Raw genomic sequence first — 72,089 nt, forward strand, 5'->3', positions numbered from 1 at the left:
AACAAGACGTAAGCTGCATGTCCATTAACAGGTACGGTGCCTTCAATCAGGTCACCATTTTCGACTTGTTCAGTCGTTACAGCATATACACGACCTGCAGCAGGCCTTTGTTCTACTCTAGGTGGAGGTCGTTGAAACTGAGAACGTTGTGGTGCTGGTCGAGAGGGTCCGGCAGATCCGGCACTACTCCTCTGTTCATCTGCAGCCTTCTTGGCGCAATCCCTTATAAAGTGGCCCATCTTGCCACAATACAAGCACCCACCAATGTCACGAGGACATGGCTTTCCGGGGTGGTTCATACGACACCTTGGGCAGCTGAAGTTGGACTGCTGACCATTCGGAGTTGTGTTCTGTCTTGGCCTCACGACTTGTTGAGTGTTGTTCTCTCCTTGGAACTTCTTCTTTTGAAAGGGTTGTCGTGAACCCTGGCCACTTGGGAATGTCCTTTTACGATTCCCACCATTCACTATGGGCTTCTTTGCTATGATCACTTTAGATCGCGCCCAATCCTCTTGGATTTTTGAAGCTGCTGCTACCGCAGCCTGAAAAGTCGAAGGCATGCTTGTTATCACTCGAGATCGCAGCCCTTCGCGCAGACCATTCACATATTTGTCGGCCCTTTCTTGGTCTGTTTCGAACAATCGAGAGCAGTAGCGCTCTAGATTCTGAAATTTGGTGGTATAGTCCATTAGACTCATACCGCCCTGTTTCAACTCCAGAAACTCCATCTTTTTCTTGTTTCTGGAATGCAACGGGAAGTAGTTATCCATAAAAGTCCTCCGAAAGTCAGTCCAAGGAATGACTTCGACTTGTGAGAACTGGATAAGTTTAGTGGTATCCCACCACTTTCGTGCATTATCTTTTAATCGATACGTGCCAAAGTTGGTCTTCTTCTCTTCTGGTACTCCCAGTACTGAGAAGGCACGTTCTGTCTCTTCGATCCAACTCTCCGCGAGCTCAGGATCGGCTCTGCCAATGAAAACTGGCGGGTCAAGCTTGAGGAACTTCTCATAAGTCACTCCTCCCAGGTGCTCGTTTCGTGGTGCGACTGGTTCTGGCCTCGTTTCACGGATGGCGGTAACCAGGTTGTTGAGTGTCTCCAACAAGAATCCTTGCGTATGGGACTCCTCGCTTGGTATGGTTCTCCTCGTCGTAGGAGCCATTTATCTATGCACACACAAGCACTTGTTTTTAGTTTCTCGATGTATATGAGGAAGTAAAAAGCTTTATTTACTTAATATACATCATATTTACACAAGCATCGCCTTAAACAAAACGTCATGCCGCACTGGCAGACTTTAGGCGTTGAGAAACTATATACATGAGTCTACTGACTCCAAAACATCACCAGTCTCTTTAAGACTTGGATTTCTTTGATGAAGACAAACTCCAAAAGGTCCATCTATTGCCACATGGCCTTGGTGCAGGTACTACTAGCTTTGGCTTGGGCGGCACTTCCGCACTAGCAAGCGAATACTGGGGATATATGAGAGACTCCAGTCCACTTTCCCAGTCAGCAAGATCAAGACTCTGGGAGTCTGGAATAATGATTGACGAACAGAAAGAATCCCCTCTTTTGTTCCTGCCATTTACGCTCGGCATATGTGATGCCGGATGGTAGCTTGACGAGTGATAGACTTCTGCAGGGAAGTTCAAATCAAAATCCCTCAGCCTTGGTAATTCATCAAAAGATGTTGGGGTATGGTTGCTCCCAACACTAGAGTGATGCGGTCCACTGACACGCGAAGTCTCATCCCTGAGACCCTTTGAAGCCCGCCGACCCATATCGGCGGTATATTTCCTTTGGCATTCGTTGGCAGAATGCCCATCTTCGCCACAATATTGGCACTCTTGGACTTCATACGGGCATATCCACTCATCGTGCATGACCTTGCAACGATAGCAATATCCACGCGAGTCATGAGTTGCCATCTATACAAAGATGCACCCAGATCAGAACAAAAGTATAAAAACATATACTTACAGTGCGATATCGGGACCATGACGGATCTTGAACCAGGTTTCTCAGACTCATGCTCTGATACCAATTCTGTAACGCCCCGGATTTCCAAAACAAAGCTAAGTTAAAATTTTCATGAATTTCTTTTTTTTTTCTTCTTTGCAGCGGAACTTAGAAAAGCTTTTAGCAGCGGAATCAGACGATAATGAGTCGTCAGTTTTAGAAAACTCCGAGCACGTTGCAGGTATGTGGCCAAGCAACTCATTGACCACCAAAGTGTTCCATTTTATCGAAAACATATGTTTATTACAACACTACTGCTTAGGAGAGTAGTGTAGGTTCAATAAAAAGGAAGCAGTACAACTCTGTCTAGAGAAACCCTGGAACTCGATGCCGCCTTGCTCCGCATATCGCCACGCAGGTCCAACACCTGAAATCCCCATAAAACGGGGTCAGAACCACTGATGGTCTGGTAAGCATGCAATCATGTAACCATTCAACTCAAGCACGATAATGACCACTCAGGGTCGCAATGCGCAATAACGACGCTCAAGCCTCCAAGACTTAGCGTATATCGCAGGAGCCTCCTCAGGGCTATGAGTTGAACATCCGCTCGAGTCTTCATGACTTAGAGCAAGCCTTTTCAGGGTTGTGATTTGAATAGCCGCATAAGTCTCCACGACTTAGCCATGACCTCTTCCGGGTCTCAAAGTGATGTCTAGCTCAAGTCTTCATACTTGGCACATCCGTATCCCACGCATCTAAGGACAACTCCTCGAGCTTCGCTTAGTCGTGCGGATACAACACGGGTCTTTGCCCAGTCGGTCCAGTAGTATACCGAACATGACACCTTCACAAAGGTTATGCAGGACTGACTCAACACGTCATCCACTCATACATTCAAAGCATCGCTGTAACTAGAACTAATGCATTGTTTGATAATTAACCGCTCCCGCCTTTGGTACGCAGGTAGAGCTATTGTCCGGGCATCAATGCGACGTTCTGGGGGTTGATTATTCTATGTATTTTAGATACCCCAGAGGCCTGTTGACCCTATCCATAGTAGGGCAGTGTGTTTCAACTGGGAGAATCCTACTAGGCCCATATTCGGATGCATCCTCTACTTGCAGTAGTTGGGTTCAATCCTTAGATCTTAAGGATAACCACGACCCCAAAACCCATGAGTGACTGAGGCCATCGTGGACTCTATCAGGTCCAAAGTAAAATACATGTCACTCAAGGCTGTACCATCACTGTCATTCCACAGTGAGCATAATTCCTGAAGGGGTCTGCCAGTCTTACAATTACTTGGACAGAATCTGCATGCCATTTAGGCAGCCCGTGCTTTCAGCACTACGGGAGTATGTACCCGACCCCATTCAGTCTTCCCCAACACAGTCATTACTGAGGGGGTACCCCTAACACGATCTTCAACCGCGGGGTATGTGCGACCTTAAGTCTTATTCATATGCATGCAGAACACCGCTCTTTGGCACTTCGGCCACCACGAGCATCACACCTCTTTGGGTGGAAACAACACACTCTGGCTCTTCGGCCCTTACGAGTCTGGTTGTGTAACCGTTCTCAATGAGCATGCATATGACTCGATCTAAATAGATCGGCTACTCGGCGTATTTTTACGCAACGAGTCCAAACCTAGCCAAGGCGCAACCTCTACTCCGGCTCAGCGGCCCTTACGAGCAAGGTGCCCTTGCAGGCACAAGGATACGAGCCGATCTGGCATCGTTCCATCAACGGACATCATTATGCCGTTCCATTGGTTCCGGCAGCTCTTCTGCCAACCATTTCGTCAGCACCTCCCCTGCTCTACCGGCAGTGGTGCGACGAACCCTTCTACGTTGTAGAGGGCAAACCATGAACTGGGTAGCACTCTGCTATATGTCAGAGTATCCTGCTACGTTCTTTCTGAGCTATTCTTAGCTTCTTCAGAAATTTCAGCAGCACTTCCTCTCTTTTACGGAGAAAGCGTGCGTTTCTTTTATCCATTTCAGCGGCATCTCCCCTCTTTGGTAGGAAATCGCCATGCTTAATTCGGGAAATGGATGCGCACCGTTGTGCGTACTTTGCATCCATCAAGGTTGCAGGAACCCTTGGCCATAGCCAGGCCATACGAAATTGACTTAGTCATTACGTAAAGAGCATTTTGCCAAAAACCGAAGCCTTTCCAATAGGGGCTTCATTCGTCAAGCAGAATCTTGAACGAGGAGCGGTCAAGGAATCGCATGGGCGATTTGGAGTTTGATCTCCATTTGAACGCTCATTTATGCGCTATATATGTAGTATAAGCAGAAGCCTGTGCTTTATACAGCGGCGGCGTAAAGAAATGCATATACTATTGTTCAGGGTGTGTAACTGAACGAAATATTCTACATATATAACAAAGCAGAAGCCTTGGCATCGTTCGACGCGACGGCGTAAGTAAATACATTGCAGAAAGCAGGAGCCTTGGCATCGTTCGACGCGACGGCGTAAGTAAATGCATAATCAGAAGTGCAGTAATCGGAAGTGCAGAAAACAGGGAGCCTTGGCATCATACGACGCGACGGCAAAGGTAAATTACATAGCTTGTGCGATATAAGACGCGTCGGCAGAATCAGCAGATATACACCTAGATCCGCATCCAACGATAGTTACGAGGCGAGCGGGTGAACACCGAAGTGTCCTAAAGGGCTCAACCAAGAACTAAAGCGAGATACCATTTTGAAGAACGCAAATACTGCGTGTTTGAACATAGATATATCCGACGATAGTTACGAGACGAGCGGGTGAACACCGAAGTGTCCAAAAAGGGCTCAATCAAGAACTAAAGCAAGATACTACTTCAGAAAGTATATTCTATATACAAACAGTCAAATACTTGAGAGAGATGGATCAACGAAGCGAACTTACTTCAAATCGTGGAAGAAACGGCTCCGGGTTGCTTCTTTGGCTTCGAGCCTTCCTTCGAGAGGTCAGACTAAGTCAGATGAAACTGACTTAGTTGAGAAAGAGGTAGAGTAGGTCAAGCTACTCAACCTAAGTGGTTTGAACCAAACAGGGTTCGATCCAAGTCAACTGGGTTCAGCAGGTTCGAACTTAGCTCAAGTAGGCTAAGTCTGGGTTCAGAAATCCAAACCGGAATCTGGACCAAAAAGGACTTTGACTTTGACTTTAAACCCAACTAGGTTCAAGTCAAGTCGACTGGGTTTGGACCAGGTCAAGTGGGTTCAGACCCAGGTCAGGTGGGTTAGGACCAGGTCAGGCAGGCTCAGGCTAAGTCAGGCAGGCTCAGACCAGGTCAGGTGGGCTCAGGTGGGCTAGGCTAGGTAGGGGAGGTTTAGGAGAGAGAGAGAAGGCAAGAGAGAGAGGGGGGGTCGATTTTTATGAGAAGAGAGAGAGTGGGGAGGGCTATTTATACCCCAAGCCCACCTCCTCTTGGATTTTCTCATGCCCCTTCTACCCCCTTGGCTTCTTTTTAATTCCAAGAGGTTCCTTGGTGTGGGGCCCACTTGGATATTCCATGGGATATTTTTGTGGGTCCCACCAGATATTTTCTGAGGAATATTTCTGTGGGTCCCACCAATATTTCCGTGGGTCCCGCAAGAATTTCGGGTTTCCGGCGATTTTTTTCGAAAAATTCTGAGTACGCCATTTTCTTCGTATTGACGTAACTAAGAAAGTTGGCTCGTAGGAATCCTTTGATTTTATTCAGGTAGGAAGTTATGGCTTCCAGAGTGTTTGAGCATATATTCGCGATTCGACGAATATCCTAAGTATAACTGGCTCGCAGGAATTGATTCGTTTTGCATTCTGAGAAGAAATGCTATTTTTACCGGTAAATGCCTCATGAATTTTATTCAGATATTTTCTGAAAAATTGCGGGTCTTACATCATTACCCCCTTAAAGGAATTTCGTCCGCGAAATTCAGCTAAGAGTACAAGGTGAAGAGTTCAGGATATTTATCTCGCATATCCGATTCAGGCTCCCAAGTGCAATCATCGATTCCATGATGCTGCCACCTCACTTTAACAAGTGGCATGACCTTCGTTCTTAGCACTTGCTCCCGTTGGTCCATGATCTCCACTGACCTTTCTTCTACCGTCATATCTTCTCGGATGTCAATGTCTTCATGTTGAATGACGTGAGAAGGATCATGAACGTACTTTCTAAGCATTGATACGTGAAATACATCATGTATTTGCGCGTATTGTGGTGGCAATGCTACTCGGTAGGCAGTCTCTCCGATCCGGCTCAAAACTTCGAAGGGACCAACGAATCTTGGGCTGAGCTTCCCCTTCTTTCCAAAACGAAACACACTCTTGGTTGGAGAGACCTTGATAAAAACCTTATCTCCAACCGCAAAAGTGAGTTCCCTACGCCGCTGATCGGCGTAGCTCTTCTGTCGACTCTGAGCAGTCAGTAGCTTCTTTCTGATCATGTGGACTTGCTCAGTATAATGCTGCAACACAATGGGCGAGTCCAAGGTTCGCTCACCCACTTCACCCCAATGGATTGGTGATCTACAGGGTCGTCCATACAAGGCTTCATACGGTGCCATCCCGATGCTAGCGTGGTGGCTATTATTATAAGCAAATTCAGCCAACGCTAGGTGGGAATCCCAATCACCTTTCCATTCCAGCATACAGGCTCTTAGCATATCTTCAAGAGTCTGTATGGTTCGTTCTGATTGCCCATCTGTTTGGGGATGGAATGTTGTACTGAACTTGAGTTTCGTCCCCAGGGCTCTCTGAAGCTGCTCCCAAAAGTGAGAGGTGAACTTCGGGTCACGATCGGATATGATCGAAATCGGCACTCCATGGAGTCTAACGATTTCTCGAATGTAGATCCCTGCCAATCGTTCAGTTGAGTATCGAGTGTTGATTGGCAGGAAGTGAGCAGACTTGGTGAGTCTGTCCACGATCACCCATATCGAATCGTGTTGTCTCTTGGATCGAGGCAATCCAACGATGAAATCCATCGTAATGCCTTCCCATTTCCATTCTGGAATCTCGATCCGTTGCATCTTTCCACCAGGGCGCTGATGTTCGATCTTAACTTGCTGGCAGATCAAACACTTCGAGACAAACGTAGCCACATCACGTTTCATACCCCTCCACCAGTACTTTCTCTGTAAATCTCTGAACATCTTCGTACCTCCAGGGTGAATGGTGTACTTGCTATTATGAGCCTCCTGGAGTACTTCCTGTCTTAGCTCAGGGTTATTTGGAACCCAAATTCTTTCTTCCATCCATATTCCTCCATCTTCTTTCAAATGGAAGAAAGTGTTATCTTTTTCAGCACGAGCTTTCAATTCCAAGTACTGGGGATCCTTGAACTGTTCGGCTACGATGCGATCGAGGAACTCAATGTGGATCGTCAAACATGACATTTGGATTCTACCTGAATCAGCCAAAAATGGCTTCCACTTGACGAAATCCTCCATCAACTTCCATTGTCCGGTTAGGCTGGCCAGAGTGCCAACAGTCTTACGACTAAGGGCATCTGCTACAACATTCGCCTTTCCAGGGTGATAGGAAAGCGTGAATTCATAGTCTTTGAGGAATTCCAGCCATCGCCGTTGCCGCATATTGAGTTCTTTTTGAGAAAAGAGGTATTTTAGGCTTTTATGGTCCGACATGACCTCAAATTTCTCTCCATACAGGTAGTGTCGCCAGATTTTAAGCGCGAACACTACCGCGGCAAGCTCCAAGTCGTGGGTTGGATAGTTTTTCTCATGGACCCTCAACTGTCGTGATGCATAGGCGATTACTTTGCCATGCTGCATCAACACACAACCCAGACCTGTTCCCGAGGCATCGGTATAAGCAACGAAGCCTCCCTGACCAGAAGGTAAGGTAAGGACAGGGGCAGTGGTAAGCCTCTGTTTGAGAACCTCAAAGCACTCCTTACACTGGTCAGTCCATTCAAACTTGACTCCCTTTTTAAGTAATTTCGTCATCGGTACGGCGATTCGGGAGAAGTCTTGTATGAACTTCCGATAATATCCGGCAAGTCCAAGGAAGCTACGGACCTCAGTGATATTTTCTGGCTGCTTCCAGTCCATCACAGCTTCCACCTTCGCAGGATCCACTGCGATTCCATCTTTTGAGATCACATGACCAAGGAACATCACTTTGTCTAGCCAGAATTCACATTTTGAAAACTTAGCATAGAGTTGGTTATCTTGAAGGGTTTTCAAGACGATTTTCAAGTGCTCCACGTGTTGTTCCTTGTTCTCAGAATATACGAGAATGTCATCAATAAAGACGATGACAAAGCTATCCAAATATGGTCTGAATATCCGGTTCATTAGATCCATAAAGGCAGCAGGCGCATTAGTGAGTCCGAAGGGCATTACTACGAACTCATAATGGCCGTATCTCGTTCTGAAGGTTGTCTTGGGTATATCCTCTTCCTTTACTCTGAGCTGATGGTACCCAGACCTGAGGTCGATCTTGGAGAACACCCTCGTTGTTTTGAGTTGATCGAATAAGTCCTCAATCCGAAGCAATGGGTACTTATTTTTAACAGTTGCCTGGTTAAGCATCCGATAATCGATGCATAACCGAAGGGATCCATCCTTCTTCTTTACAAATAGTACCGGGGCTCCCCACGGTGACACACTCGGTCGGATGAACCCTTGTTCCATCAATTCTTCCAACTGACACTTCAACTCACTGAGTTCAGCTGGCGCCATTCGATACGGGGCTTTGGATATCGGCGCTGTTCCAGGTAAGGATTGAATTCCAAATTCAACCTCACGAAGTGGCGGAAGTCCTGGCAATTCCTCAGGAAACACATCGGGAAACTCCCGCACCACTTCCAAACTCTCAAGGGGTTGGTCATTGGATTTTTCCACCGAGAGACTCAATAGGAAGGCCACACAACCCTTCCTAAGGTATTTTTGTACCTTAAGTGCTGATATGAGCCTTTTCTGTGGAACTGGTTTGGATAACCGGTACTCCATCTTAGGCAATCCGGGTCGAGATAGAATCACTCTGCCCTCGCGGCACAGAATCTTGGCATTATTCTGAGCCAACCAATTCATTCCCAGAATGACATCGTACTGTACCATATCGATCAGGATGGCGTCAGTAGGCAAGTGTTGCCCTGCTATCTCAATATCCAAATTTTTCACACACCGGATACATTTGGTGCGTGAACCCAACGGGTTATATACTTCGATCATTTTATCAATCGGTTGCACCGAAGCGTGGAGTTGTTCGGTGAAATCGTCAGAGATAAACGTATGAGTAGCACCATAATCAAACAAGACGTAAGCTGCATGTCCATTAACAGGTACGGTGCCTTCAATCAGGTCACCATTTTCGACTTGTTCAGTCGTTACAGCATATACACGACCTGCAGCAGGCCTTTGTTCTACTCTAGGTGGAGGTCGTTGAAACTGAGAACGTTGTGGTGCTGGTCGAGAGGGTCCGGCAGATCCGGCACTACTCCTCTGTTCATCTGCAGCCTTCTTGGCGCAATCCCTTATAAAGTGGCCCATCTTGCCACAATACAAGCACCCACCAATGTCACGAGGACATGGCTTTCCGGGGTGGTTCATACGACACCTTGGGCAGCTGAAGTTGGACTGCTGACCATTCGGAGTTGTGTTCTGTCTTGGCCTCACGACTTGTTGAGTGTTGTTCTCTCCTTGGAACTTCTTCTTTTGAAAGGGTTGTCGTGAACCCTGGCCACTTGGGAATGTCCTTTTACGATTCCCACCATTCACTATGGGCTTCTTTGCTATGATCACTTTAGATCGCGCCCAATCCTCTTGGATTTTTGAAGCTGCTGCTACCGCAGCCTGAAAAGTCGAAGGCATGCTTGTTATCACTCGAGATCGCAGCCCTTCGCGCAGACCATTCACATATTTGTCGGCCCTTTCTTGGTCTGTTTCGAACAATCGAGAGCAGTAGCGCTCTAGATTCTGAAATTTGGTGGTATAGTCCATTAGACTCATACCGCCCTGTTTCAACTCCAGAAACTCCATCTTTTTCTTGTTTCTGGAATGCAACGGGAAGTAGTTATCCATAAAAGTCCTCCGAAAGTCAGTCCAAGGAATGACTTCGACTTGTGAGAACTGGATAAGTTTAGTGGTATCCCACCACTTTCGTGCATTATCTTTTAATCGATACGTGCCAAAGTTGGTCTTCTTCTCTTCTGGTACTCCCAGTACTGAGAAGGCACGTTCTGTCTCTTCGATCCAACTCTCCGCGAGCTCAGGATCGGCTCTGCCAATGAAAACTGGCGGGTCAAGCTTGAGGAACTTCTCATAAGTCACTCCTCCCAGGTGCTCGTTTCGTGGTGCGACTGGTTCTGGCCTCGTTTCACGGATGGCGGTAACCAGGTTGTTGAGTGTCTCCAACAAGAATCCTTGCGTATGGGACTCCTCGCTTGGTATGGTTCTCCTCGTCGTAGGAGCCATTTATCTATGCACACACAAGCACTTGTTTTTAGTTTCTCGATGTATATGAGGAAGTAAAAAGCTTTATTTACTTAATATACATCATATTTACACAAGCATCGCCTTAAACAAAACGTCATGCCGCACTGGCAGACTTTAGGCGTTGAGAAACTATATACATGAGTCTACTGACTCCAAAACATCACCAGTCTCTTTAAGACTTGGATTTCTTTGATGAAGACGAACTCCAAAAGGTCCATCTATTGCCACATGGCCTTGGTGCAGGTACTACTAGCTTTGGCTTGGGCGGCACTTCCGCACTAGCAAGCGAATACTGGGGATATATGAGAGACTCCAGTCCACTTTCCCAGTCAGCAAGATCAAGACTCTGGGAGTCTGGAATAATGATTGACGAACAGAAAGAATCCCCTCTTTTGTTCCTGCCATTTACGCTCGGCATATGTGATGCCGGATGGTAGCTTGACGAGTGATAGACTTCTGCAGGGAAGTTCAAATCAAAATCCCTCAGCCTTGGTAATTCATCAAAAGATGTTGGGGTATGGTTGCTCCCAACACTAGAGTGATGCGGTCCACTGACACGCGAAGTCTCATCCCTGAGACCCTTTGAAGCCCGCCGACCCATATCGGCGGTATATTTCCTTTGGCATTCGTTGGCAGAATGCCCATCTTCGCCACAATATTGGCACTCTTGGACTTCATACGGGCATATCCACTCATCGTGCATGACCTTGCAACGATAGCAATATCCACGCGAGTCATGAGTTGCCATCTATACAAAGATGCACCCAGATCAGAACAAAAGTATAAAAACATATACTTACAGTGCGATATCGGGACCATGACGGATCTTGAACCAGGTTTCTCAGACTCATGCTCTGATACCAATTCTGTAACGCCCCGGATTTCCAAAACAAAGCTAAGTTAAAATTTTCATGAATTTCTTTTTTTTTCTTCTTTGCAGCGGAACTTAGAAAAGCTTTTAGCAGCGGAATCAGACGATAATGAGTCGTCAGTTTTAGAAAACTCTGAGCACGTTGCAGGTATGTGGCCAAGCAACTCATTGACCACCAAAGTGTTCCATTTTATCGAAAACATATGTTTATTACAACACTACTGCTTAGGAGAGTAGTGTAGGTTCAATAAAAAGGAAGCAGTACAACTCTGTCTAGAGAAACCCTGGAACTCGATGCCGCCTTGCTCCGCATATCGCCACGCAGGTCCAACACCTGAAATCCCCATAAAACGGGGTCAGAACCACTGATGGTCTGGTAAGCATGCAATCATGTAACCATTCAACTCAAGCACGATAATGACCACTCAGGGTCGCAATGCGCAATAACGACGCTCAAGCCTCCAAGACTTAGCGTATATCGCAGGAGCCTCCTCAGGGCTATGAGTTGAACATCCGCTCGAGTCTTCATGACTTAGAGCAAGCCTTTTCAGGGTTGTGATTTGAATAGCCGCATAAGTCTCCACGACTTAGCCATGACCTCTTCCGGGTCTCAAAGTGATGTCTAGCTCAAGTCTTCATACTTGGCACATCCGTATCCCACGCATCTAAGGACAACTCCTCGAGCTTCGCTTAGTCGTGCGGATACAACACGGGTCTTTGCCCAGTCGGTCCAGTAGTATACCGAACATGACACCTTCACAAAGGTTATGCAGGACTGACTCAACACGTCATCCACTCATACATTCAAAGCATCGCTGTAACTAGAACTAATGCATTGTTTGATAATTAACCGCTCCCGCCTTTGGTACGCAGGTAGAGCTATTGTCCGGGCATCAATGCGACGTTCTGGGGGTTGATTATTCTATGTATTTTAGATACCCCAGAGGCCTGTTGACCCTATCCATAGTAGGGCAGTGTGTTTCAACTGGGAGAATCCTACTAGGCCCATATTCGGATGCATCCTCTACTTGCAGTAGTTGGGTTCAATCCTTAGATCTTAAGGATAACCACGACCCCAAAACCCATGAGTGACTGAGGCCATCGTGGACTCTATCAGGTCCAAAGTAAAATACATGTCACTCAAGGCTGTACCATCACTGTCATTCCACAGTGAGCATAATTCCTGAAGGGGTCTGCCAGTCTTACAATTACTTGGACAGAATCTGCATGCCATTTAGGCAGCCCGTGCTTTCAGCACTACGGGAGTATGTACCCGACCCCATTCAGTCTTCCCCAACACAGTCATTACTGAGGGGGTACCCCTAACACGATCTTCAACCGCGGGGTATGTGCGACCTTAAGTCTTATTCATATGCATGCAGAACACCGCTCTTTGGCACTTCGGCCACCACGAACATCACACCTCTTTGGGTGGAAACAACACACTCTGGCTCTTCGGCCCTTACGAGTCTGGTTGTGTAACCGTTCTCAATGAGCATGCATATGAATCGATCTAAATAGATCGGCTACTCGGCGTATTTTTACGCAACGAGTCCAAACCTAGCCAAGGCGCAACCTCTACTCCGGCTCAGCGGCCCTTATGAGCAAGGTGCCCTTGCAGGCACAAGGATACGAGCCGATCTGGCATCGTTCCATCAACGGACATCATTATGCCGTTCCATTGGTTCCGGCAGCTCTTCTGCCAACCATTTCGTCAGCACCTCCCCTGCTCTACCGGCAGTGGTGCGACGAACCCTTCTACGTTGTAGAGGGCAAACCATGAACTGGGTAGCACTCTGCTATATGTCAGAGTATCCTGCTACGTTCTTTCTGAGCTATTCTTAGCTTCTTCAGAAATTTCAGCAGCACTTCCTCTCTTTTACGGAGAAAGCGTGCGTTTCTTTTATCCATTTCAGCGGCATCTCCCCTCTTTGGTAGGAAATCGCCACGCTTAATTCGGGAAATGGATGCGCACCGTTGTGCGTACTTTGCATCCATCAAGGTTGCAGGAACCCTTGGCCATAGCCAGGCCATACGAAATTGACTTAGTCATTACGTAAAGAGCATTTTGCCAAAAACCGAAGCCTTTCCAATAGGGGCTTCATTCGTCAAGCAGAATCTTGAACGAGGAGCGGTCAAGGAATCGCATGGGCGATTTGGAGTTTGATCTCCATTTGAACGCTCATTTATGCGCTATATATGTAGTATAAGCAGAAGCCTGTGCTTTATACAGCGGCGGCGTAAAGAAATGCATATACTATTGTTCAGGGTGTGTAACTGAACGAAATATTCTACATATATAACAAAGCAGAAGCCTTGGCATCGTTCGACGCGACGGCGTAAGTAAATACATTGCAGAAAGCAGGAGCCTTGGCATCGTTCGACGCGACGGCGTAAGTAAATGCATAATCGGAAGTGCAGTAATCGGAAGTGCAGAAAACAGGGAGCCTTGGCATCATACGACGCGACGGCAAAGGTAAATTACATAGCCTGTGCGATATAAGACGCGTCGGCAGAATCAGCAGATATACACCTAGATCCGCATCCAACGATAGTTACGAGGCGAGCGGGTGAACACCGAAGTGTCCTAAAGGGCTCAACCAAGAACTAAAGCGAGATACCATTTTGAAGAACGCAAATACTGCGTGTTTGAACATAGATATATCCGACGATAGTTACGAGACGAGCGGGTGAACACCGAAGTGTCCAAAAAGGGCTCAATCAAGAACTAAAGCAAGATACTACTTCAGAAAGTATATTCTATATACAAACAGTCAAATACTTGAGAGAGATGGATCAACGAAGCGAACTTACTTCAAATCGTGGAAGAAACGGCTCCGGGTTGCTTCTTTGGCTTCGAGCCTTCCTTCGAGAGGTCAGACTAAGTCAGATGAAACTGACTTAGTTGAGAAAGAGGTAGAGTAGGTCAAGCTACTCAACCTAAGTGGTTTGAACCAAACAGGGTTCGATCCAAGTCAACTGGGTTCAGCAGGTTCGAACTCAGCTCAAGTAGGCTAAGTCTGGGTTCAGAAATCCAAACCGGAATCTGGACCAAAAAGGACTTTGACTTTGACTTTAAACCCAACTAGGTTCAAGTCAAGTCGACTGGGTTTGGACCAGGTCAAGTGGGTTCAGACCCAGGTCAGGTGGGTTAGGACCAGGTCAGGCAGGCTCAGGCTAAGTCAGGCAGGCTCAGACCAGGTCAGGTGGGCTCAGGTGGGCTAGGCTAGGTAGGGGAGGTTTAGGAGAGAGAGAGAAGGCAAGAGAGAGATGGGGGGTCGATTTTTATGAGAAGAGAGAGAGTGGGGAGGGCTATTTATAGCCCAAGCCCACCTCCTCTTGGATTTTCTCATGCCCCTTCTACCCCCTTGGCTTCTTTTTAATTCCAAGAGGTTCCTTGGTGTGGGGCCCACTTGGATATTCCATGGGATATTTTTGTGGGTCCCACCAGATATTTTCTGAGGAATATTTCTGTGGGTCCCACCAATATTTCCGTGGGTCCCGCAAGAATTTCGGGTTTCCGGCGATTTTTTCCGAAAAATTCTGAGTACGCCATTTTCTTCGTATTGACGTAACTAAGAAAGTTGGCTCGTAGGAATCCTTTGATTTTATTCAGGTAGGAAGTTATGGCTTCCAGAGTGTTTGAGCATATATTCGTGATTCGACGAATATCCTAAGTATAACTGGCTCGCAGGAATTGATTCGTTTTGCATTCTGAGAAGAAATGCTATTTTTACCGGTAAATGCCTCATGAATTTTATTCAGATATTTTCTGAAAAATTGCGGGTCTTACACCGTTCGATCCCGAAACGCGGCCAGATCAAAGCCGCGATCACATCCATCTTGATTCACTCCCTTGCTTCTCTCTTCACTGGCCGGCACTCGGACCCGTCGACCCACCTCTGCTGAAGCTCTATTTCAGAATCACAGGCCAATTTATTCGGCTTGTGGTATTATGGATCTGATCTCACAGAGATCCGACCCAAAGCACATCCATCTCTCTCTCTCTCTCTCTGACAAGTTAGTGGGATTTCTTTTTTCCAAATTTGCCACTACATATTGGCCGAAATGGCCAGGGAACTGTATTTTATTGTCCATCAACCACTAGTATTTTTTGCGTTGGTTGATAGGAAGACTAACGAGGTCACTTTTGTAATTTTTGCATGATGAGTGGAAAACTATGTTGCAATTCATTGGAGTTACCTTAAGAGTAAACGCAAAAATCAAGCCTAACACACAAGAGTACAAATTCAGGGACATTTTAGAAATTAAACATAAAAGAGAAAAAATATTTTGGTGAACAGAAAGAATGCTTTTGCAGCGGGAAGCAACAACTCTGAACTTGACAAATAATAGACACTCTTTCATGAATAATATAAAGATAAAGCTAGCTTCCACGTGCTGCCACATCTACAAAGTCTTGGTGTTCTGTATCAAATATTGTACAAAAAGGCAGAAGCGGTTTAACACAACTGTTTTTGGAAAAGATTTTGTTTCGGACAGTGACGCCACATATGCAAAAGCTTTGGTCGTGAGGTCACTTTTTATGTGGCGGAGCTGCATCCTTAGCATGTTCCACTACGGCTGACCATCCATCTCATCATTTTTTTTAGATGGAAACCACGCTCATCTTGAGAAATACTTAGATGGATGGCTGTAAGGCAGGGACATCATCACACACACACACACACACACACACACACATATATATATATATATATATATATGTATATGGGTGGCAAAATCAGACACGACCCGCCAACCTGCTTCTTAGCCGGGTTCGGGTTTGGCTTACATGGGTTCGTGTCGTAAACAGGTCGACCCGCCTAACCCATTTATTAAACGGGCCGGGTTCGTGTTAGGGGTATGCCAACCCGGCTGACCCGTTTAATAAACGGGTTAGGCGGGTGGGTCAACCCATTTACCCGAACCCGACCCACCAACCCGTTTACCCAACTCGACTCGCCTGCCAACCCGTTTACCTAAACCCGCCCTGCCAACCCATTTACCTAAACCCGCCCCGCCAACCCGTTTACCCGACCCCGACCCCCCCGCTAACCCGCCAACCTGTTTACCCAACCAGACCCGTTTATCAAACGGGTTAACCGTGTTGTGTCGGGTTACCCGTTTAATAAATGGGTTGGGTTCGTGTTTGCCACAACCGCCCCGTTTAATAAATGGGTCGGGTTCGTGTTGAGGTATGCTAACCCGCCAACCCGACCCGATTGCCTCCCCTATCTATATATACACACGAGTAAATATTGTCTACCAACAAGTAGAAATCACATCTTAATTCAAAAGATTTTTTACTTTTTGTAGATCAAATATTAGGGATATGATTTACATGGTTTGTTCAGTAAGAAACTTGTTTTGAATCATGTGATTATGACAAGTAATTAGGTTTTTAAAGGAGTCCAAAAATCAGTCAAGTATACTACAATGTGCTAAAACTTCATAACTCAAAAGATCACATTTTTACATGAGAAAAGCATGATCCAAGGCTTGATCCCTAGCAAACAAACCATGCTAAACACATCTACGTGGTTAGATTGAGTGGATACAACTTGCACCTATGATTTCTAGCTCATTAGTTTTGTACCTCAGTTAGTAGCCAATACCTTATATATAATATATTATGTTCAGGTCATAAAATTCTCATTCAAACTACGTAAAATAGACCTGGCAAGCTGAATATAAACAATTGGTACTTGGCTCCACACTACTTGTATAAGCTCGTTAGGTATTAAAAATATATATTTTAAATATATTTTACACATTTTTTATAAGTATTTTTTGTAATTTTATTTCTTCTAGCTCTAAACATATGTATTTTTTCTATAAACAAGCCAACATAAACTTGGTTGGTTTAACTCATGTTAATTATGAGCTTGAACTCAGCTTGAATCATCACAAGAATGAGCCAAGCTTGAACACTTCAAGCTCGGCTCGTTCAACTCATTTATCAGCCTTAACCAGTATTTTAGCCCCTAGGGGTTTGGCGTACATAGTAGAAGTTAAGAGAGGGGCCTTGGCTACTAGATGGGCGGTTAGGGTTCCATTATCAAGGGTGTCCAACCTTCGCACATAAGAAAGGGCAAAGGCATTATGACCCTAGCTTTTACCAAAGCAAGTGGCTCCTACATTATGACCTTTTTGGTGAAGCAAGTGGCATAGCTAGCACCTATGATTAGGTCTTTGTTCCCAGTTGTGGTTTTCTTGATCCTCATGAAAAAAAATAGAACCCTTATTTTTAACATAACATTTTTGCTAATATTGTTTTGGAATAACATGGGCTACCCTCGTGGGTAAGGAACCCTCTAGTTGGAACTCACAGGAAAAAGTTTTTTTTTACCAGATTTCACCTCATGAATGTGACTAGATTCGACCTGATTGATGGCATGGTTAAAATAGTAGGAATTCACCTTTGGATCATAATTTTTTGACATAAAAATATGTTTTCTTGAGGTTTAAAATTTTGGTAATTTATAGGCCATTAATGTTTCAACCCTCGTAAAATCTGACATATATGTCAGAAAAACATGTTCGATCCAAAGCCCAGCTTTTACTAAACTTAATATGCAGACCACATCTAAAGGCCAGATGTGCAAAAGAAATTAAAGAAAATATTACATTTTTTCACTAAGGGTTCCTTACCCAAAGGTAGCAAACATTACCCCAATTATTTTTATCCCTTAGACAATGGACATATACACTTGTTCCTTAACACGACCCTCAATGGGTAATAAGCTACTATAAATTTATTTTCCAACAGAATTTTCACCCAAAGCCACTCCATAATTTTTACCTTCATCTTAAAGGTTTAAATCGTCTGCTTGGTATTTTTTTTTTTTTGGATAGGCAAGCTGGGGTTAGGCAAACCCCCCTACCAGTTTATTAAAAATCAAATAACCACAAATACATTTTATTTTTGTTGTATCAGAGGGTGGCCTGCTTGTTATTTCCTTCACTTGAACTGCATTTTTCTCACATGGCGCCCTCAGTGCAATCTATTTGATTGAATCCAAAGGCTCAATAAATTGAACATTTTCATTTCAGTTGAAATGCAGATGAGGTAATCCGTAGTGATTCACTGAATATCAATTTTCAAACAGAAATTAAAGTCGAAAAGTTTCTAGCTCATGACAAGCTGGAGATAGATGATCTCAGGCTTCAGCTCATGACAAACAGAAATAAACCTTAACAGAGTTCACCAGACAGGAACTTAATAGCCGACCATCCATGTCACAAGGACCCTCCAATTTACTACCGTGCCGTGTCCCCTTACGCACTACTCTTAACAAGAAATTACATAAAAACAGAGTGTCCTGTGTCCTTTTAGGCGTGTCTAAGTGACATACCTTGCCATCTTCGAGGTGATCACTTGACAAGCTGGCGATTAGATCCTTGAGTTGTCTCTACCAAAAACGAAAGTGGTAGCCCAGTTGACAGCTACATAAAACCTATTCCTCCAGCTCAGAACACGTGTCAAGTAGGCAGACCGCCAAATCAGCCAACTCACAAAGCCTGCAAGAGATATGCCCTTCGCGTCCTGCAGAATGGACGCCAAAAAATCAAGACAGGAGTTTCATTGAGGTTAAGGCAAGGAAACAAGAGTGCACATTAATCTTGTGTGCATTTTAATTTATTTCAGGTCAGCACAGAGTTTGTAATAAATCACACTGGACAGTACAAGGTGGAACCACACCACGCCCATATCGATCATGGCGATGCATCCGGATCAGAGGTGGTCTAGATATTCACATTTGCTTGAGCAGGATCTTGGTCCTGAAGCCTTCTGCCAATCAATAGATCTGATAATAACACTGGCACTTCCACTTAAAACTAATTATGTTGCAACCAAAAAACTGCAACTCAGTGGAACTAATATGGTCACCGAGAATCAAGTAAAAAAAATATCTCCTTTACCAGAAAATTCACCATATTTAGATGGTCCCTTTCATTCTTAATCTAGAGTAAAGGTCGCATAAACTCTCACATGGACTTCACCAACATTACTCATGCCATCTATTAGACATCATGACAATCAGTTCTGGCTTAACAAACCAGGTACAAGTTGACCATAGCAGACTAACTGACTGTCCCTTAAAAGTAAACGTCAACATACTGAACTACTGACCATAGAAAACCATCTAGCATGTGAAGCAACCGATGCTTGGATACTTGAAACCATACTACATATTGAGGGGAGAAAATTATTAATAGAAGCGGAATCAATACCTTGCTCTGGCGCAAATCAACCAATGCTTTGTATCGTCCAACAGAAGCCATGCTACCTATGTGCTTGTAAACAAAAGGATCACCAAGAGGAACATCTTTGGCAGAGAATGCTTTCCCCCCATGATGCTTCCCAATTCTATTCAACAACCCAACAAGATATTTTCCCTCCCTCTCTGCAACCTGACCGATACAAGTGTCAAAACATGTTCAAATAAACAAGAATTATAACCAACATTTTCATATTTTAGAACTTGCAGAGTGGATAAAGATGAAAATCTTGTGCAACCAAGTTTCTTTTCTTCTTTCCACGTTTGGGTTTCATAATTGGACATTGGACCCATTTTGGCTACGCAATATTGGCACTTTAGACGGACTAAAATCTCAGCTCTAGACATGAAAAAAGTCTCAAGTCTAAAGCAGACTCAATTGACACCCTCAATCAAGAAAATTGACCCAAAATCTTGATTGAATGCCAAGATAGCCTTAAGAAGCTTTAGGCTGAGTTATGAGTCCTTGGTATATGCATGTCAAGCAGGCTCTTGGCCTACTTCTTTATTCTCTAAACACCAGAAGACACTAACAAATGCCAACCTGTGCCAAAGCTGGAAGAGTTGGCTTTCCTGTTTGTTCAACAAAACCAGCACAATCACCAAGTGCAAACATGTCTTCAACTGAAGGAATTCTCAACCATTCATCAACACCAATCCTTCAAGCAAACAAAATTACATCAAACACATAACTGAAATGCAGATTGATCACATTGCAACATTCAGAAATATAGTACTGAGTAGAAACATTTGTGACCAACCTTCCTCCAGGAGCTTTGGGAAGATCAAGAGATTTTACAAATGGTGATGGACCCACTCCAGTGGACCACACGAGTAGTCCGTAAGGAACCTCAGTGCCATCACTAAGAACCATTTTCTTTGGCTGCACTTCTTTGACAACCCCATGAACAAAGTGAAGACCATACTGAATTATAACATTTACATGTCAGAATTTCACTTGACAGTACAAATAATGCACGTGGCCACATAATGACAAATGCTGCACGTTACCTTTGTCAAGTGCCTGATTGCATATTGCCTTAGTCCCACATCAAATGATGACAAGATTTCATTTGCCTACTCATTAGGAGAGCAAACCATCAGATGTGGTGAATAACAGAAATTCCAGATGATCACAACAGACATAAGGAATAAACTGTTCCACTATTAAGTTAATTACCTCTATGAGGGTGACATGAATGTAATCTTTCACATGAGCATATCGTTCATGCACATCCCTCATAATGAAGTCACTCAGTTCACCAATAAACTCTACCCCTGTAGGGCCACCACCAACAACAACACAATGCAGAAGGCGCCTCCTTTCCTCATCGGATAGCCCTGCCATCTTAAGATCAGTTTCAAACTTATACATTAAAAATGCTACATATATCCAAGCACAACTGTAATAGTACTAAAAGATCAGAATCTTACAACTCTGAACAAAAGAATAGGCAAAGCTTTAAAATGCTGTAGACAAGGAGCACCAAACACGAATAAAGAACAACTAAATCTTTAAAATGTTGTAGACAAGAAGCACCAAACATGAATAAGAAAATGACTAGCTGAATCCTACAAATTGGTACATTTTCTCTCCATCATCACTCTCCAATGATCCAAACATGTTATGATTGATCAATTTGCAGATATAATGCATCATGTATCAATCCCCAACATGTACTGGCCTAGGCACCATTGCAAGATCGCCAGACTAGGAAGCGGAAGCGGGAAACAATATGGGAAGCGGAAGCGAGAAGCGATGCATTTTAAAATGTATAGGAAGCAGTAAGCAATGAATAAAAAAAAATATAAGAATTGAATGAGAATCGAAATAGAACGCAAATAAAAACTAAAATAAAAGTAACTATTCTTAAATTTCATGACTTTTTAGTATAAGAATTAATTTTTTAAGAAAATCTAAAAAATGACGACTGCCAACTTAGAGAAAACACATGAAAGTGAGTGAGAAGCGTAAGAGGAAACACATAAAAAAACATGAAAAATAGAGTAAGAGAACATATAACAAGAATATATGAAGCGTGTGGAAAGCATAGAAGAAGTTCTCATCAAGTTTCGGAAGCGAAGAGTATCGCACTTCCAAAGCGAGTTTCGGGGAAGCAGGCTTTCCACCTATCTAAGAAGCTTCCGGTAACTCTGATCCATTATTGCACCCACACCCACAGACCTGACAGAGCCATTACCAGGACTCCATACGAGCTGAACTCTGGTTGTTTGAGTTCAGTTCATTAGCTCTTGAGCTTGGGCTCAAGTAGGCTTGAGTTATAAACTTGACTGAGTTTGGCTCAAGCTCAAATAGCTTAATTTTGGCTCCACCGAGCTTGTTAGCAGATTCCCCCTTTTCTTGAAACAATAGTAAAAACCAGTGATACGATGACATTGAAAAAGTGTGTAAGGTAAAAAACAACACATTGTAGCTCAACCCAGGAAGGTACTCAACAAAGGGTTAAAGTGATGCACAAACACATTCACAGGTGGCAATGTAGGATTGCAAAAGGTTTTTTTTCCATACTGACTATGCAGTCAGACATGTTTTTAGATTAAAGTCCAATAAATGGTAATGATTGGATTTAGACAGTATAAGAGGCATGACACACATAAGAATATAGTGTTTATAAGCTTATCACAAGAGTCTCACTAAGAGTTTCAGTTTGGATCTTTCACAAGAAGAGATCAGTTCTAAGCTTGAGTTCAGTTTATTAATCGACAAACAAACTTGAACCAAGCTTCTAACAAGTTAAACTTGAATGGTCAATGACCTACTTGGTTAGTCCACCACTCTTAGCTCACATTGTCAAAGCCCAAATAGTTGGAATACTCCTATAGATCTGGTACCCAAGCATTTAATGAAAATGAGACAGAGCAATACTCATGAAGTCCACCCATTTTTGGTTGTCATCTAAGTCACACGGACTCGGCTATAAGGTCGATGCACCCGCATCGACACGGGTGTGGCTTCGGACATGGGGCGGACATGGTGAACCAAGTGTCAGACTCGGTCAATGCACCGGGACCGAGTCTGTCCATATTTTGGACTCTGTCAACTTTGACCGAGTCTATTTTTGTCCATTTTTAGGGCAAAAGACGTATAAAAGCGAAAAAAAATTGATCTTTTTATATATTTTTTAAAATATATATAGCCAAGTCTTATTATTGTTATATATATATATATATAGCTGTGTCTCTTAATGGGCACAACTTTGACCGAGTCTTATTATTGTTATATATATATTTAAAAATATATATATATATATATATTTAAATATATATATATATATATATATATATTTAAAAATATATATACATATATATATAGCCATGTTTCCGTGTCCAAAATTTTTGAAATTGCTCCACACCCGTACCCGCACCCATGTGACATAGGTTGTCATGTTTATAGCCTGAAGCCATTAAGGCATATAGTCAAGTTTTCAAGGGGAATTTAATTGGTTATGCAACTGTAAACAGCAGCTGCAACTGTAGAGGTTGGTGAAAAAGCAAAAAGAAAAAAAGAACACCAAATGAGACAGAAATACTCATGGAGTCACCGAATTTTGGTTGTCATGTTTATGACCTGAAGGCATTAAGGCATATAGCCAAGTTTTCAAGGGGACTTTAATTGGTTATGCATCAGTAAACAGCAGAGGTTGGTGAAAAAGCAAAAAAAAAAAAAAGAGAGAAAAAGAACACTAAGGGTCAAGAGCATATATATATATATATGAGAGAGAGAGTCCTCATCTGCATATCAAGCAATTCAACAGTTTGAATTATATTGACACTTACCAAAGGAGTCTAATGGAATTAGAAGTTGGTTGAAAGCATAAAACTGTCTACACTCTTTTACAAAGAAGTAGGACAATGAAACTACTCAACCCAACATCAAGTAGATAAAAACAAGCACTTGGTATTGTATCCAGATATCTTATTTTTACTTTGCGCCCATATCCATCGAAATCATTGTCGTTACAGGTATGTCCTGTACGAATGCTTTGACTGATAGGGAAATTTGGTGCTTACATACAAGAAATCAGTCCCGCACATGAACAAACTTTGAGCATTTACCGCTGAAGAGGATTACTATCCAAAGACGACCTTTTTATCCAAGATATGGATATACCATGTTAAAAAAAAATGCAGAACCTTGGAAGAAGGCTGATGGACCAATCCATAAACAGGACAAACATGGTGATGTACCTAGATTTGGAATCCTCCGAAGGCTGGGTATGAATGTTATACAGTATATGCATGAATGTTCCAATCTCCAAGACTGAAATTAGAAGTTAATTCATTTACTGGCATCAGAAGTTTTATCATTATCTGTTACAAATGTCATCGATTGTAAGGTAAATATCAGCAAAAATTTTATCAATTACAAGGAAAAGCACGCAATCACAAAATAAGTATCTACATAACATCTGAATTTGATAACAAAAAAACAGATTTCAGTTCAAGTAATACCATCTCATTTATTAAAGCATATGATTAAAATAGGCACCACGCACCAGGGTTCTCAGAGAGCATCAGGTTCAAAAGAAGCTTCCTTCTTATCTCTTGTGCATGGTGTACTTCACGAAGAAAAATTGCATGTTCTTTTACCCCACTGATATTGAAAGTCAGAGGCTCAGACCCAGAAGCAATAACCAGCTTATCATATGCAACTTTGAATTTGTATGGCCCATGCGACAACTCATCACCATTTACAGTTTCACAATAGACCTAATTGAAAACGGATAAAAATTCACACAGATCGTCAGACACAAAAGGTAAATTATGAGCTCCAAGAATAGGAGAGGAAACAGACAATTTTGGCATACATGGAAGTGCTCCATGACTTACACCTTTTAGACCCTATTCTAAACTTACTTTAGTTTAATACAAGGAATTTAAAAATACTTCAAAAGCTTTTACCACATGTAAAACAAATCATCATTCAAGTATTCTGTGAAGCTCATTCCACAAAGCACTTGCATTCGTTATGAACATTGAATACACAAATCATTGCTTCCTGCACAATCTAATAGTACAGATTCTCTGTGATAATGGCCCAATAATTTTTTTAATGCTTGTTAGGTAATGTCCCCAAGTTCATAAGGTCAACTACTAGAAATTTATGACAAAAGGACAAATTCTAAAACAGAGACGAGATGGCATAACAAGACAAGAAAGACCACTTACTTCATGCTTGTCTGCATTTAAACCAGTGCATTTTGCCAGAAAGAAATGTGAATTTGGAGCTTTTGCCAGTGCAGATTGTATCCGGGTAACTGGTTCAACAACTGACCTAAATTCAAGTGTACCAACACAAGTGGAAGCAAGGAGAGGCGTAAAGACCATGTGATTCCTAGGTGATATACAGACCACATCGTATATCTTTGTATTTACTCCTTTAAGAAATCGGCAGCCAGCCCATCCAGAACCCAGAACTACAATCCGTGGTTTCTCATCAGGCTTTGTTTGTCTCAGACCAGGTAAGTTAAGATCATCATCATCTGCATCTGCGTGCCCAAAATCTTTGTGAACAGAATGGTCTACTACTTTCTCTACACAAGGAAATTTGTACTGGGGTGATTTACTAATTCCCCTCTTCTGAGTTTTAGTCTGATTAATTGGACTTTCTCCAGTGAGTTGGCTGCTTAGAAAAGACTTCAGTTTGCTGCCTTCATTCACATCTCCAACATATGAGTGGCTATGGCAAATACTCTGCTGGAGAATATGATTATCCAAAACCTTCCCTCGACCAAAATTATAACTAATTGACTGTCTCAAAATGTTTCTTGCAAACCTTGACCATGCCATTGTACATAACAGATCCCAAAAGTCCAATTATTTTTACCTTTTTACAATACACAAAATAGAAATCTACAAGTTCAGATATTGATTTCTAATGCAAAAAATGTTTTTCAGATAGTCCTCTTCTCAAGCTCTACAGGGCAGATGGACCGCCAGCATCTAAAAAATTTTGAGCTCTCTACTATTCATCCTGCATGGAAGCACAAGAATGCACTTAAGAAGAGTCCTATAAAAAACAGGAAATCCAGAAATGTACCACCAACAAAAGTTAAATTTGAATGAGTATTTTCTTGTAAACACCAATTTCCCTTTTACCAAAAACACCCTAAAAGGAATCAGAAAAATAGTGGCAAGGACCAGCAGACTTTGGAGGAACCCAAAATAGTTAAATCTAGTTACTCAGAGGGATCTCTTACAATAAGACGTGCTTAAAAGAACAAATATTGATTTGTTATTCATTCCAGTTCACTAAATTGAGCAACCTCATTGAAAGGAAAAGCCTCAGATGCGATGTCACACGGACTCTTCTAACAGGGACCGCACCAGCGTCTCACCCGCGGGTGCCACACTTGGACACACCTTCCTTTGTGTTAGGTGAAGTCAATCACATCGTGGTCCATTTTTATCCAAAAGTAAATTCAGTTAACCCTAATCAAGTTTATTTTTATCTACAATATATATATATATATATATATATATATATATATATATATATATATATATATATATATATATATATATATATATATATATATATATATATATATATATATATATATATATATATATATATATATATATATATATATACTCCCCACACCCCGCACCCAAGTTTTTTTAAAGTGCCGCATCCGCACCCATACCTGCACCCACACTTATGTGACATAGCTCAGATGCTACTTAGCAATTTGAAAGTAATTCATATAACTCGAAGAGATATTTATTCAATTACTTAAATTCCAATCAGCCAATGTATGACCAAAGTGTCAAAACTGTAACACACACATGATCAGGAAGAAGATGAAGATGATAATAATTATAGTAATAATGATAGAAAAAAAGATTGAATAGAGGAACTCCTGAGCATTTGGTGATCTCAGATATGTCTACTTGAGTGACTCACTATTTTGATGAATCATTAAGATTCTATAAATACTTACTTGAAATCTCAAGTATCAGATTCTTTTGTAAAAAGACCACACTAAATGAAATATGAATTGACCATGATATATCTGACACATGGGTAATATCCTAAAAAAAGGATGCAAATTTGTGCCTGCTACTTAGTATCGCAATCAGTATGAAAAAGCATCTGAAAGGATGAATTGCTCCATGCTGAACTAAGGTAAAAGGACATATATGTTTGGAACAAATTTCATTTTGAGAGATTTGAAAAAGTTATCTCATTGAAAGGCTCTATACACAAAGGCAGTTAATTTTTTTTTTAAAAGTCCAGTCCTAGCCCAGCCCAGTCCTAGCCCAGTCCTATGGATCCACGAATGGTTTTGGAGTTGCAGCGCCGCTTCCAGGGCACAGGTGTTGCTAATCAGTTGAAGGTATGCACATTTCACATAATATGTGGTTATATAAATTTTGGTGATTGCACTCTTGGTGTCTCTTTCTCAAGGCTTTGTGTCGGTGGCCTTTAACAAGGATGAATTTGATGTTCAGGATTTATTTTTTGTTCTACTTTAGTCATATCCATTCTTTGTCCCCTATTGTATGCTCTTGCTGGGCAGTGGGGCCTATATTTGTAACAAGAGAGATGATTTCTGCTTCCGCTCCTAACATACCTGAGGAAGCATCAATCTTGTGCACAAGTTGAAAAATGCAATGTTAGTTCTCATACATTTACGCTCACGTGTTATAAAACAAGCAGATTAAATATGCTATCTTAGCTTGTTTGGATGTGAGTGAAGGCAATGTTGTTGAAATGTAATTAGTTTCTCATCTATTTAGTGGTTCATCTTGCGTGAGCCTAGAATTTTCATAAGCGGTTCAATCATAGTCACAGATATTGACGATATTTTCAAAATATCACGATATTATTGCTGCAAATTCAGCAAACGATAATTAGGTAAAATATCGCCAATTTGATAATATCGCAATATTATCATGAGAATATTGTGATATTCTAGTGATATTATCAATTAGTTTTATTGTATTTATTTAGTTTTTGCATTTTAAATATGTTTTTCTTTTTTCTTTTACATTTTTGCTTGTTTCTTTTATTATTTATGTATTTTTTTGTCTAAACATGATGTTTTCTTACTTATTTTTGTTATTTTTTATATTTTCATGTCTCGAGATTTTCCTGAGATTTATCACCAAACATGTAATATCACAAGAAATAGCCTTGCCGATACCAATATTTGCCACTAAGGATTCAATTGAATATTTGGCACAAGCACAACCCTAACCGGCCATTTTTATTAATAATTGTAGCAATTTTTTATTTTATCTCAAATTTTTTTTTCCGGGGGCGCTGCCCCCGAACCCCCGACTATCACACAAAATTTCTTTTTTTGCTACACCCCTGTTTGCACCCCCCCCCCCCCACATGAATCCTAGCTACGCCCCTGTCTATACATCTGCCGCTTCTCAACTGGCCTCATGAGATGATTTGTGTGGAACGAGTAATAATAATAATAATAATAATAATAATAATAATAATAATAATAATAATTATTATTATTATTATTACAACTACCACTACTTTGTATTTTTGTATCAATTAATCACTGTACATACTTATTTCTCTTTTACAAATATCCCATAATTATCTAAGAGTCCATATGGACCCGAGGGATCAGCGTAGTTGGAATGGGCCTCGGCTGTCAGACGGGCAGTCAGGGTTCGATTCCACGGGCGTTATCCCCCTTGCATAAGCCGAAGCTGGTGGCTCCCTGGGGTTGAGGGGTGCTCCCGGGTTTACACCCCTCTGGGGTGGTTTTTCCATGGAAAAAAAAAATTCCAAGAATCCTTCTAACCGTAAAAGCAAAAAGTGAAGAGCCCTCGGATCTGGTTCGAGTACTCATTATCAAATACTTGTATTTTTTCTAAAACAGACTCCCAAAAATCATGCAAATGTCTCTCTCTCTCGCTCTCTCTCAAATTGCTTGAACCTAACTAAAATTTTTCCATAAAAAATTACACATTGTGCTCACATTTCTCCCCGATCCTCACAGGCACACAAGTAGCTCAGTTTTGATGGTTTTCAATAAATAAATCCAGAAGATGCATAAACTGAAGAAGAAAAGGTAAAGAAAAAGCAAATATCTGCGGATCTATAAGCAAGAAACTCTGCACTCCCTCACAAACTTTCCCAATTCTCCACCAAAAACAACAGAAACTTTACCCGCCTGAAAATATCCTTTAAAAAAAAAAGAGTTGGACGAGTTCCTTCAAATTCATGAAAAGAAAAAGAAAAGAAACGAGCTCATTAAATCAACGTCGGAATGAAACAAATTCCTCCAAACACTAACAGAAACTCAATTTCCCACTAACCTTCAACGATCGCAACAATCGCGCCAAATCTCCACAAAACGGATGGCCAAACTCTCACCTTTCCATATCCAGAAAACAAACAAACAAACGAGAAACTTAAAAATTATTCAGTGGCAAGAGCTAATAAAATCTCTGCACATATACTAGGAAAAATCGCGTTCTAGGATCCGTTTTATAGATATCCGGAACTGGACTCTTCTCTCCGTTCCTTGGAGAGCAAGAATCCAGAATCTCTTGATTATCAAGTCGTTGACCGCGTCTTCAATTATTAAAATCCAGAAAAAAACACCAACTTCAACGAAAATGAAGGATAACGATAGAAAGCTTTAAAAAATGAGTAATTTATCACTATTAGGAGCCGAAAAAAGAGAACGGAGAGAAATTCGACTGTTAGGAAGTAACGGGTTTTTTTTTTTTCAGAAATATCTAAAGAGTACAATAGAAAGACGGAGGAGACGAAAGAAGAGATGGACGGCGAGGAACGATCGGTGTCGAAGAAGGAACCTTCGAGATTGTTCGCCATTTCCGAGCTGACTCGGCGCCGCGATCTTCGAGAGTACAATATAACCTCTCTCTCTCTCTCTCTCTTCTGTCTGGCTTTCACGATCTCGCAGAAACAGGGTTCCCCGGGATATTGAAGGAAAAAGAAATGAAGTTTTCTGGAAATTGAAGAACGAAGTGGCTGAGTTGAGAGAGAGAGAGAGAGAGAGGAAGAGGCCTGCGTTTGGGTGGTTGTGACGGGGATCTTGGAAGTTCGGGATATGTTCTAAAAAAATGTCTATTCTCGAACAAGACATTTGATGAGATGAAGTCACCGCATCAAACCCCACTGTTCATAGCTTTCAGAATTGGGCTATGACGATATCTGTGTCAATGTTCTACTGAAGTTTGTTTCTAAATCTACTACGAAATTTGAAGTAGATCGAAGGTGGAGAAGTTATATTTTAGGGCACGTTTGAGAAAAACTTTCATAAGAAAAGAAAGTTTTGTCCATGAGAGTTTTTGATATGAATTTTTTTTAAAAACAAAGTTTTTAGTTTACTTGTGTAGCACGAGAAAAACAGAGTGAAAAAATGTGAAAAATGAGAGAGAGGTAGAGGGTGGTGGATTGATGATGGTGGTGATAGTGAGATGGGTGGTGGAGAGTGTAAAAACAAATTTTTTCTTGGTAGAAAATATTTCTTTATGTTTACTTTCTTTTAGAAAAAACTCTCTCAGATAAAAAGTCTCTTTCATTTAGAAGGGTTAAAAAATTGGCTTAAGAAAGATTCTAAGTGAGTCCAACCCCTTCAAATCCCCCCACGCTCACGTACACCAACACATTCATTTTTCAAAATTTTCACATGATCAGCATAAGAAGCAGTCTCTACCACCGAGGTGTTATCCCATGTGGTAAGCGGGATGGTGTTTTTCTGGTAGGATCCGCCTAACCCCAGCTTGCCTTTGAAAAAAGAAAAAATGCAAAGCAGTCTCTAGCTTTTTCTATTAATAACAATTCTGGGAAATTGTAATCTCACGACGAGGGGGTGTTTTCTTTAAAATATGAAATTTTAGTTTTTAGTAAAAAGGCAACATATGTATTAATGTAATGCATTGGATTAAATGGAGAAATTTCAATATTTATTGTAAGTACATTATTTTGTTTCTTGTTTTTTATTCTATCTAAATCTATATATGTTGCATTTAAATACTTTATTTGTGATATATTATATTAAATATAAGTTAATTGTGCACTCATTTGTATAAAATATAGCCAACTTTATAATAATTTTATAGTTGTTGTCAATGTAATCATATATTTTATAAAAAAATATTAATTCTTGCTATCAATCATAATATTAGTAAAGGAATAAAGTTTGTGTAAACTTATACTATTATCTTGTGCATATTACCCATATTTGCACTTTTGCTCCACACATACATACATACACCTAAACTATGACTTTTAGAGGGTCCTAAGTTAACAATTAATACTTAACAAAACAAAAAAGGGGGCAAGGATAATCTCTCTCTCTCTCTCTCTCTCTATATATATATATATATATATATATATATATATATATATATATAGTAACTGCTTAACCCTTAAGTGCACAGCTACCTGCGCAATCATAATGGCCATCAATCACAGGCATGATGGACAGCCACAAAAAATAAAAAAGAAATGAGTTTTCTGCATTTTTAGGCTTTAGCGTGGTTTCTGACCGCCGCTAAAGGTTCCAGCAAAAACTGAGACCTTTAGCAACGGTCAGAAATCTGTCAATAAAAGCCAAGGAGTGTTGCCAAACAAGATGAAATTCTTCCGGTTCTTTCTAGATATATTTCTAACCATTTCCCAACACATTTCCACCAAATTGCTTGATCACCGTCTCACAAACTTGGAAAGGAAAATCCCAAATATTGAATCAATATAGACATATGATTTCTATGTTTGCATGAATCCTATTTCCAATGCAAATAGCAACCAAACCACAAGCAAAATAGTAGACTATTGTTTCCAAGGTTCCAACTTCAAAGTGGAAGAGGCAAAAGCAAAGGAAAAAAAGTAAAGCTTGTACCTTCATGTGTATATCTTCCAGTTTAACCGAGATCCAATCAGGTGCAATGCGATTGCACCTGATCATCCACATCTTTGGGATAAGGCCTGTCATTTGCGGGGCCCAATAACAGATGGTGAGTGCAGCAGCAGCAGCAGCAGCAGCACACAAAAAATGTGCAATCACATTTCACGTGTTCTTCCCTCAGATAGAATGAAGAGCAGATCAGGTGGTATCGGACATAACCGTTCACCCAATTCACTTGGAAATGTGAGCGGGGCCCATGCACATCTACATCAAGCCAAGTGTGCGGTGGGGCCGGGGACGAATATGACAGTTTAATCTCCCCTTTGTCGTATGTGTGCACAGCCGATCACGTAGCAGCATCCGAGGGTCCCACAGCAATGTAAAGTGGGCCCCACTAAAAATGTTTGAGTGTAATTCGTTGCGCATGCAGAAAATCGATACGCTTCACTCCTGAATCAGCTATTTTTAATAAATGTAAAAATACTAAAAATTAAGTTTTAATATTATTTTAATAGTTTTAACACTCACGTTATGATTGACAAGTAATAAATTTTTTATTATTTTTTTTGCATTCACTTGAGTATTGGTTATCCGCTGTTACAACTGAATTGGTGGCCAAACGATTCAGGCCCATACCTAGGGGTGGCAATCGTGTCGGGTTGGCGGGTCGACCCAACGGGTTGGCGGGTCAGCATACCTCAACCCGAACCTGACCCATTTATTAAACGGGTTGCCTGTGGCAAACACGAACCCGGCCCGTTTAATAAACGGGTAACCTGACACGACCCGCCAACCCATTTAATAAATGGGTTGGGTCGGGTAAACAGGTTCTCAGGTTGGCGGGTTGGCGGGTTGACCCACCCGCCTAACCCGTTTATTAAACGGGTCAGCCTTGTTGGCATACCCCTAACACGAACCCGACCCGTTTCATAAACGGGTTAGGTGGGTCGACCCGTTTATTAAACGGGTTTGTTTTTTCCAAACCCGAACCCGCCTAAGAGGCAGGTTGGCGGGTCGGGTTGGCGTGTCAGGTTTTGCCAACATTGGTTGTTTCTTCAACTTGGCTTGGTGACATAACCAGCTGCCCCTTGCCAGATGAATGGAGCCCTTGTGGGCTAGGAAGCAAGTGGATTGGATTTTAAAAAAAAGTTGGGGTTAAATTTTAATTAGCTTTAGAAATGTTTCAAAACGAACCATAAACTAAGGAAGCAAGTGGATTGGATTTTTTGTTTGATATGTAATCGAACCATAAACCATAAAAAGTTTGGCTCTTAGTTAAAACTCAAACATGCAGTCTCGTTAACTTGGAGTTATACGATTGGACTTTGCTGGATTTAGACCACACCAATATTTTTTCTGTTGGATTTGTACTAAGATCCAGATGACATCGATATGATACTTTTGAATTTACATGCAAACCCTTGTTTCCAACCTTACTCTTACGGGATCCAGTACTGCCATATGGACACAAAGATAGTTCCTGGACCCTGATTTAGATCTGATCCACATTGACCCCAACGTGTAGGGCTGCAAATACATCATATTTGCTTGGACCACCAATCCAAATTTAACATATATAGTTTTCATGGATATGGATCTTGACACAAGTTGAGAATGTCTATCAAAATCGGATTCGGACTTACATGGTGGGACTTATTTTAAAATTGGATTCAAATAGGGACCTACCTTTTGTCGAATTTAATTTTGGATCCGGATCAAGCAGCCCATTTCTTACACCACTATCCTGAGTGATACAAAAGGGATCAGGTCATATGGCATATGATGGGTCCTATCATATGCCATTTGTGGCTGTTGAACCCAAAGACCAGATCGTGCCACGTCCTCCCCCTCCCCCACTTCTTTCTCGTTTTCTACTAATGGCAGTTTGTGGGAAATCTTTAGGGGCTGTTTCATGTGAAAGAGCCCTTTCTTATGAAAGTGCCCCTGTTTCATGTGAAATACGTTTGTTTCCCACAAGGGCCGAAACAAAGCCCCAGTGGCAAACTGGTTCGGCACCCACACAATAATGCAGCTCACCACGTTTTCATGCAGAAACAAGGTCACACTACCTACCTGCCCTGAGAAATAAATTTCCCATCTGACTGCTCTTTCCTGTGGAAGCTGCGAACTAGGGGATGGCATGTCACGTAACAAATGCTCCCTAAATATTTCCCACATATCCAATCCAATATTGGGGCCAGGATAAATTTATAATCCAATTGTGGCATTGGCCGATACATATCCAATCCAATTATGGGGCCAGGACAAATTTATAAGAGCAAAACTAGATAATATTTTAATGCAAGTTTTATAGCGTTTAAGATCTGAAAAGCATGTATAATGCGACTAAGTGCATTGCAAATCCGGGCATGTCCATCATCCGAAAACATTGACCTATTTTGGTTGGTACTGTTTCCTTCAAAAGGGTTTCCAACTCCCGACCTTCCCATGAGTCACTCCTACCAGATGAGCGAAGCCCTTGTGGGCAGGGGATGGAGCCAGAAATTTAAACTAGGGTGGGCACAAACATACAATAAAAATGAAAAATAATTATTAAAAAACTATACTAACAATAACAATATGTTTTCAAAAAAATATCAAATAGTTTTTGTAAATCCTAACAAACATCATTCATAGATATGTTAATTAAAAAAACACACCCTTAATTAAATATTTATATTATTTGTAAAACCAAAACAAAACATTTAAATCCTAAAATATCAAAGATTTTAGGTTTTGATAACCAAAATCAAGTACTCTTTGAAAACATAAGTTTAGAGAATTAATGAAATCACGTTTAATGATAGTTGAAAAAAAAAGCACAAAAAAACATATAACCTTAATTGAACATTCATGCTATTTGAAAAAAAAATCTAAATTAATATCCTAACTCTTAAAAAGAAACACAAATTTATGCTAATTGAAAAAAGAAATAAAACCCGTAATATTCCAACCAAAATCAAGTATATTCAATATGCATGCCTAATGCTTATTGAAAAATAATACAAAAAACACTAAACCCTAATTAAACAATATTCATGGTATTAAAAAAACTAAATAAAAAAGCTTAAACCCTAGCAACCCTTTTAATTCGTACATTATGCTAATTAAAAAAAATTGATAAAAAAATAAAAATATCAATTTTGTTCTTTCATTTAATCCATAAAAAACATCTACCATTAAACAACCAATACCAAGAGAATAAAATATCACATTGATACAATTCCAACCGTTATCCTAATGATACAAAACAAGAAATAGTAATAATTTGTATCATCTTTGTTGCTCCAATACACAATGAAAATGAAGATTACCCTATTGAATAAATAGTGCCCAACTCACCAGATCATCAACAAAACAATAACCATCTTCACCTATTTAAGTACAGAGATTGTTAGACAAATCGTGTGGTTCTACATATGATTAATCACATATTATAAACTGTCTAAGGTTGAGGCTCGTATAATGTGATCTCATACGTTGGGCCATATGATCTCTCATAGAGTGTGATTATATTATATGTAGAGACCTCATGTGCCTTCGTTTGTCAATTTTTAATTTTATAATGGGATAAATTAGAAATAGACTATAAGGTGGTACCAGACCGGATGAGAAGGGCCGATTGTCCCTTCCCCTTTCTATCGGCCGGGCGGGAGGGCCGATCGGCCCTCCCCTCTTTCTTTGTTTGTCGGACGAGCGGTCACCTGCTCAAATCGCTAGACGAAGGGGGGGGGGGGGGTTTGCCATTTTCTGTTTGCCGGATGGGGTTCATTTTTCAGATCGTCGGACGATGAGGTGGGGTGGGGTGGGGTGGGGTGGGGGGTGTCGCCATTCAGTTTGCCGAACGAAGGGGATCATGACTGACCAGTCGTTAACCGATGGTAACATGGGGCATACGGTTCGTCCCAACCACCACCAGTGACCATTTGGGGCCAGCTATGTCTGGCGACAGTGCATGGGTCATCTGGTTCGCCCCAGCCACCATCATCGAGTGTTTCAAGGCTGGTGGCAGCCAACACCCTGTTCAAGTTCAACCACTGATAATCGAGGTCGATTAAGCCTTCAGGCAACTTAGTTGGGTGGGATAGTTCAGCCATCAGTTTTGGGCTGATTCGTCAACAGTCGATTCAGTTGGGTGGGCTGGTTCGACCATTAGGCTTGGGCTGGTTCAGCCTATAGCTGACGCAGCCAGACGGGGTCAAGTTTGACCTTTTGGGCTGACCCACTTTGGTCCCCATCAGGTTAAGGGGACCGAATCGACTCGGATGGGAGCCAAACCCATGTCGGATCAGGTTTGACCTGACCCACGGGTTGGGCCTGGTCGGAACCGACCCGATGGCATAACTATTTTTTTTGGTTGTGATGTGTTGGGGTGTGAACCAGATCGGGTCAGGCCTGTTTTGACCCACTAGTTGGGTCTGACCCGACCCCGTGGGCCGGACCGTCGCATGTGCTTTGAAACTCGTAATTAAAAAAAAATTTAAGGGACATTTTATTATTAAATTTAGAGCTATTAAGTATGCATTTTGGGTCCCTTTAGAGGGTTGACTTCAGTTATTTTTTAACCTTATATAAATTATGACTATGTTTTATTTTTATTTATATGCATGTATTCACATATTTGAACCATGGTATTATTTTCAGAATAAGGGCAAAATATTCGAAAATAAGTTGATTGAAACAACATGTTACCAAAGTAACATTTCTTGTGTAGATTGACTTGTTTAGAATATTGAGATATTTATATATTTGGGTTTCATGCAAATAGTGATCTGCCTAAACAAAGATTACTATTTGCCAGAGCTCAAATATATATATTTTCAGTAATAAATATGGGATGATTAATAGGTTTTTCATGTGAACAACAAGTCAGTCCAAAGAAAGGCTTGATGTTTGACATGATTAATTATTTATGTTTGATTATTGTGATAAAGAGTATAATTTACAAGTTGACATTTTTGTCCAAAGACTAACACCACAACAAAGCCGTGGATTAGCGACGATCACATTCCGTCACTATTCCGTCGCTAACAGGCTTAGCGACAGATTAACGACGACTAGGCGACGGTATGCTTACGTCGCAAATTTTTCAACGCTAACTGGCGACAGAATAAATTCGTCGCCAGGTCCGTCGCTAAATGCGACAGAATAACAAGCGATATATTTCATCGCCAATCCGCCGGTACTAAACGACGACCACGGCTTGGCGACGAATTTACGTCCGTCGCTAAGCCGTCGCTAGATTTATATGCATAGCGACAGATGGTTCTATCGCTAATCCGTCGCAAAAACGAAAAAAAATAAAAAAAATTATTTGAAAATTAAATACCGAGAACGGTACAATTTATATTTCCTGTAAATAAAAAACAAACCAAACAAAAAATTCCATATAAAAAGAATCTACAACAATTAATCGTTTCACCTTAAAGTTAACAAGTTCAATTAACTACAATTCAATAATTACATTTAAGAAACAAAAAAAAATAGAACTTTAACACAGTTCTCTAATCATCGCCAAGATTTTGTGCGTCTTCTTCTTTTTCATTGCCTTTATCTGTCCCTTCAGCTCCGCTACGCTGATTATCGCTAGCAGCCTACACAAGAAAAGAACAGTCAGTATTGATAAACAAAATATAATGAAATAAATTACACACTATATGTGATTCTATCATGTACTCATATGTGTTCTAAGGCAATAAAAAAACTTTATATGTGATTCTATCATGCTCATATGTGCTCTAAGGCAGGCAAAAAACTATATATGCGATTCGATCATGCTCATATGTGTGCTAAGGCAGTCAAAAAATTGAATATGTGATTATAGCATGCTCACATGTGTTCTAAGGCAGACAAAAAAACTCTATATGTGATTCTATCATGCTTATATGTGCTCTAAGGCAGGCAAAGCAAAAAACTTTATATGTGAATATATCATGAATGATATATGTTCTAAGACAGTAAAAAAAATCTATATGTGATTTTGGCATGCTCATATGTGTTTTCAGGCAGTCAAAAAACTGAATCTGTGATTATAACATGCTCATATGTGTTCTCAGGCAGCCAAAAAACTGAATATGTGATTATAGCATGCTCATATGTGTTCTAAGGCAGTCAAAAAAACTTTATATATGATTCTATCATGCTCATATGTGCTCTAAGGCAGGCAAAAAACTTTATATGTGATTATAGCATGCTCATATGTGCTCTAAGGGAGGCAAAAAACTCTATATGTGATTCTATCATGCTCATATGTGCTCTAAGGCAGTCAAAAAAACTTTATATGTAATTCTATCATGCTCATATATGCTCTAAGGTAGGCAAAAAACTTTATATGTGATTATAGCACGCTCATATGTGTTCTAAGGCAGGCAAAAAACTCTATATGTGATTCTATCATGCTCATATGTGCTCTAAGGCAGGCAAAAAGTTATATATGTGATTCGATTATGCTCATATGTGTTCTAAGGCAGACAGACAAAAAACTGAATATGTGATTATACCTGAGAGGGATCTGCAATCGAAGATCCCCTGTTCAACACAAGATTGTTGATCTCATCTCGGAGAAAGGGGGCGACGATGTCATGAAAGTAGTCATTCATTGTGTCCTTAATGATCTGACGTACATCATCACCGGAAAGAATATGCTGCTGCTTGGAGCTTATGTCGGCGGAAGAAGTCTGCGAGCCGTAACTGGAAGAAGCAATAACTGGTGAAGTGTTCAGATTACTCCCAAACCCAAACACGCAACCTTTTTGGGTTCACCTGCTGCAGTCACCCATGCTGCAGGATCAAATGATGGATGCTAAGTAGCGTCATTGCCATATCGCTCTACCATTTGTTGCTCATATGCCTCCTACAAAATAATGTTTAAAGTATGCATTAATAATTAATGATAACATTAATGATAACAAAATAATGTTCTCGCCTTCTCTGATACGAAGACTCCCGTGGTCTTCCGTTTATGTGTTTCAACAAACACATTCTTATATGGTATAATGTATCCTTTTTCTGCTTCCTGCGAAGTTAAAGGACAAAAGATTTAGTTCACAAGTTTGCAACAATACTTATAAAATTAATATGATATATTGATGAGTTACCATTTTCTTCAGGTGGCTCCCAAATGTCTTAGATACACCTGTGTGTAGATGGGCTTCGGGCAATTTTACTCGATTTTGTGCAGCCTTCGTAGAGCGATTTCGAAATGCATCTCCCGCCCACTTATCACACATTTCATCCCAATAATCTCTCTTGATAGTAATAGAGCCATGGCCCTTCCACTGTAGTGGATCATCTATTACGCCAGATGCTTTTTTTGTTGCAGTCTTCATATTGTGCAGCATGTCTGCAAATCGATTGGCAGCCACCTTTTGCCACATCTTTCTTGCATCATTTTCTTCTACCGTAGTTGCGAAGCGAATCGAAGCCTACAAATATTTTCAGAAAGTTAGTAGACATTACTTAAATAAATTAAATATGAAACACATTAACTATGAGAAACATCTGTATGCCATGAATGAGGACCACAATCTGTCTAACACCTCCTTTGGGTACTCTTTCCATTGAGCCACCGGTCCTGGTAGATGTTGAAGAAGTGAATTCCTAATCTCCCGTACTACTTCTTGTAGCTCAAACCTCGTACTGCACATAAATTGGTACACAGTAAATATCAATATAAAATATTTATAAGATATGCAATAATTGAAAACAAAATATTTATGATCGATTACCGATATACACTATTCGAATGAGTCTTCTTGTGCCAGACTGAGAAGACCCTGCTTCCTGTGTTGGCTCATGAATTGTGTGATCAACTGGTGTAGGTGGGTCGTGTACAGGCGAAACATCATCTGTAAAAAAATACATTAGACTTTCTCAGAATACACATTTGAACTAATCAAGCATCCAATTAGTTAAATGATATACCTATCACAGGAGCCCGTGAAGATGAAGGCTGGGCCTGGCTACTACTGGATGAGCGACCACTGTAACCTCCACGAACCATATTCTAACAAATAACATATGTCATACAATACATTCAAATAATTCACATCAAGTATTACAATACATTCAAGTCATTCGCATCAAGTGTTACAATAATTCAAATCATTCGCATCAAGTATTGCAATATATTCAAATGATTCACATCAAGTATTACAATACATTCAAATCATTCATATTAGGTACTGTAATGCATTCAAGTCATTCATATCAAGCATTACAATACATTCAAATCATTCACATCAAGTATTACAATGCATTCAAATAATTCAAATCATTCACGTCAAGTATTGCAATAATTCAAATCATTTGTTGCATAAATTACAATACATTCAAATAATTCAAATCATTCACATCAAGTATTGCAATGCATTCGAATAATTCGTATCAAGTATTACAATATATTCAAATAATTCAAATCATTCACATCAAGTATTACAATGCATTCAAATAATTCGTATCAAGTATTATAATACATTCAAATAAAATTTTTAATCATTCACATCAAGTATTGCAATACAACTCATTCATTTGCATCAAGTATTACAATACATTCAAATAATTTAAATCATTCACATCAAGTATTGCAATGCATTTAAATAGAGGTTTGTATTACAAGATTTTGCTCACTGGCTTGAGAATTCTTCCTCGTCACTTGCTTGACTTTCTTCTTCTTCTTCTTCTTCATTATTCGCCCATCCACTTGGTACAACATTTAGATCATATTCCTTTATGAATGTTTCATCGGCCAATAGAGATATAACATGCATATCATGCGCAACATCGTGACCATAAGCGAAGTCATAGACATCATCTGATTGATAGTAATCGCTGTCTTCAACTAACTCATTTTCCTGTAACTGATCATACTCAGGGTATAGTTTGGACTTCAGCTTGCAAACTGCCCACCATTCATTTCTATCTGACTTTTTTATACTCGGATATGAAGTATAATAAACTTGTTGGGCTTGCGAGACTAATATGAATGGTTCATATGTTTTAAACCTGGATTTATGATTCACCTCCATAATGCCTGAAGCTTTGTCGAGTCTTGTTGCAGTTGGATCAAACCAATGACGCTTGAATAAAGTTACCCTGTTATTTATGCCTAAGTAAGTCAACTCCATTATTTCCTCTATAACACCGTAGTAATCATGTTCATTTTCACCGTAGCTGCTACCCTTGACACACACACCACTATTCATCGTTGATTTGTTTATACAATAATCTTTTGTATGGAATCAATAACCATTTACGATGTACCCGTTGTAGCATTGCACAACTTTGGTCGGACCATTTTCTAAATCACATATTCCTTGATCTTTAACATCACCATGGCGGACCTACGCACAGACATAAACAATGATTGTGATCACAATCAATTAAGTAACTTAGTGTTGTTTATAAGTACAAAATTTATGTTAGCTTCTTTACCAACTGTTTCAACCACTCCACAAACTTAGTTTCACGTTCTTTTTGTACTTCTGCATCAGTGAGATGTGAAACTTCTCTTTGCAACTCCAAATCAAATCGTCTGCAAACCACAAATACTTATATTACCGAGCCATGTATCCACATATAGAACATAAAAAGATTTATAATTGTGTTGCGTCTACATATACTTACTCGATGTATGGGTCGATCGCTGAGCAATTAAAAAGAATATAGATGTGTGTTGCGTCTTGCTCTCGATCTGTCAATAGCCTTGAACGGCAACTACCAAATGCATGCCCAAGTGGTTGAAATATGGACAGCTTGTCAGCTACAGTTACTTGTTCTCCATCATCGTTACGGGGCGGGCATGTGTAACGTGTTGAAATATGAGGTTCGAAGTACATAGATGAGAAATTTGAAATCTCTTCTAAAGTGTACGCCTCACAAATAGAGCCTTCTACTCTTGCTTTATTACGAACCTTTTTTTTAGGTCGAACATGCATCTGGCAAAAATATACATTTCAAATTTTAAATATCTGTCATTAAAGAGACAAATATAAAAAAACATATACCTTTCAAATGGGTACATTCATCGATATTGCACAGGGCCACCAACCCTTAGTTCATATGGCAGATGTATGATCAAATGTTCCATAACATCGAAAAATGCTGGCGGAAATATCTTTTCTAGTAGACAAACTATGGTGATGACAGAGTCCTCGAGATTCTTTACATCTGATACTACGACCTCCAATGCGCACAATGTTCTAAAAAATCCGCTCAACTCAGACAGTACCCCCCCATATAGGTTTGTCTAACATATCATAGAATTCTAGGGGTATCAATCGTTGGATAAAGATATGACAATCATGGCTCTTTAACCCATATAACTGCCCATCGTCAATCTTCACAGCTCGAGCAATGTTAGAGACATATCCATCTGAAAATCTCAATTGTCTCAACCATTGACATGCATGTTTTATTTAATTAGGCCCGAGCACGTACTTTGCCTTTGGTTTCAGTACTTTGCCATTATACTCTTTGAGTTCCAATTCTGGTCTTTTACATATTAATTTTAAATCCATACAGGCCTTCGGATTATCCTTCGTTTTTCCTTTAACATTCATTACTGTATTGAACACATTATCAAACACATTTTTCTCCACATGCATCACATCCAAATTATGGCATATCAATAGGGTCAACCAATACGGTAGTTCTCAAAAAATAGATTTCTTCGTCTAATTGTGATCCTTCTCAAATCCACGAAAGGGTGTAGAACTGCTGGCATCTGTTAATACATCTGGAAAGTATCGCAATCTTCTTAGAATCTCTACGCCAGACAATCTTGAGGATGAACCTTCCATTTCAGTTGTGCCTGCTTTAAACACATTCTTTTGTCGTCGGAACGGATGGTCGCTGGGTAAAAATCAACGATGGCACTCAAACCAGCAAGGCTTCTTTCCATGCCTCAATCTAAAAGCTTTGGAATCCTCCATGCAGTACGGACATGCCAATCTTTCATGTGTGCTTCAACCAGATAGCATACCATATGCAGGGAAGTCACTGATTGTCCATAGAACGACCTTCATGTTGAAATTTTGTTTTTGGTGGGCATCATACGTGGTAACACTGTCATCCCACAGTACTTTTAGTTCATCAATCAATGGCCTTAAATATACATCAAGATTTTGGCCAGGTGAGGTCGGACCAGGGATCAACAGAGACAAGAAAAGATTTGGACGTTTCATACACAAGCTTGGTGGAAGGTTGTATGGAGTTACAAATACTGGCCAACATGAGTATGGAGTTGATCTACCCCCAAATAGATTAAATCCATCTGTACATAGATCGAGTCTAACATTTCGCACTTCCATTGCGAAGTTCAGATGAGTACGATCAAAGTGCTTCCAAGCTTCAGCGTCAACAGGATGCGTGATCTTGTTTTCATCGTGTTGAACTTTATTTGTATGTCATCTTATGTGTTTAGCTGTCCTTGAAGACATATACAATCGCTGCAATCTAGGAGTGATAGGAAAGTAGCGGGGCGACTTGTATGAAACTTCCTTTGATCTCGTGCTACCATTGCCTCTTGTCTTTGGCTTGAACCGAGGATGCCCACATAACGGGCATGATATGCTATTTTCTTGCTTCTTGAAATACAACATGCAGTGATTTGGACAAGCATCAATCTTTTTGTAACCCATACCCAGAGCGTTGACCATAACTTTCGCACGATAGAAATTTTGTGACAATTTCTCATCTTTGGGCAACATACTCTTCACAATCATACACAAACGGTCAAAACATGATTGACTCAAATTATACTCGGACTTCAAATTCATTAGTTGAAGAACTGCAGACAAGATAGTGTGACTCTCGCAACCGTTCCAAAGTGGCTCATCAGCATATCTAAGTAAATCATAAAATCTACTAGCTGCATCGTTTGGTGATTCTTCATCTACGACAGTTCTTACATCACTAGAACTCATAGCAGAACCCAGTTTTGTTCTTGCAGCATCAAATATCAAATCCATATATGGATTATCGTGCACCACATTCACCCGTGCATCAAAATCGTTTCTAAATTCTTCTCCATGAAACATCCAGTTCTGATAATCACTCACAAAACCCTTTCTGTATAGGTGATATCTAATGCTATGAGGTTCTACAAATCGATTATTCTTACAAATCTTGCAAAGACACCTAATCTGACCTGTGAGATCCACTGTACTGACACTTGCCATTGCAAATTCTATAAAACTGTCAACACCATCCATATATTCATGCAATAACTCATTGTCCACTATCCTACGGTACATTCATTCACGGTTTACAGTCATTTTCTTATGATGTTACGAATAATAGCCTAACGAATTAAAAGAGAACAATCAGAATGCTATGATGAAGAAAATATCGAATTTATCATGCAATATATGATGTCATGCAATAACAAGAATTTTGATGCATGCATTGATAACTTAATATTTTCATGTGCAAACTATTAATGACACGATACAATCATTTGAAACATGCATTCATTATACAATTTCACATGGAAGTCATAATCAAATTGAAAGTAACTACATGCAAGCATGGATATAATTACATCAAACATTGCAATACATCGTAATCATTATATCAAACAAATGACAAACATGTACCTGCAACAAACACACTTTAATATCTCACTAACTACTACCATGCTTAGCATGAACTCCGTACTCCAAAAATAAGAATACTTCAATATTCATACATTAAAATCATGCTCAGCATGATCTCCGAACTCCAACAAAGCAACCCTAAATATCAACAACTAAGTGAGTGTGTGAACAATAAAGTGTTACATCTAATAAATTAAATAACATGTGATACGCTTGCATCACTTACTTAACACGGGTATTTACCCGATTTGCATTATTTTTGTCACTTACTTACTAGAGGTGGCTGAGCACGAGCTGGTTCCGTTGAAAAATCTGCATAAAAAAATATAGTTTTAAAATGAAGAGACCACGAAAAAAAAAGGTTGTTCCGGCAAGGGGTCGACTCCCCTGCTGTTCTGGCAGGGGGTCGACCCCCTTATGGAACATAGGGGGTTAATCCCCTTACGGAACATAGGGGTTTAACTCCCTTACGGAACATAGGGGGTTAACTGACCCCCTGTTCAGGCAGGGGGTCGACCCCCAGCCTTTCCGCCAGTGAGTCGACCCCCTGCCGGAACAACAGATGGTCGCCCCCCTGCCTGATCAGGCAGAGGGTCGACCCCCTGCCTGTTCCGGCAGGGGGTTAAACCCATGCTGAAAAGGCAGGGGGTTAACCCCCCTGCCGGAACAGCAGGGGGTTAACCCCCTGCGTTTTCCGATAGGGGCCACGTTTCTGGTAGGGGGTTGCCCCCTTGCCTAAAAATGCGCGGGGGGGGGGGGGGGGGGGCTTCCTTTACTTGTCTCCGGGGGTTGGGACCGGCGAACGGTGGGACCGACGAACGACGGGAGTGGGACCGACGAACGACGAAAGTAGTGAAAGAAGAAAAGGAAAAGCTGTCTGGGATTAGGGTTATTCAAAAATTAGTGACGGCTTAGCGATGGATTAATTCCGTCGCTAAGCCAACGTAAATCAAATTTATGGAACGAGTGACAAACTATATTCCGTCGCCATGTCCGTCGCTAAGTAGAAACGAACTAGATTCGGTCGCCAACTTTGTCGACAAATGGTGCGACCGTAACGACAAAACTTTACGTCGCAAAATCCGTCGCTAAGTAGCGACGGACTATATTCCGTTGCTATTTTCGTAAACTTCATTAATTATAGCGACGAATGTTTGTCGCTCGTTAATCCATCGCTAACTAGCGACGAAAAGATTCCATCGCTAACAACGTATTTTCTTGTAGTGTAAATGTCAATATTGTCTTGGGTATCTTGTGATGTGGTTTACTATAGTTTAAATATATTAGTTTATGTTAATACATGTGAATATGTATGTTAATTATAAGCTTGTTGTGGTTAACTATATTCTTGTTTCAGTCAATACTTCTGCTTCTACAAAATTTACAAATATCAATTTGATTCCTGTTTTGAATGTCTCTAACTTTAAAGACTGGAAAGAGAACGTTATGAGTGCTTTTGGGTGTATGAATTTAGACCTTGCACTTTGAGAGGATCAACCACCTACTCTCACAGATAAGAGTTCCGCGGAGGATAAAAGGAACCATGAGAAGTGAGACTGATCCAATCACATAAGTCTTATGATCATGAAACATGCAATTTCAAAAACCTTTAGGGGCGCTATGTCTAAAAAGGTTAATGCCAAGAAGTTCGTTGAGGAAATTGAAAAATATTTTGCTGAAAACGAAAAGGTTGAGACACGCACTCTCCTTTCGAGTCTTGTTTTAATGAGGTACAAAGGTAAAGGAAACATAAGAGAGTATATTATGGAAATATCTTATTTTTTTTAAAAACTAAAGGCACTAAAGTTAGAGCTGTCTGAGGACTTACTTTTGCATTTATTTCTGATATCTATTCCTGCACAATACAGTGAATTTAAGGTCAGTTATAACTGTCAAGAGGATAAATGAAATCTAAATGAGCTCATTTTTCATTGTGTGTAAGAAGAGAAAATGATGAAACAAGAAAAGACAAAAAGTGCACACATGTTAGTTACCTCTAAAGACAAATTTAAGAAAAGAAAAAAGGATAAAGAAGCTACAGTAAACCCTCTATTATAGACGAAACAAAAGAAACACCAGGATGTAAACTTTAATTATTTCTTTTGCAAGAGCGAAGGTCACATGAAAAAAAATTGTACTAAATATCATGCTTGGCGTGAAAAGAAAGGTATCTTCCTCACTTTTGTTTGTTCTGAGGTTAATTTAACTTCTGTACCCAAGCACACTTGGTGGATGAATTCTGCCGCTATCACTCACATAAGTGTGTCTATGCAGGGTTGTCTAAGTTGTCGAACGTCAATTGATGCTGAAAGATTCATTTATTTTTTAAGACAGAATACACTTGTTTCTTTGAAGATACTGAGTTTTTTTTTTTTTGGGGGGGGGAGAGGGGTGATAAGGTAAAAGACATTATTTTTTAAGAAGAATTTGTTTATCTTCCTACAGTTGTTGACAATGATCGAATTTTCATTTCTAATATTATTCAAACAAATCCAAAATAAGGTAATGTTCAAGATCTACCTATCTAGAATCAAGATTTTACTCATAGAGTACAAACTCAACAAGCTAAAGTAACTCAAGAACAAGTGTCTTTAAGAAAATCTACTAGAGAGAGGAGAAGGCCAATTCCAGATGATTATATTTTCTCTAAGAACATCAGGGTGATACTGACTTAAGGGAAGATGATCCAATCAAATTTCATCAAGCTATACGGAGTTCTAACTCTTAAAAGTGGATAGATATCATGCATAAGGAGATTAAATCCATGAAAAATAATGACGTATGAGATCTTATCCCATTACTTGAAGGTGTGAAGCTCATTGGTTGCAAATGGATATTTAAAACAAAGAAAGATTCAATGGGTAATGTACAAAAATATAAGGCTCATCTTGTTACAAAAGGATTTACTCAAAGGGTAAGCATTGACTATACAAAGACTTTCTTTTCAGTTTCAACGAAAGACTTTTTCAGAATTATGATGTCACTTATGACTCATTATGATTTGGAGCTACATCAGATGGATGTAAAAACTTCATTCCTTAATGATGACATTGATGAGACAATATATATGGTGAAACCAAAATATTTTGTCTCAAGCGATGCAAAGAAAATGATTTGCAAAATAAAAAAATTCGTCTATGGACCTAAGCAGACTTTTCGTCAGTGGTATCATAAATTTCATCAAGTTATCCTCTCGTCTGATTTTGAGATGAATGTGTTGATGAATGCATATACCATAAATTTAGTATGGGTAAATATATTTTCTTAGTTTTATATGTTAATATTACTTGCCAGTAATGCTATAGCCATATTGCACAAAACCAAGATATTTCTTACAAAGAAATTTGAAATGAAAAATCTTGGTGACGTCTCTTTTGTATTAGGGATTCAGATCTATATAGATTCTTCTCGAGGTATTCTTGTATTATTGCAAAAGAACTATATCAAAAGGATTCTTGATAGATTTGGCATAAAGGATTGTAAACCCGATGACACCCCTATTGCTAAGGGAGACAAGTTTAGTCCTACACTGTGCCCCAAACACCAGTTTGAAGTTAAGGATATGTAAAAGATTCTCTATACATCTGCTGTGGAGAGTTATGTATGCTCAAGTGTATACAAGTCCGGATATAACATACATTTTTGGGATGTTAGAGAGATATTTGAGTAACCCAGGTATGGATCATTGGAAAGCAGCTAAACATGTTATGCGGTATTTGCAACGAATAAAAGGTTAAATGCTCATATATAGGAAGTCAAATCAGTTAGAGATTATTAGGTATTCTGATTCTAACTTTGCTGGATGCCAAGACAGTCACATATCTATGTTAGGTTATATTTTTTTGTTGGCCGGAGGAGTTATTTCTTGGAGGTGTGCCAAGCAGACACTCATTGCATCTTCCACTATGGCAACAGAGTTCATAGCCTCTTATGAGGCATTCAATCATGGAATATAGTTACTCAATTTTATCACTGGGCTATGAATTTTGGATAATGTTGAAAGACCGCTTAAGTTATTTTTTGATAATAATTCGGCAATGCTATATTCCAACAACAACATGAGCTCATCAAAGTCAAAGCAAATTGACATTAAGTTTCTTTTTGTTAAAGAAAGAATGCATAATAGAGAGATATCTATAAAACATATTGGCACAAATTCTATGATTGTGGATCCACTTACCAAGGTTTACCACCCAAGGTCTTTCATGAACATACTGCTCGAATATGTGCTATATTATTTAATGATATGCTGGTTTAGTGGAAGTTTGTATTTAGACATTCTATGATATAATAAAGTTTGATTTTACTACTTCAATATAAAGTTTAGGTTTCAATTTCATTATGTACTCATTTGTTGTGATGTCACTAAAGATTAATGCATGACTAGTTGAAAATAGACATGTTTGAATCACATTATATGTAATTTCTATGCTTCACATCTATACTTGATATATATCATTTGGTTGTATCAATATACGCAATCATTAATGGGTCTAATTATGATATTTGTAATAAAGATCACTTTGGTTCTATGTTGACATGATCAATGGACCAGATTAGTAGAGATATCAATTGATAATACAATATTTTTTAGCTCATAAGGTTACAATGTGTGATTATAAGGTTACGTATGTGGCCCAAGTGAAAGATTGTTAGATAAATCGTGTGGGCCTACATATGATTAATCACACATTATAAATTATCTAAGATTGAGGCTTGTATAATGCGATCTCATATGGTTGGGCCATATGATATCTCATAGAGTATGATTATATTATGTGTAGAGACCTCATATGCCCTCATTTATCAATATTTAATTTTATAATAAGATAAATTAAAAATAGACTATAAGATGGTTACAATTAGGTTATGATCCCAAAATCATATATAGTGGATGTTCTCTTTTGCCTCTCCATCAAGAAAAAAAATTGTCCTTCTCTTATTAGGTTTAGAGAAAAAAGAAATGACACATATAGGTGTTCTAAAAGATGATACCCGTAAAGATCTATCGAAGCACCAATGGATTTAGGTACACTTTCGCATCAAGTTTCGTTTATGATCTTTTTAATGATTTAGCACGAACAAGTTTAACGATCAAATAAAGTGTTTTATCGAATTTCTAAATCCAAGAGAAATGACTTCTAAATAATGAAGCCTTGAAACCACATTTAGTAACAATGATTTTTTTAAATCTGATAAGATTCTACAACTTTTGGCTCATATTAATTTATGACATAATTTTGAAAACACAATAGAAATCATGCAATGATCGATCTTGATGAAAAACAGAAGCAGCGACATATGCATTGCATCAATTGCATTACTTATACAAAATTAGGGGAAAAAATCCTATACATAATAAAACAGGAACATATGAAAATAAAATTGAGAAAAATAAGCTTAAAACCCAACTTCACAAAAAGAAAAAAAATCCTAAAACACAAAAGCCCTAAAACCTTAATTATTGAAATGCAACTATCTAAGAAAAAGCAAATAAAAAACCTAAATACTCATCTTTATGAACAATAATCGTAATTTCATATGTTAATTGAAAAAAACCATAATAAAAAGTTTAAGTCAAATGCTAATTAAAAAAATCACCAAAAAATCTAGCCCTAAAAAAAATCACAGAGAAGAGAAAGTCTTGCCGTCTGCCGCGGAGAGTCGAACCGCGGATGGGTAGATATAAGGCACCGGCCTGAGAGAGAGAGAGAGAGTTGGGGTGGGCTGCCTTTGCGTCATCAAGCCCACCTTGACCCGGAAAACCTCTAATGTGCGGTCCGGATTAGGCCCCCTGGACCAAGTTGACAGCAACTTCCCTGCCGTGTCCATCTCAATCATCTTCCTTTTATATAGGAAAAATATGCATATGGCTATGGAGGCTTTAAGGTCATCGAAAATGGCACGTTTCATTAGTTTGACAACTTGCATTCTCATGTTGCCAACTTGGTCCAAAAGAAGATTTGCTGTTTAGCCAACTTGTGGCACAAACGATAAGACCAACATGAGAAAACTTCACCGAATGCCCTTCAAGAGAGGAAACAACAGTGACGAAATGAGAAACCTTTCACCCGATTCGATGAGCGCCACATATTAGATAGGGTATATATTTCTTATGAACTACTGTACCATACTGTCTAGTCACAAGTCATGAACTCAAACTCTGCCTAGCAAATCTGACCTCATATAATTATTCAGCGTGATTTGTTTGTTAGAGCTTGTAACTTGGATTGTATCGTTTTGAAGTAAAAAAAATATGTTTTCGAGTAGGTGAAATTTTGGTGCATTATGAATTTTTTATTTTGTAAAATTTTGAAAAACCTATTTACACCTCACAATTGAAAGGCCCAATAAATTAGGATTTTCTTATTAGGTCAGAGCAATAAGATCATTTATTATAAAGATGATAAGCTTCACAACAATGGTTTAGAGTTAGTGAACAAGATTTTTTTTAAAAAAACAAGCCAATTGATTTAAAATTATCAATTCTTTTCCAAAGATTAGCCCTTTGTCTCTTTGTTGTCACGTCAAGAATGTTTTTTTGCATAGATGAAGAGATGTCAAACCATAGTATTTTGTGTACCACTGGAGTTTGAACCTGCAACATCCCATCACAAGGAGGCGTGCACTGTCAGCTTCTAAAGTGGGCTCCACCAATGGTGACATGGCAAATTTGTTAGACTGTTGAAAGGAGCCACTTGGGTGACAACTACTATATCATGCATGCACATGGTGTGGATTTATTGTTTCACTGGTAGAGAAATTTCAAGTTGAGCAGCAAAATTTTCATGGTCCCTTGCATCATCATGCATGTCCCAACGTGACTTATAACCCCCATGGATGAACCTAGGATGGTTTTAATGACGGTTCATGCAACAAAGATGGATCACTTCTCATGTGGAACGTGAAAGCATTGTAAGGCATGTGGTAAGTAGGTAGGTTGGATCCTTTCATTGAAAGAATGGATTGATTGAAGGTTATGCGTGTAAGGTTCCTTGGATCTGATCCATCTCCTACCAACATGGACGTTGGACCATGACTTATTTGCCTTGTCATTAATGCAAAGCAGCGTTTGGCCTGGACATCTCCTCCTGGCTCTACATACCTGTTGCTTACTTACTACCATGGCAAACTCCATCTAAAAACTATATGGTGACATGGATTTTTTTTTTTTTTAAAATTTTAAATCAATAAAAACCATTTTTTTTTATAATTTAACATATACAACTGTATTGACATTGAAATATTATTAAAAGATAACATAAAAAAATAAAAATTGTTAAAAAATGATATTTTTATGCGTCCGAGTCATAGTGCGCCCTCTAAAATGTCGTGTCATTGTGACATAGACGGCCATTGTTGGCTAACCAGGGGGGCTCATATTTGCGGTTGGAAATAAGGAACTTGTAGCTCTAGATCAATCAGCAAGGCTTCTGTCAGCCAGTAAACAATGGGCCCCACTTGCCTGTCCCACAGTTCCTGATATTCCCACAGCCGGTATACCGTGGGACCCAGACGATGTGAAATTATGAATGCATGTACTCATTGGGCCAAGGAATTTTCTAGCATTTGCTCTTATTGTGAAATGTCAAGTTAATGGACTTCACCAAGTTTTTTGTGGGACCAATGCAACCACAACCACAATATGTCAATATAGTGATTTGGTTTGCTGTTAGTTGTCACATGCATACATGGCCCACACATTACAAGGGTTGGGTGGGGCCCTATGTGAGGTTTTATTTATGATCACTTTGGGTTTGGCGCCTGATTCAATTCATGGTTGGTATGGATTACAGCAGTCTCTTATCGTCTTCAACCTTTCATACACACATTTTGCTATCAGTAATTAAGGTACCTATGTATGTATTATAATCCTTTTTTTTTAGAGTAATATTGTAGTATAATCCAACTTGATCATACTAGTCCAATTAACTAGGTTTGAGTGTGCAGTATCCATATCCAAAACTGAGCGCAAAACATATAGAATCTTAGCCATAGTGACAAATATCATGATAATTTTTTAAAATATCACGAAAATATGTGATGTTTTAATTTTGCCTATAAAAAAGTGATGTTTTAATTTTGCCTATAATCTTAGACTGTGGCAATGTTTAGGGCCTGTATTAGGTAACCATTTTGAATTAAGCTACTGGATCCAGATATAGTTCCTGCACGACCCGGATTGTTATTGTTTTTTTAGGAGTTCTTCACTACTGAGTAGTAGGCAACCAAGTAATTGCTAGTTGCTACTTGTTTCTGTTTCAAATTCTCACTGTTAAAAGTTGTTTATGAAAATGTGATATGGTAACAACAAAGCAGTAGTAACAACAAGGTTGATTGTGTTTTTGTTGGGACATGGATCACAAAAGTTAGATCCAGATGTAAAATGGATAAAAACAAACTGGACCTAAATCCTAACCTTGGTTGGATCGAAGGGTCAAGATCCAGGTTCAACCCTACTTGGACGGTTCCAGGTTTTATCTAGTAAAATACAGTTAGACTCGCACCCTAATCCGGCATATTATCTCGTATATAGATGTTAAAATAATATCCGAATGTATATTCTTATTGGAATCAGAGCTACGTGTGTTGGATCTGGATTTAAAATTCGGATTTGCATTTACATTCATGTTCGACTCAAATCTGATCTGTTTTTGCATTCTTTACATGCAAAACCCTTTTTTTTGTAACATTTTTAGATCGTATGAGCATTTAGGGTAACTTACATATAAACACATAATGTAAGCTCTAAGGGGTTTGGCTGCTTAGGATGGGGCCTAGGCTGTTAGGCGGGTGGTCTAAGTTCAAATCCCATGAGTGCCACCCCTTGCACAAGCCAAAACTTGACGACTTTCTATGGGTGAGCCCTTGGAGTTTTTACTCTACCAGAACAACGTAAGGCGGGCAGGCATAGCACTAGGTCAAGACTTTAGTAAACATAGGTTTGCCATACGTTAGGCACTCATACATATTTTAAAAATTGGATCAGAGCTCAAACTCCTTTACCACTCTGGATACGATCCACATTTTTGGTTTAGATTATGACTTGCTGGTATTTGAATTCGGATTCGGATCTACCACGTCTATTTCAGTCAATCGTTGGACAACCAGGTGTCGGACGTACCTAGCAATAAAGACCGTGCTCAATTGGGTTCGGATTACGACTTGCTACCCAATATTTGAATTCGGATTTGAATGTGCTATGTCCATTTCAGTCACTATCACCCACATGGCACATGGCACATGAACTTAGAATGCCCCCAATAGCTACAGATCGCGTGCCTAGCAATAAAGTCCAGGCTAAAAAAATATTATGTTTTAGAGATTCAGCCACGTGTAACCTCAACCAATAAGAGCCGTCCATCAACTTCCAGGAGCCCCCCGTCCTCTCCCTTATAAGGAGAGCACAGTTAGCCGAGAGTTCGACACTCCCAAAACACGAGAGAGAGAGAGAGAGAGAGAGAGAGAGAGAGAGAGCCGAAAGTAATTCAACATTACCACTCATGAAGATCAACAAAATGTTGAACACATGAACTGAACAAGAACAAAAGCCAAAACAAATAAAGAAAGCACAAGAGAAAAGAACATTAGACAGATAAAATGGGCTCACGCCATAGCCGCGTGCCCAGATTGTGACAAAGGATAGGTAGCATCAGCAGGAGGGAGTGGAAGATCACTAAGATGCATACACAAGATCGCATAAACATCTACCAAAATTTTATGCACCAGGTTTTGAATGTTAACTCGAATATGACGAAAATGAGCATCGTTACGCGCCATCCAAACAAACCACCAAGAGGTAAGCAACCACGTCCGCCAGATGAACCTCCACCTCTTGCTGCGCCTAATACAAACCGGCCCCAAGATCAGATCTAGCGCAAAGGACTCCTCCTTAACAAATACTTCCGGATGCCTCCAGGTCCAAATAAAGATTTCCATAAATATTGGGCAAGACCAGAACAAGTGAAACGTAGATTCTTCTGCAGCTTGACAAAGCACGCACCAACTCGGGAGTTGAATGCCCCACTTCTTTAAATTACTGTGGGTCTGGATCCTATCGTGCAAAATTAACCAAGCCAGGACTCACGAACGGGGGAAGGACCCTTCGCCTAAAGCACATCCTCGAGCAACCAATCAGCCCCTGGCGGTAGCAACGATCTATAGACTCCCAAAACACGAGAGAGAGAGAGAGAGAGAGAGAGAGAGAGAGAGAGAGAGAGAGAGAGAGAGAGAGAATGGTGTTCTTCTGCTGCTTCGTGGACCAGAAGAGGACGATGGGGAGCACCAAGCCTGCGGTAGGGCTCTGTTCGCGTTGTGGATCCGGGGCACGGGTCGCGGATATGAAGACCTAAACCCGATTTCTCACAGTCCCCTTGTACTGTCGCACCTGGAGGGCCATCATCTGCTCCTTCTGCGGCTCCATCCTCAGGTCCTATGCCTGAATCACCACCACCACTACTATTTCCTCCACCTCTTTGGCGATCTCGGCGGCCACCTGGAGTGAAGTTTATGGAGATCGCAGAGTTGGAACTGCAAAGGGATCTTCAAAGTTATGGTGTTCTTTAATGGAATCAGTGGTTAATTAACCACCAATATTGGAATATGTAATCAAACAAAATATGTATGATATGAGATTTTCATAGTTTTTTTTTTAATTTTTCTAAAATTTTACCATGCAGTCTAGATCGTTGGTTTTTATAGAAAAGACTCTTAGATATTCGGATTACCATGTATAAGAAGGATCTTTTAAGATTTAAAAATCAACGGTTCAGATTTTTCATAAATATTCAAGAATACAAAAATCACATTTCTTGATCCGATTAGGATGATCCAATAGTCGATGCCAAGCAAATGGACCACGCAGAATGCATTTGCATGAAAAAATATGAATCATTGCATGAAAAAATATTGGCAAATAATTGTTAGTACCATATACACCACTAAAATCTATCATTTTTTAATGTTTTCTCTTTTTTTTTTGTATTTATGAAGCCTTACAAATGTGATCTACATATATTGTTTAGTAAGAAAAAAACATGTTTTGAACGGTCCCATTGTGGGGAGTTGGTAAATGAAGTTGGAATTGAAGACGGATGGAGAAAGGAAATGAAAATAGTGTGGAAACTGCCTGCCTTTTGTCTGAAAAAGGATGGATCCATGCCAATGAAACAAAAAAAATAAAAAACGGAAAAATATCTGCAGCCAAAAACTCACATTTTGGCCAAAATATCGGCAATTAAAATATAAAAAAATAAATTTGTATAAAAATGCAAATAAAAAATTATCATGATTTTTTTTTCGATAAATAGTTGATAAAAACATAAATATCACGTTTAAAATGTGTTAATTATGTTTCTACGGAAAATCATGCTATTTTCAAAATATCGCAAGAAATTAAAGCTTAAAACTTTTAGGTAATTTCTTGCGATAGTTGTTTGAGTTTTCCATAAATCTTGTCACACGGGTTGGGATCCACCAGGTAATTAGGAATTCGGATCAGGTACAAGGGATCTAATTAGACGCCATTCATCGCAAAGATGAACGACACCCGAAAGCCCAACAAGTCAAAGGTGTTCTAAAGAAATCCTAACCGTTCGTTTTTGCATCCGCCCATGTTGTTCATCTAGAAAATGGACGGCATCGGTGGGTCTTGTGTGTCATTCATCTTGGGAAACATTGTTCTAAACAGAAACGGATCATGCATGATGTGATCCAACGGCGTTTAGGAGAAACATTCAACAACATCACGTGGTACAATTTACAAGCTTTACATGTGAGTTTAAATAAGACCTGCAGAATATATTATATAAAAAAATGAAAATATAAACAATATAAAAACACTAGCAAACTCATTAATATCGTATGAAAACATGGTCAATAATTTAAAAATATCTTTATTTTTTGTACAATAACAATATTCTTTGAAAATATTGTGATGAAATTGTAATGTTTTCAAATTTCCAGCAACATCTTTTTTAAAGGAAAATATTGGCAATATTTGTGACAATGGTTAGCCGGTCTGGATATGGATTTGCAATCCATATCTAAATTTGCACTAAGCTTCTTGATAGATTAAGTACACAAAATACTTAGAGCATATGACAACCGTAAATCTAATCATCACCAAGTCTTATCCCAACGATATGAGGTCAGCTTTATAAGTCTTATTTCTATATTCCTTTTAATTTAATAGTCTCAAGACTTAGTCTTTTTTTTTTTGAAGTCCAGGAACCCTCACCCAGAACCGGGTCATTTAATGGACCCGTCCGCAGCGAGGCAAATCCCCTAATGGATCCCAATTGGTTTAAGGTTAGGGATGCAAACATGTGGTTGAGGTTAGGATAGACCCAGCACTAGATCCAAAGTTTGAAGAGATGGTACAGTTCTGGACCAAGATCCAACTCAGATCTTGCAATAAAGTTGTAGGTGTGGTTCAAAAACGAGACCCTACAGCATTGGATCCTGTGAAAAAAATGAGACCCTCAACTCCTGTGCTGTGCTGATAGTAGGAGTCCAAGTGGTTTTTACACTGGCTGGATCATAAATTCATAATAGAGCTGATAAAAATCCAAATATTGGGTAACAAATCTGACTGGATCCAGATTCTAAGTAGATTTGATGTAGTCGAATTGAATCAGGACACAAATTTTGAATGATAAGGTTAGATTAAACAAGAAAAGGCTGAAAGATGGATCAGATGTGGAGAACTTTCAAATTGGTAGAATTTTATCCAGATCTGATTATAGATACGACAGATAACACTACAAGAAAAACTTTAATTAGCGACGGACATTTACGACATAAATAATCCGTCGTCAATTTGCAACAGATTGGCTATAGAAAACTATCCGTCGCTAACATTTGCGTAATTAGCGACAAAAAACTTCTGTCGCTACTTGGCAACGAAAAAATTCTGTCTCAATTTCCTTCGCACTTTAGTGACGGATCATCAACATAAATTTTTCGTCGCTACTCCGTTGCCAAGCAACGACGGAGTAGAGACGGAATTGTTGCGTCTCTAATCCGTCGCTAATTTCCCCTGTAAAACCCTAATGCGAGTCCTTTTTCTCTTTCTGTTTCATCTGTCGTCCGCCCGCCGCCCGTCGACCTTCCGTCGCCCACCGCCCAAAGACCTCCTCTCTCGTTTCCTCTCCCGTTCTCTCTCGTTGTTCCCCCTTTGTGTTTTTTGGCTTAGTTATGGATATCTAGGACTGCTTTGATGGAGTTCGGAGATCATTCTGAGCATGATTTTAATGTATAAAAATAGAAGTGTTCTTATTTTTGGAGTTCGGATTCCATGCTAGTCATGGTAGTAGTTAGCGGGATATTGAAGTGTGTTTGCTGCAAGTACATGTTTGACATTGTTTTGATATGAATGATTTGAATGTATTGCAATGTTTGATGTGATTGTATCCATGCTTGCATGAAATTACTTTCAATTTGATTATGACTTCTATGTGGAATTGTATCATGAAAATATGCTTCAAATGAATGGTTTTGCATATGAAAATATTAAGTTATCTATGCATGCATCATAGTTCTTGTGATTGAATGACATTATATATATATATATATATATATATATATATATATATATATATATATATATATATATATATATATATATGTGTGTGTGTGTGTGTGTGTGATATATCAAATCATTACATCTACCACGAATGCATGATAAATTTGATATTCCGAATGTCAAAGGGAAAACGAAGGATAATCCGAAGGCCCGTATAGATTTAAAAGTAATATATAAAAGGCAATAATTGAAACTCAAAGAGTACAATGGCAAAGTACTGAAACCAAAGGCAAGGTACGTGCTTGGACCAAATCAAATAAAGCAGGTATGTCAATAGTTGAGACAGTTGAGATTTCCAGATGGATACGTCTCTAACATTGCTCGGGTTGTGAAGATAGATGAGGGACAATTATATAGGTTGAAGAGCTATGATTGTCATGTCACTATGCAACAGTTGATACCCCTAGCATTCCATGATATGTTAGACAAACCTATATGGGGGTATTATCCGAAGTTGAGTAGATTTTTTAGAACATTGTGCACATCGGAAGTCGTAGTATCTGAGGTAAAGAATCTCGAGGATTCTGTCATCACTATTATTTGTTAGCTAGAGAAGATATTTCCGCCAGCATTTTTCGATGTTATGGAACATGTGATCATACATTTGTCATATGAACTAAGGGTTGGTGGTCCTGTGCAATATCGGTAGATGTACCAATTTAAAAAGTATATATATTTTTATATTTTTCTCTTTAATGCTATTTATAAATTTATTGTAATATGAGATATATATTGTTCAACTCCGCTTGTATATAACTGTTTAATTATACACTGTCGGTCCCAAGCCCGGATAAAAGAGGAGGGTTGCGGTAGGCCTGTGACAGCCAGCATAAAAACTTAGTCATACCTTATGAATATGAACCAATATGAGAATTTCGTTGGGGCGTTCCCTATTGAGCGACGCACTATACTCTATAGGCTCAGAGGCAGTGATAAATGGGCAAGGGTTGCTAGGTCATCGCCCGGAAGCGACGCGTCACACCGGCGCCCGGATGTGGTGTCAAATAGGCAAGGGTTCCCTCACTTTGTTGGACGGGTGGGAGTATAGAAGTTAGTCCAATACCATAAAATTAGGTAAGCCACTTGCAACATAGGGTCTTTAACTGGTAAGTTGGTAGAGATAGTAGATGTTATGCGTAGGAGAAAGATTGATATTTTATGTCTACAAGAGACCAAATGGGTAGGTGAGAAAGCAAAAGTTATAGAACCTTGGGGATATAAGATTTGGTATACAGGAATAAATAGGAATAGGAATGAAGTAGGGATTGTTATGAGTCGTGAGTTTATAAATAATGTAGTTGAGGTCCATAGGAAGGGTGATAGGATTTTACTTACTAAATTAGTATTAGGTACGGATATTATTAATATTATTAGTGTTTATGCATCTCAAGTAGGTTTAGATGATTCCATTAAGCGTCAATTTTGGGAAGATTTAGATGGAGTAGTACAAGGGTTATCTTATGGAAAAAGGCTTTTCATCGGCGGTTACCTTAATGGGCATGTAGGCATTAGTAGGGATGGATTTGAGAGTATCCATGGAGGCTATGGTATAGGAGAGAGAAACAAAAGTGGAGAAAGGATTTTAGATTTTGGTTTGTCCTATGATATGATCTTAGCAAACACTTGGTTTAGGAAGAGGAAGTCTCACCTAGTAACATTTAAAAGTGGGGTTAATACGAGTCAGATAGATTTTTTCCTACTTAGAAAGAGAGATAGAGGTTGTTGCATCGATTGTAAGGTTATACCGGGAGAAAGTGTAGCTACACAAAATAGAGTCTTAATTTTAGATCTTAGAATTAGACAATGCCGCAAAAGGGATAGACATAGGATAGATCCTAGAATTAAGTGGTGGGCACTGAAATGAGCTAAACAAGGAATGTTTGTAGAGCAGGTAGTTAAGGAAGCTGATTGGTGTCTCGAGGAGGATTCAGAATCAATGTGGAATAAGATAGCAGATGGCATGAGAAAGGTGGCTAAGGAGGTATTGGGTGAGTCTAAAGGCGGTGCACCGCTAGGTAAGAATACATCATGGTGGAACGAGGATGTCAAATTAGCTATTAAGGTTAAAAAAGAGTGTTATAGAAATCTAAATAAGAGTCATGATAATGAGAATTTGGAGAAGTATATGATAGCAAAGAAGGAAGCTAAAAAAGTAGTTCAGAACGCGAGGGATAAGGTGTATAAGAAGGTTTATGACAAGTTGGATACCAAAGAGAGCGAGAAGGATATTTATAGGCTTGTAAAGATGAGAGATAGGAAATCGAGGGATCTGGGTATGGTTAGATGTATCAAAGATGAAACGCAAAGGGTTTTAGTCAAAGATGAGGAGATTAAGGAGAGAAGGAAAGATTATTTTGATAAGCTATTTAATGAAAGTCATGCTCAGGATCTTGGAGACTTCTTCATTCCTTTTCATGAGATGAATCATGACTTCATGCGTAAGATTCAAACGAAAAAAATTGCAGAGGCTTTGAAGAAAATGAAATCATGAAAGGCAATTGGCCCAGATGGTATACCTATCGAGGCTTGGAAGTGCTTGAGAGAGAAAGGTTTAGAATGGTTGAAAAATCTTTTTAACAAGATTTGGCGGACAAATAAGATGCCTAATGAGTGGAGAAAGAGTACTTTGGTGCCTCTATATAAGAACAAGGGTGATATACAAGATTGCACAAACTATCGTGGTATAAAACTCATGAGTTATACTATGAAACTTTGGGAGAGGGTGATTGAGTCTAGGTTGAGGAAGATTGTCATGATATCGGAGAATCAATTTGGTTTTATGCCTGGAAGATCAACTATGGAAGCTATACATCTTCTTAGACAACTTATTGAGAGATATAGAGAGAGGAACAAAGATTTGCATATGGTTTTTATTGATTTGGAGAAGGCATACGATAGAGTACCTAGGGACGTTCTCTGGTAGACAATGATGAAGAAAGATGTTTCTCTCAAGTACATTAGTATAATTAAAGAAATGTATGAAAGAGTAGTAACCAATGTCCGCACTTGTGGAGGGGTGACAACCAATTTTCCTATAACGGTTGGGTTACATCAAGGATCTACTTTAAGCCCTTTCCTATTTGCTATAGTGATGGATGAACTTACGAGATCAATTCAAGAAAATGTGCCATGGTGTATGTTGTTTGTTGATGATGTTGTTTTGATTGATGAGTCTAGAGTTGGGGTTAATGCTAAGTTAGAATTATGAAGACAGACATTGGAAGCAAGAGGTTTTAAGTTGAGTAGAGCAAGACAAAATATATGGAATGCCGGTTTAGTAAGCAACGAAGTAGTGATGGGAGTGTAGTGAAGCTTGGTGAGCAAGAAATACTGGTGCATGATTGTTTCAAATATTTGGGATCTATCATTCAAAAGTATGGAGAAATTGATGGAGATGTAAATCATAGGATAAAGGTTGGGTGGATGAAATAGAAAAGTGCAAATGAAATGTTGTGCGATCGTAGAATGCCATTGTGGTTGAAGGAAAAGTTTTATAGGATGACTATTAGGCCCGCTTTACTATATGGTACAGAATGTTGGGCTGCCAAGAGACATCATATTCAAAAAATGAGTGTAGCTGAGATGCGTATGCTGAGATGGATGTGTGGAAATACAATAAAAGATAAGATTCAGAACGAGGAGAAACGAAAGAATGTAGGCATTGCACCCATTGAAAATAAGATGACACTACAAGAAAATACGTTGTTAGCCACGGACTTTAGCGACGGAAATATTCTGTCGCTAGTTAACGACAGATTAACGAGCGACAAACATCCGTCGTTATAATTAATGAAGCTTACGAAAATAGCGACGAAATATAGTCTGTCGCCCAGTCCGTCGCTACTTAGCGATGGATTTTGCGACATACTGTTTTGTCGTTACGGCCACACCATTTTGCGACGACATTTGCGACAAAATCTAGTCTGTCGCTACTTAGCGACGGAATATAGTCTATTGCTCATTTCGTAAATTTGATTTACGTTGGCTTAGCGACGGATTAATTCCGTCGCTAAGTTTCGAATAACCCTAATCCCAAACAGCTTTTCCTTTTCTTCTTTCGCTGCTCTCACCGTTCGCCGGTCCCACTCTCGCCGTTCGCCAGTCCCACCGTCCGCCGGTCCCACCGCCCAGAGACAGGTAAAGGACCTCCCCCCCCCCCGCGATTTCCGGCAGGGGGTCGACCCCCTGCCGAAAACGCATTTGGTTAACCCCCTACCTTTCCGGCAGGGGGTCAACCCTGGCAGAAGGTTGACCCCCTGCCTTTCCGGCAAGGTGTCGACCCCCTGCCTTTCCGGCAGGGGTTTAACCCGGAACAGCAGGGGGTTAACCCCTTGCCGAAAAGGCAGGGTGTCGACCCCGGCAGGGGGTCGACTCACTGGCGGAATGGCTAGGGGTCGACCCCCTGCCCGAACAGGGGGTCAGTTAACCCCCTATGTTCCGTAATGGGGTTAACCCCCTATGTTCCGTAACGGGGTCGACCCCCTGCCGGAACAATAGGGGAGTCGACCCCTTGCCGGAACAACCTCTTTTTTTTTTCGTGGTGACTTTATTTTAAAACAACATTTTTTTGTGCAGATTTTTCAATGAAACCAGCTCGTGCTCAGCCACCTGTGGTAAGTAAGTGACAAAAACAATGCAAATCGGGTAAATACCCGTGGTGAGTAAGTGATGCAAGCGTATCACATGTTATTTAATTTGTTAGATGTAACACTTTATTGTTCACACACTCACTTAGTTGTTGATATTTAGGGTTGTTTTGTTGGAGTTCAGATATCATGCTGAGCATGATTTTAATGTATGAATATTGAAGTGTTCTTATTTTTGGAGTACGGAGTCCATGCTAGGCATGGTAGTAGTTAGTGAGATATTGAAGTGTGTTTGCCATTTGTTTGATATGAATGATTACGTTGTATTGCAATATTTGATGTAATTGTATCCATGCTTGCATGTAGCTACTTTCAATTTGATTATGACTTTCATGTGAAATTGTATAATGAAAGCATGTTTCAAATGCTTGTATTGTGTCATTAATAGTTTGCACATAAAAATATTAAGTTATCAATGCATGCATCAAAATTCTTGTTATTGTATGACATCATATATTGCATGATAAATTTGATATTTTCTTCATCATAGCATTCTGATTATTTTCTTTTAGTTCGTTAGGCTATTATTCGTAACATCATAAGAAAATGACTGCAAACCGTGAGTGGATGTACCGTAGGATAGTGGACAATGAGTTATCACATGAATATATGGATGATGTTGACAATTTTATTTAATTTGCAATGGCAAGTGTCAGTACAATGGATCCCACAGGTCAGATTCGGTGTCCCTGCAAGATTTGTAAGAATAATCGATTTGTAGAATCTCATAGCGTTAGACATCACCTATATATGAAGGGTTTTGTGAGTGATTATCAGAACTGGATGCTTCATGGAGAAGAATTTAGAAACGATTTTGATGCACGGGTGAATATGGTGCACGATAATCCATATACGAATTTGATATTTGATGCCGCAGGAACAGAACTGGGTTTTGCTATGAGTTCTAGTGATGTAAGAAGTGTCGTAGATAAAGAATCACCAAACGATGCAGCTAGTAGATTTTATTAAAGTCAAACAAGTGACGAGGAAGAATTCTTAAGCTAGTGAGCAAAATCTTGTAATACAAACATCTATTTAAATGCATTGCAATACTTGATGTGAATGATTTGAATTATTTGAATGTATTGTAATACTTGATGCGAATGAATGAGTTGTATTGCAATACTTGATGTGAATGATTAAAAATTTTATTTGAATGTATTGTAATACTTGATACGAATTATTCGAATGCATTGTAATACTTGATGTGAATGATTTGAATTATTTGAATGTATTGTAATACTTGATGCGAATGAATGAGTTGTATTGCAATACTTGATGTAAATGATTTGAATTATTTGAATGTATTGTAATACTTGATACGAATGATTCGAATGCATTGCAATACTTGATGTGAATGATTTAAATTATTTGAATATATTGTAATACTTGATGCGAATGAATGAGTTGTATTGCAATACTTGATGTGAATGATTAAAATTTTTATTTGAATGTATTGTAATACTTGATACGAATTATTTGAATGCATTGTAATACTTGATGTGAATGATTTGAATGTATTGTAATACTTGATATGAATGATTTGAATGCTTTGCAATACTTGATGTGAATGATTTGAATGTATTGTAATTTATGCAACGAATGATTTGAATTATTGTAATACTCGATGTGAATGATTTGAATTATTTGAATATATTGTAATACTTGATGCGAATGATTTGAATGCATTGCAATGCTTGATGTGAATGACTTGAAAGCATTGCAGTACCTGATATGAATGATTTGAATGTATTATAATACTTGTTGCGAATCATTTGAATGTATTACAATGCTTGATGCGAATGATTTGAATTATTGTAATACTTGAAGCGAATGACTTGAATGTATTGTCATACTTGATGTGAGTTATTTGAATATATTGTATGACATGTTATTTGTTAGAATATGGTTCATGGAGGTTACAGTGGTCGCTCATCCAGTAGTAGCCAGGCCCAGCCTTCATCTTCACGGACTCCTGTGATAGGTATATCATTTAACTAATTGGATGCTTGATTAGTTCAAATGCGCATTCTGAGAATTTCTAACGTATTTTTTTACAGATGATGTTTCGCCTGTACACGACCCACCTACACCAGTTGATCACACAAGTCATGAGCCAACACAGGAAGCAGGGTCTTCTTAGTCTGGCACAAGAAGACTCATTCGAATAGTGTATATCGATAATCGTCCGTAAGTATTTCGTTTTCAATTATTGCATATCTTATAAATATTTTATATTGATATTTATTATGTACCAATTCATGTGCAACACGAGGTTTGAGCCACAAGAAGTAGTACGGGAGATTAGGAATTCACTTCTTCAACATCTACCTGGATCGGTTGCTCAATAGAAAGAGTACCCAAAGGAGGTGTTAGACAGATTATGATCCTTATTCACAGTATACAATTGTTCATCATAGTTAATGTGTTTCATATTTAATTTTTTTAAGTAATGTCTACTAACTTTCTGAAAATATTTGTAGGCTTCGAATCGCTTTACAACTACGGTGAAAGAAAATGATGCAAGGAAGGTGTAGCAGAATGTGGCTGCCAATCGATTTGCAGACATGCTGCACAATATGAAGACTGCAGTAAAAAAAGCATCTGGCATAATAGATGATCCACTACAGTGGAAGGGCCATGACCCTATTACTATCAGGAGAGATTATTGGGATGAAATGTGCAATAAGTGGGTGGGAGATGCATTTCGAAATCGCTCTGCGAAGGCTACACAAAGTCTAGCGAAAATGCCCGAAGCCCATCTACACACAGGTGGATCTAAGACATTTGAGAGCCACCTAAAGAAAATGGTAACTCATCAATATATAATATTAATTTTATAAGTATTGTTGCAAACTTGTGAACTAAATCTTTTGTCCTTTAACTTCGCAGGAAGCAAAAAAAGGAGACATTGTACCATATAAGGATGTGTTTGTTGAAACACATAAACGGAAGACCACGAGAGTCTTTGTATCAGAGAAGGCGAGAACGACAACGGTATGTATTTATTCTATTAATAATCATTGCAATATGCAAGTTATCATAATGTTATCATTAATTATTAATGCATACTTTGAATATTATTTTGTAGGAGACATATGAGCAACAGATAGTAGAGCGATATGGCGAACCCAAAAAAGGTCGTGTGTTCGGGTTTGGGAGTAATCTGAACACTTTACCAGTTATTGCTTCTTCCAGTTACGGCTCACAGACTTCTTTCACCGACATAAGCTCCAAGCAACAACCTATTCTTTCCGGTGATGATGTACGTCAGATCATTAAGGACACAATGAATGACTACTTTCATGACACCATCGCCCCCTTTATCCGAGATGAGATCAACAATCTTGTGTTGAACAGGGGATCTTCGATTGCAGGTCCCTCTCAGGTATAATCATATATTCAGTTTTTTGTCTGCTTTAAAACACATATGAGCATAATAAAATCACATATATAACTTTTTGCCTGCCTTAGAGCACATATGAGCATGATAGAATCACATATACAGTTTTTTGCCTGCCTTAGAGCACATATGAGCATGATAGAATCACATATAAAGTTTTTTTGACTGCTTTAGCACACATACGAGCATGATCGAATCACATATATAGCTTTTTGCATGCCTTAAAGCACATATAAATATTGTAGAATCACATATAGAGTTTTTCTAGCTGCCTTAGAACTCATCTGAGCATGATATAATTGCATATAAAAAAATTTTAATGCCTTAAAACACATATAATTTCTGATAGAATCATATATAGAGTTTTTTGCCTGCCTTAGAGCACATACGAGCATGATAGAATCACATATAAAGTTTTTTTATTGCCTTAGAACACATATGAGCACATGATAGAATCACATATAGTGTATAATTTATTTCATTATATGTTGTTTATCAATACTGACTGTTCTTTTCTTGTGTAGGCTGCTAGCGATAACCAGCGTAGCGGAGCTGAAGGGACAGATAAAGGCAATGAAGAAGAAGACGCACAAAATCTTGGCGATGATTAGAGAACTGTGTTGAAGAAGTTCTATTTTTTTTGTTTCTTAAACGTAATTGTTGAATTCTAAATAATTAAACTTGTTAATTTTAAGGTGGAACAATTAATTGTTGTAGATTTCTTTTATATGAAATTTTTTGTGTAGTTTGTTTTTTATTTACAGAAAATATAAATTGTACAGGAAATATAAATCGTACCGTTCTCGATATTTAATTTTCAAACAATTTTTTTATTTTTTTTCGTGTTTGCGACAGATTAGCGACGGAACCATTTGTCGCTATGTATATAAATCTAGCGACGGACGTAAATCCGTTGCCAAGCTGAGGTCGCCATTTAGTACCGGCGGATTGGCGACGAAATACATCGCTCATTATTCCATCACAATTAGTGACGGACTTGGCGACAAATTTATTCCGTCGCCAGTTAGCGTCGAAAAATTCGCGACGTAAGCATATCGTCGCCTCGTCGTCGCTAATCCGGTTAGCGACGGAATGTGGTCGTCGCTAATCTGCTGCTTTGTTGTGGTGTGAGAGAGAATCATTTACGGTGGTTTGGACATATTCGGCGAAGGCCTAATGATGCTCCAGTTAGAAGGATAGAGAAATGGGAAAATATATTAGTTAAAAGAGGTCGAGGTAGGCCTAGGAAGACATGGATGGTGGTGATAGGAAAGGATATGAATGCTTTTAACCTCATCGAGGACATGGCATTGGATAGAAATAATTGGAGGAGAAGGATTCATGTGGGAGACCCAGATTGATTTTCTTTTTTGGTTCATATCGCCGACCCTAATTGTTTTGAGATGAAGGCGTAGTTGTTGTTGTTGTCGAGATGTATATTGTTCACAGATGCATGTTTGACCTCAAAAAAAAGGTTCGGAATAAAGCAAGAGTAGAGGGCTCTATTTGTGAGGCGTACATTTTAGAAGAGATTTCAAATTTCTCATCTATGTACTTTGAACCTTACATTTCAACACGTTACATATGCCCACCTTGTAATGATGATGAAGAACAATTTATTGTAGCTGACAAACTGTCGATATTTCAACTACTTGAGCATGCCTTTGACAGTTGTCGGTCAAGACTCTTGGAAGATCGAGAGCAAGACGCAGCATAAATCTATATCCTTTTTAATTGCTCAACGATCGACCCATACATCGAGTAAGTATACTTAATATGTAACACTATGTTCTATACGTGCGTACATGGTTCGATAATATAAGTATTTGTTAAGTGTAGATGATTTACTTTAGAGTTGCGAAGAGAACTTCTACATCTCACTGATGCAGAAGTACAGAAAGAACGTAAAAATAAGTTTGTGGCATGGTTGAAAAAGTTGGTAAGGATGATGACATACATTTTTTCAGTGTAAACAACAATAAGTTACTTAATTGGTCATGATCACAGTCATTGTTTATACTTGTAGGTCCGCCATGGTGATGTTAAAGATCAAGGAATATGTGATTTATAAAATAGTCTGATCAAAGTTGTGCAATGTTACAATGGGTGCATCGTAAATGGTTATCGATTTCATACAAAAGACTACGGTGTAAACAAGTCAATGATGAATAGTGGCGTGTGTGTCAAGGGTAGAAACTAGGGTGAAAATGAATATGACTACTATGGTGTTATAGAAGAAATAATGGAGTTGACTTACTTAGGCATAAATAATAAGGTAACTTTATTCAAGTGTCATTGGTTTGATCCCATAACAACAAGAGTCGACAAAGCCTCAGACATTGTGGAGGTGAATCATAAATCAAGGTTTGGAACATATAAACCATTTATATTAGCCTCGCAAGCTCAACAAGTTTACTATACTTCATATCCGAGTACAAGAAAGTTAGATAAAAATGAATGGTGGGCAGTTTGCAAGGTGAAGTTTAAACTATACCCTGAGTATGATTAGTTACAAGAAGACAAGTTAACTGAAGAGAGTGATTACTATCAATCAAATGATATGTATGACTTCTCTTATGGTCACGATGTTGCACATGGTATGCATGTCATATCTCCATTGTCCGATGGTACATGTATGGAAGAATGTGATCCAAATGATATACTAAGTGGATGAGCGCCCAATGAAGAAGAAGAAGATGACAAAGAGAAGAAGGAGGAGGAAGAAGAAGAATATGAAAGTCAAACAAGTGATGAGAAAACATTCTCGAGCTAGTGAAATACATCTTGTAATACATACCTCTATTTGATGTGGATGATTTGAATGATTTGAATATATTGAAATTTATTGCAATGACTTGAATGATTTGAATGTATTGCAATGTTTGAATGTATTGCATGAAGATATTTTTGATTTGATTATATATCTTCGATAGGTATAGATTTATGATTTGAATGTATTGCTTTGATTTGAATGTCTTGCATAAGTTATTTTCAATTTGATTATGTATCCATGAAGATATAGAGTTGTGTAACAGATCCAATTGTATTGTAAGGATAAGTTATCCATGATTAGCAAGTGATGTCATATCTTATATTTTAATGTATTGCAATATTTGATGTGAATGATTTGAATGTATTGAAACATATTACAATGATTTGAAGGTATTGCAATGTTTGAATGTATTGCATGAAGTTATTTTCTATTTGATTATGTATCTCCAATATGTATAGAGTTATGATTTGAATGTATTGTAATGTGTTTGAATGATTTGAATATATTGCAATATTTGAATGTCTTGCATGAAGTTATTTTCGATTTGATTATGTATCTATGAAGATATAAAGTTGTGTAATTGATCTAATTGTATTGCAAGTTAAGGATAAGTTATCAATGATTCACAAGTGATGTCATATCTTATATTTTAATGTATTGCAATATTTGATGTGAATGATTTGAAAGTATTGAAATGTATTACAATGATTTGAATGATTTGCAATGTTTGAATGTATTGCATGATATTTTTTATTTGTTAGAATATGGTTCGTGGAGGTCACTGTGGTCGAATACCCAGTGGTAGCCAGTCTCAGCCTTTATCTTCACGGGCTGTTTCGATAGGTATATCATTTAACTAATTGTATACTTGATTAGTTTAAATGCGCATTGTGTGAATTTCTAACTCATTTTTCTAAAGATGATGTTTCGCCTGCACATGACCCACTTACACCAGTTATTCATACACGTATCGAAACAACGTCGGATGTAGGGTCTTCTCAGTCTGACACATGATCATTCATTCAAATAGTGTATATCGATAATCGACCGTATGTATTTTATTTTCACTTATCATATACTTATCTTATAAATATTATATATTGATAGTTAATGTGTACCAATTCATGTGCAGCGCGAGGTTCGAACCACAAGAAGTAATATGAGAGATTAGGCAGTCACTAGTTCAACATCTATCAGGACCGGTCGCTCAATGGAAAGAGTATCTGAATGAGGTATTGGACAAATTGTGGTCCTCATTCATGGTATACAATCATTTCTCATAGTTAATGTGTTTCATATTTAATTTTTTGTTATAGTCATGTCTACTAACTTTCTGAAATTATTTGTAGGCTTTGAATTGCTTCCCGACTATGATGGAGGAGCAGGACGCGAGGAGGGTGTGGCAGAAGGTGCCTGCCAATCGAATTGCAGACATGCTGCACAATATGAAGACTGCAGCAAGAAAAGCATCTGGCGGGACAGATGATCCACTTCAGTTAAAGGGCCATGACCCTCCTACTATCAGATCAGATTTTTGGGATGCAATGTGCGACAAGTGGGCGGAGCGAGAATTTTGAAACCGCTCAATGAAGGTTGTACAAAACCGAGCGACAATGCCTGATGCCCATCTACACACAGGTGGATTTAGGACTTTTGAGAGTCACCTAAAGAAAATTGTAACTCATCAATATATATATTGTCAAATTTCTAAGTATTATTGCATACCTGTTAAATAATTTTTTTATTATTTAACTTCACAGAAAGCATAAAAAGAAGGCATTGTACCATACAAGGATGTGTTTATTGAAACACATAAACGTAAGACCATGAGAGAGTTTGTATCAGAGAATACGAGAATAACAACGGTATGTATTTATTGTATTAATAAACTTTATAATATATAAGTTATCATAAATATTATAAATTTTAATTATTGATCCACACTGTAATCATTACTTTGTATGAGTCATACGAGCAATAGATGGTAGAGCGATATGGCGATGACTGCACTCAGCATCCGCCTTTTGATCCTGTAGCATGGGTGACTGCAACAGGTGAACCCAAAAAGGGTCGTGTGTTCGGGTTTGGGAGTAATATGAATACCTCACCAATCGTTGCCTCCTCCAGTCACGGTTCTTAGAGTTTTCCTACCAGCATCAGCTTCAAGCATCCAACTGACCCGCCTAATTATTGGGACGGTGTCCGCCAGCTTGTTAAGGACACAATACATGACTACTTACATGAAGCAATTTTTAATGTTGTTTGTAATGAGTTGTGCAACTTTTTTCGGGTCAGGAAAACTTTGTTTGCAGGTGCCTATTAGGTATGAAAGTTTCATGTCATTTGTTTCATGTCGTTAGATTTCAAGCTAGTATATGCATGATTTCATCACATATGAGCATGATTTCATCACTATGAAAGTTTTTTACTGCTTTATAACACATATATGCATGATTTCATCATTGTTAAAGTTTTTTGACTACATTAGAACACATATAAGCATGATTCCATCACTATGAAAGTTTTTTCACTACCTTAGAACACATATATGCATGATTGAATCACTATTAGAGTCTTTTGACAACCTTAAAACACATATTTGCATGATTGAATCATTATGAATTTTTTTCTGTCAGCCTTAGCCTACATCTGAATTCTGTTAATATCATTCACTTTATTGCTAGCTAGACTATGTGTAATTCACTCATATTACTTTGATTGCCTTAGCTTAGGTGCATTGCATATAATTTATTTCATTATATTTTGTTTATCAATACTAACCTTTTTTTTTCTCTTGTAAGATGCTGGAGATAATCAGTGTAGAGGAGCTGAAGGAGCAGATTAAGACAATGAAGAAGATGACACACATAATCTTGGCGATGATTAGATTCATGTGTTGAATTTGTTGTACCTTCTTGTTGTTTCAAAAGAAACTCTTTGTAAATGTCCACTTGTAAATGATTAGAATTTGGCGAGGATTATAGTGGATAGATAAATTGTTTTAGTTGCTTTGCATATGTATTTTTTATGTGTACTTTATTTTTTATACACAAGATATATAAATTGTATCACGACATTTTTTTTCTTGATATTTATATTTTAAACAATTTTTTTTTATTTTTTTTTTATTTTTTGCGACGGATTAGCGAAGGATTTTATCCTTCGCTAATTAGTATCGATCTCCAATTTAGCGACGGATTAGGGGCATATATTTAACCGTCGCAAAACTGAATCTGCTGATGTTGTGTGACGGATTTTAATCCATCGCAATTCTAATGCTACAATAGCGACAAAATTAGCGACGGACTAATATCTGTCGCAAACCCAAATCTCTGCAGATTAATGACGACCTTGTGATGAATCATAACATTCGCTAATTTGTCGCAATTTAGAGACAAAAGTAGCCACATATATGTTCCATCACTAATTAGCGACTAGAAATTTGCGGTAAAAGTTAGCCATCGCTAAACTCTACAACGATGGATTGGCGATGGATTAACAACGGATTGCGGCCATCGCTAATCCACAAATTTCTTGTAGTGTAATGTGAATACAAATTTGGATCCAAATCTAGAAAATTTGACGTATTAAGTTCAAAATCCATTTGTCAGGGTTATGTATCCTCCTAATTTCCTGTTACG

General features: G+C 39.1%; 1 protein-coding gene and 1 pseudogene across 1 annotated transcript; one reads left to right on the forward strand and one right to left on the reverse strand.

Moving 5' to 3' along the window:
• Nucleotides 1-18,507: 18,507 nt before the first annotated feature.
• Nucleotides 18,508-25,380, reverse strand: LOC149834653 (internal alternative NAD(P)H-ubiquinone oxidoreductase A2, mitochondrial-like). Its single transcript, XM_090009422.1, has 8 exons — nt 24,760-25,380; nt 24,087-24,300; nt 20,750-20,910; nt 20,581-20,646; nt 20,331-20,494; nt 20,114-20,228; nt 19,523-19,702; nt 18,508-18,833 (listed from the first exon to the last, which is right to left on the reverse strand). The coding sequence occupies exons 1-8, from the start codon at nt 25,378-25,380 to the stop codon at nt 18,681-18,683; spliced, it is 1,674 nt and encodes a 557-aa protein (XP_089865548.1). The 3' UTR covers nt 18,508-18,680.
• Nucleotides 25,381-54,262: 28,882 nt separating this feature from the next.
• Nucleotides 54,263-54,688, forward strand: LOC149834654 (uncharacterized; annotated as a pseudogene).
• The last annotated feature ends 17,401 nt before the right edge of the window (nt 54,689-72,089 follow it).

The sequence above is a fragment of the Nuphar pumila genome, chromosome 6, assembly GCF_984573655.1.
Source record: "Nuphar pumila chromosome 6, dmNupPumi1.hap1.1, whole genome shotgun sequence".
NCBI lineage: Eukaryota > Viridiplantae > Streptophyta > Magnoliopsida > Nymphaeales > Nymphaeaceae > Nuphar > Nuphar pumila.

What these genes read in the sequence shown, in the direction of transcription:
- LOC149834653 (XM_090009422.1), bottom strand. Translation starts at nt 25,380, where the DNA reads ATGGCATGGTCAAGGTTTGCAAGAAACATTTTGAGACAGTCAATTAGT. An exon ending in TAAATGCAGACAAGCATGAA is followed by an intron (nt 24,301 to 24,759) that starts GTAAGTGGTCTT and finishes GTTTTCAATTAG; the next exon opens with GTCTATTGTGAAACTGTAAA. An exon ending in TTGATTTGCGCCAGAGCAAG is followed by an intron (nt 18,834 to 19,522) that starts GTATTGATTCCG and finishes TCCATTCTGCAG; the next exon opens with GACGCGAAGGGCATATCTCT.